This window comes from Centroberyx gerrardi, chromosome 7 (assembly GCF_048128805.1).
Source record: "Centroberyx gerrardi isolate f3 chromosome 7, fCenGer3.hap1.cur.20231027, whole genome shotgun sequence".
Classification (NCBI taxonomy): domain Eukaryota; kingdom Metazoa; phylum Chordata; class Actinopteri; order Beryciformes; family Berycidae; genus Centroberyx; species Centroberyx gerrardi.
In genome coordinates, this window is record NC_136003.1 from 23,103,417 (window position 1) to 23,175,505 (window position 72,089).

General features: G+C 39.8%; 3 protein-coding genes across 5 annotated transcripts; 1 reads left to right on the forward strand and 2 right to left on the reverse strand.

Annotated features, from left to right (window-relative positions):
• Positions 1-4,131: 4,131 nt before the first annotated feature.
• On the forward strand, positions 4,132-16,612 carry mafk (v-maf avian musculoaponeurotic fibrosarcoma oncogene homolog K). Its single transcript, XM_071925751.2, has 3 exons — positions 4,132-4,261; positions 11,839-11,917; positions 12,435-16,612. The coding sequence occupies exons 2-3, from the start codon at positions 11,873-11,875 to the stop codon at positions 12,867-12,869; spliced, it is 480 nt and encodes a 159-aa protein (XP_071781852.1). The 5' UTR covers positions 4,132-4,261; positions 11,839-11,872; the 3' UTR covers positions 12,870-16,612.
• Positions 16,613-17,622: 1,010 nt separating this feature from the next.
• tmem184a (transmembrane protein 184a) lies at positions 17,623-40,901 on the reverse strand. 3 transcript variants are annotated; one of them, XM_078284469.1, is made up of 9 exons: positions 40,611-40,901; positions 39,964-40,192; positions 33,859-34,024; positions 32,758-32,848; positions 30,107-30,182; positions 24,287-24,378; positions 22,536-22,705; positions 21,759-21,956; positions 17,623-19,417 (listed from the first exon to the last, which is right to left on the reverse strand). In XM_078284469.1, the coding sequence occupies exons 2-9, from the start codon at positions 40,183-40,185 to the stop codon at positions 19,182-19,184; spliced, it is 1,251 nt and encodes a 416-aa protein (XP_078140595.1). In that variant the 5' UTR covers positions 40,186-40,192; positions 40,611-40,901; the 3' UTR covers positions 17,623-19,181. The 3 variants fall into 3 exon arrangements, with proteins under 3 accessions (XP_078140595.1, XP_071781849.1, XP_078140594.1); XM_071925748.2 differs by having other exon boundaries at positions 40,477-40,901; XM_078284468.1 differs by having other exon boundaries at positions 40,459-40,901.
• A 1,293-nt stretch (positions 40,902-42,194) lies between these two features.
• Positions 42,195-45,552, reverse strand: psmg3 (proteasome (prosome, macropain) assembly chaperone 3). Its single transcript, XM_071925776.2, has 3 exons — positions 45,413-45,552; positions 44,429-44,659; positions 42,195-42,643 (listed from the first exon to the last, which is right to left on the reverse strand). Exons 2-3 carry the CDS (start codon positions 44,645-44,647, stop codon positions 42,491-42,493), a joined length of 372 nt encoding a protein of 123 aa, XP_071781877.1. The 5' UTR covers positions 44,648-44,659; positions 45,413-45,552; the 3' UTR covers positions 42,195-42,490.
• Positions 45,553-72,089: the final 26,537 nt, after the last annotated feature.

The window sequence follows — 72,089 nt, forward strand, 5'->3', positions numbered from 1 at the left end:
ATCATGGTGATTAAAAATTTTTTACACACTTAAGAAATGCAGAAGTGCAAGTTTTGACACTGTCATCATGCTTCAAAAAATTCCATGTGTTGAGGAGAACAAAGTGGGGCCTTAAAACCTTTGCCATCTTTAATGATGTCCACATTTAGTCCAGTTCATGGAGTATGGCAGTGTATCTTAAGCCATCATGGGACTTGTTATCTGGTAGAGAAATGGGATATTCTTTACTATTAGGTTTAAATGAAATGTCCCATCAGGGTAGCAGTATTATTGCTTGCTAGTGTCCAACAGCAAAAAAAAAAAAAAGACTATGGTAAAGAATCTTACAGAGCGCTGGTGAATATCAGCCTTTAAAAACTCCCACTACTACTACTACTACTACAGTAACCTCACTATGTATGTTTCCATGCAACGTTAACCTGCCAACTTGTTACGTAAAGTGTTTTCATATGAAACACATTTTGGTGAAGTCAGTGGAATGTTCAGTCAGTCCTCCAAATTAAATCCTGTGTCATATGGGAAGTCCGCAAATCTGCAAAAACAATTGTGTTTCTTTTGAAATGACGTGCGGCCAACGCTACGCCAGAAGGAACTGTCTAGTGTGTTCAGGCATTTTCAGTTAGCTCTCCCTAAATATCGTAACAGCATTTGGAAAGAAATTGTGATTCATGATTTATATAAATGTTTATGAATGTTTATCTATATACTTGGCTCATTCGTGGGCCTATTATTTCAGTAAAACCAAAAAAAAAAAGTAAAAGAAAAGAATTAAGTCTGTGTTGTCAATATCAACCTTTTACTCACTAATATTTTTGAGTCTTTGGAGGGAAAAAAAGATCCTTTACAACAGGGGGCCTCTTTGTACCAGATCACATTTCTGGGTTCAACAGTCTGAGTCAGAAAGGAGTAAGATTAGTGACTCAATTTTACTTCCTGTAACCCAAAACTGGCTGTAAGAACCCAGACCCCACAACTAGTTGATTTAATGAAAACCCTGACAAGTCTGCAGCACATGGTGTCTGTTTTTGTTTTGTTGGACACAAAGGGTTTATTTCAGGTCACCTACACAGCAGCCAGATGGACAATGGTGTGTGGTATGCCATTGACTGAGCAACTGGAGATCTGACTGATCGAAAACATCATCGGTAGACCTGAAGAAACTTTGTCTCTCCTATTCTGCCTTTCTTGTTTACTGTGACCGACGGCTGATATTGTGTCCCGAGAGACTCTGCAGGACTCTGACAACATGATTGGCTTCAGTGTCACATGCTTATCCAGTCACTGTGAGATCTGGAAGATGATGTGCTAATGAACATTTATCATTTTTATTGTGCATTGCTAATGTTCTATTTTTCTGTTTATATTATTTTTTTTCTGTGCTGTGTCCTGTTACTATCTCATCTCATCTCATTTCATCTCATCTCATCTCAAAATTCTGACTTAGTTCACTACCTAAAGTTGCAAGGCTTACAATAGCATGTCCTTCCCTGCAAAGTCCCGGTGTTTTTGTTAAAATATATAGTAGCAAATTGATTCACAAACACAAATACTCATAGCATTTAATAACGGATTCTATAACAGATTAGGGTATAGAAATAGGCATTATTACACAAATATTTAAAATAAACAAATGACCTTACAGTGAGTAAAGAGACAGGTAGTGAAAAGCAGTGGAAGCAGAACACATGACCAAAATGCCCGTCTGCCAGACAGCTGTCGGCCAACGAGCCCTGTCGGCCAGTTGGAACAATTCAGCAAGTTGCCTTGGCGACCAACTGGGGGGTGAGAATCAGATACTATGAAAACATCAAGTAAAGCAACTTGTAAAGGTGCAGAGTTGAAGATAACTCAGTTGAAGACAAGCCGAGTATAATCCAGTAGGCCTACCTTACATCACAGCACATCAATTATGCGTGCGTTAGAGCGTGCAACTCATTAGAGGAAGGCTACACAGAGGAAATGATATGCTGCTGCTTGTGGTCAAGACAAAGGTGGAACAAGCAAACCAGAACACAAAGTTAAATGATTACTCATCTGATGAAGTTTATTTGCTTTGAACTCCAAACATACTCCAGTGCAGATGAAAGAATCTAGCACATCACCAGCATTCAATTGATTCCACATGTGGTTCAAAGGAAGAAGTTCATCTGTTGAGTCACTCACTGGCGGTAATGCATGACCATTGTAACCAAAACTCCCAGGTAAATCACAGGAATTCCTATGAATTTGTCCGTTTAGCTGGAAGTAAAACTTTGTCCATTGTGTGAGGGTGTGTTTCTGTAATTGAATTAAAAGAATATCCATCGTTCATGTTTTTTGTCTGACATCTATTGATCTATTAAACTGGAAATGTGTATGAAGGTAGAAACTTCAAATAAAAGAGAAATCTGTAAGTAAGTATTCACCACTTTGTTTCTTTTAGGCTAAATTGTCACACTAGCAATCTTACTAAGACTTTATACTATGGTTGTCATTAAATCTTGCGTCTGAGGTGATGTGCATGCCTGTATTTGTGTGCCTGTGTTTTCTCTGTTGTCCATCAATCGACTTTTCTTTACAACCGTTCAACACGGAGCTATGAAACAAAAACCAGAATCGTCTGTGGAACAAAAATGATTCTATTAAGTTGCTTCTTTTGGCCTGAAGGGATAAATAAACATGGCATTACTGGACTGATGTCCATGAATGATCTATAGACTGACCTAACTGTACTCATCAAGAAACTTGGTACCTAAATATCAAAATGTATACCCTCCATCTGGCCAATCTGATTTAATCAGTTTGGTACACAGGCTCCAGGGTCAACTAGGTTATTAATCAATATATAAAGTTTGGCTTTACTTGGTGCATGCTGACATGGTCTATCACTTAATGGTGTATACAACTTGGTATACCACAACCTCTTATAAACATGCTTACCAACTCCATGCATGAGTTATAAAGGCTTTGATGTTTGTGAGTATCTTGTTACAGTCCTCCGATTGTTTGATGTTTTGAACAAACTTTTTTTTTAACTTGCAATTCTGCCTTTCTCCAAATCTGACCTCAGGTCCCCTCAGCACATCTCAAAGCCTGCTTCAGCATAGCTGAGCACAAGTGTGGACTAGTTGATTCACTTATTACTTATTATCCATACTTTATCCATTATCCATACTTTTTTGAGCTGCTAAATAGATTGATGTGGGCCTAGCTTAGACAACATATTCAACAAGAAACGTATGGTTTGTTTCATTGCTTATTTTCAGTTTTTATAAATCTGCTCTTTAATCCACTGCTTGTTCAGTCAGAAGAAAAAATGGAAACAAGTAAGCATGTTTTCTCTTCTTTTTCTACCTTGTCTGTGTGAGCTGTGTAGGCTGCAGTGTTGTAGTGTAAATATGCTGCATCAGCCTTTAAAACGCACTATAAGCTACAAACACATGTGAGGTAACCTCACAGCTACAGCCTTTTGACATCTGATCAGTTTACAGGGAAAACCATATTGAGGGTGGTTATCCTTACAGGCTCCTGACTTAATACATTTTCTTTCAGTAGTTAATTACCCAGAATAGCCTGTGACGTGCACTCTAAAATAAGAGAAATCCTGTGACTGCTGGGCTACTATGCCACATACTTTCCTCTGCAGTGGAATGCTGCTGCTGCTCGGCTCCCAAGTCAGATGGAGGGAGGAGGTCGCTGCTCTCTCTGAGTTAATGCACATTTTTGAATTCCTTGTAGTGTAGACCCGACCATAAAACGAGACTACTTATGGAGGAGGGGGGTTGTGAACAGTTGTGGTAGTTTCAGTAGGTTTCAGTGTGTCCACCACAGCTGCCCAACAGAGAGCTAGCTAAGCTGATTTTGACACTTGACTCTCTTTATCTTGAGAGTATCTTGGGCAATGCTGCCTACGGTTGGTAACATCAACTGAGTTTGTCTTAGACATTAGTTTTGTAAAGTAAGCAAAAGCATTCGCCAGCTGTAACTATCTTCTATTTCTGGCCTCCCCCGGCCCCCCTCCCCAGACTGACGTCAGCACAAAGTTATTTTCATGAATGGAGGGGGCGGTCACGAGGAATCGGTGACGTGAGTGCTTGCGGAAGCAGAGCGTGGAATGTTGGTACATTGTTGTTGTTTTGTAGTTAATTTAGTACGGGGATACACTGCTGTTCGTGCGCCGGACACTTTTTACCAATTGTGTCAAGTTACTTCAAGCCCCTCTGTCGGAAATCTACTCCGCAAGATTTTACGCATTCCCGCCACAGATATCCGCGTTCAAGAGGTGAGGTTGTTTTTTTGGGAATAATGTTTTGACATTCCTTTCTAGATTGCTCAAGTTCTCACGGTGACATATTCACGCATGCAGACGGGCTTATGTACACACGCCCTACATGTAGGATAAGTTTTGATCCTGGTTATCTAAACATATGCTTGTGTTGACTTATTAGATTGTTTTAGTTGTGTGGACACGTGTTGGATGTGTTGGAGTAACCTAACATAATGCCAGAAATAAGTGGCTTAGCGCTCCGCTAGTCGCCAGAGGACGTGAAAATTAGAAAAAAAGTAGAAACTTAGAAAAACATTTAGACTAACTATTTTCTAACTAATTTATCTGCTAAAACCCAGTCATTGAAATCGTCATCGCTCCTGATAATTTCGCACATTAATCTATGTGGGTGAACTGGGACAGCGAATCAATATTCCCAGGTATCCCTTTACGAATAACAGTAATCAATTATATAGCCTATATATATTTAGAAAGTCACTATATAAAAAGCGCTGGAAAAGTTAAAATATCATCCAGCATCTCTAGGTAAAAAATAAAGAAATTATACAGAGAATGTCCCATAGTAATAATAGGGGGGGAAAATACCACAATGTACGATATAGTCACTATAAACTCATTATTGAGCAACACATAAACATTATAAGTCATAATAGGAATATTATAGTTATGTTTCGTCGGGATTTCAACACTGGAACTCAACTCAAAATTGGGAGTGAAATATATTGATTGGCATATTGATACAAATTCCGATAAAAGTGTTTTCCAATCAACTTTAATTACTTAGAAGCCTATTTGAAAGCGCACGTTTAATGTAGGCTGCTGTAACGCAAACTATCGGTCTACTTTTGACATTGGAAACAACACGTGGTCTGCATTTTAGACTTGTGGGACAAAGGGCACGGTGTGAAGTCAGACCACCAGGAGGACACAGGGCAGGACCCGCACACAAGAAACAAGCCGTAACCAAACAACACGTTTCCACAATAACATTAGCTACATGTCTAGGATAACAAAACGCTTTCTAGGCTGTGTTTCATTAGACAACAAAAGGCCTGTATGCTTTCAAAGTATCCAAAAGTAACCCCAATATCAAGCTAGAACAATAAGAAATTGTTTTGTTTTTTTCAACAAATAATAAAACAAAGTATGCCATTGCAAGTGCCAATGTTGCTACTCAGCAAAGTGGCTGGACTGAGAGACAAATTTGGGCTATGCAATGCTGTAGCCAAGTTCTTGTGTTGCTGTTTTTGTGCTGATTTGACAATAAAAGCAGTTAAAACTTTGAAGTTTTTTAAAACTTTGAAGTTTTAACTGCTGAAGTTTGGAAATTGAATGTAAAAAAAAGCTGCTATGTGGCTCAAAATATCTCTCTGCCCTGGTAGATTTGGGACTTCATTATATTTGTATTATTTTGATGCTTGACATGACATGGTAGTGGAGGGTAAACCCATTTGAACTTGGTTTACCTGTTGTGGAGTTAACTCACCTTTTTAAGTGAACATAACTCTTTATAATGTAAATTCACACATCATAGTGAGAACCAAACTTTGGTGATGATAGGGAAACAGCTGAAATTAATGTTTTAATCAAAATGTGATTGACTTTTGTTTTGTTTTTGTTTGATTATCACTGATTGGAGGTCATTGTTTGCCCTTTTTGTTTACCACATCACTGGATGAGCTATGTCTTTTTTTTGTTTTAATGACTTGGACTCATGACCTTTTATGGTCATTGTGATTTATATATGGAAAATATTTGTCTTTCAGTAACCTTTTCCACTTAGATGACCACGGAGTTTTGTCTGAGGAGTTTGTTTGAATCACCATTGTTTCTACAGTGAAGTGCTTTAGTGTCTGCTGCTTTTAGAGAGGCGGTGGGAGCGTGTGCACCGCTCTGTCATGAGGCGAACATGTGGTTCAATCGCCAGTGTGATGATGATGATGTCTTCTTGGGACGCGGGAGTAACACAGGCTGACTCATTTCAGTTAACTCAGTAGTGTGACGATGACGAGGCATATAGGGGAGATCTGCCCCTGGACACGCATCGTATAGTTTTCACTCGTCAGATAGTGTTTCTCATTTTGCCGGTCAGTGGTGAAAGATGAAGAAACCTGTACTTAAGTGATGTAGGATTTCAAATGTTTTTGTGGGGGAGTATTGTGAAAGTGAAATAGCTGTGGTTAGTGATGCTATGACTCACAGGGAACACGTTCCCTATGATGTGCTTTGCCCTTCTTAGTGGAAAAAGATGTTGAGAATTGATTGACTTTGAAAGGTGACGATTTTATACGCAGATGAACATGGGGAACAGACTTTATACAGGCTATAAGGAATAGCTGTGTGTTCAGGACTGCTGTACATCCATCCCAAGTGTCCCACTGACATCTATGTGCTGTCTGGGGCATGAGAGAGAAACACACACTGTCATCACCGCAAATAGCTTAGTATACTGCTCAGTCTGCCACCCACAGTGATTTGCATCCTGCCTTTTCCTGCTTTTCTGTCAGAATTCCTGGATCTCAAACCAGAGCTTTCACCGCATTCTGGTCAGGGCTATGAGAAGACTGTCTCAAAGGAAAGTGACTAGGTTTTTTTTCTTCAGTTTTTGGTTTGTTTCTTTTCTGTGGGATCGTGTTATTAAGATGTATAATATACTTGTAATAGGGAACAGTGTTGCTCAGAGGCTAATGGAGAATATTATAGTCTCAAAGCCAGAATTTTGGATTTTTGAGTATTTCAATTATTGGGAATTCCTCATTGATTCTTCATGGGCGGGACTTGCCGATGTGAAGATCATTTTCTTGGCAACTTTCAGATTCCACTGCAGCTATTCAGCTTTAGTGTTTGCAGCAGTATAAACAAACAATTTATGCTCTCTAACCACGTTCGAAATTTGTGCTTTGCTGTCACATCCTGTCTGTCCTTGTGCCAATGCCTCAGCCAGTCAATTTGAAAGAGAAACTTGTCTTCATTTCAAGGAACTAAACATAAACAAAGCCAATAGTAGGGCCACGATGATGTCACAGGTAGTGCCATAGACTAACCCTGGATCCAGCCTTTAATGCTTGGATGGCAGGACTGGATTAATAATTGAATTTTCCACTGGAGCCGTGCATAAACAAGCCTTTCTCTCCATTGGTATTTCTTATTGGAAAATGTGAGAGGTGATGTAATGTGTAATATAAGAACTGTCATTTTTTTGGTGTTTTTTTTGGCACCGTATTCATATTTCCCCCTTTTCTTCACACATGAATGGCACCCAGGTAGTAAAAATGGGACAGGTATGTCCTTGTTTTTTGCATACTTGACATTCCTTTGAATCCCTGTGTCCCCGGTTGGGAGAATAGCTTTGCTCAGACGCTAAGCGAGCTCCTCTCCTCCCTTTCCGCACAAAAGTTCCGGTGGTCATGCCAACCATTTCCAAGGTTCTCTGTACTTTTCCTTCCTCCCTGCGAAACAACGGGATTTTCCAGGAAACGTCAGATCGGGAGGGTGTGATTCCCTGCCGCTGGTCGTCGTTTTTACCAGTAAACAGCATGACTCACCGCTCAGCTATGCTCTCCATTTCCTTCACATAATATCCCACCAAATGTGCTGCGCTGGAGAAAGAGCGGAGTGCAGCGCGCCCCCAGTCTGTAGCAAAGTCTCTCCACCTCCCTGAGAAACACACAAGAGCAGCAGAAGGGAGTGTGAGCTTTCTCAGAGGAACCTAGCGGCTGGCTGCGAAGGGCAGCGACAAGTCTGCTCCCTGCACAGGCTGCTCCCAAATCGAAACAAAAAGAGAAGAAAAACAAATAGCCCAGACAAGCCGACACTGCATTTATCACTGGAGCATGAGTACCTGAGTCTTTGATATGCTGTTTATTTTAGGAGAAGGCTGGGCCCCAAAGTGTTACCTGCCATAACTGAAGTATAGCCTTGAACTTGAGCAGATGCCCGACTTACAAAAACAGGCTGGAATCCCACTTTTTGTGTTAGTGGACAAACACCACATACGTTTATTGAATTGATTTTGTCTCACTTCATGAGCTCAAATGTGGAGTTTGTCAATATGTTTCATAAATTTGTTTTTACAGAGCAGTTACACAGTTTGAACACAGAGTTCTGTCTTTGCTTGGTTCTGCCCTTCTTAAAAATAGTCTTGAAAGGGACAATTTCTCTTCAAAGCAGTGTGCACATCCAAAGCCCAAGGAGCAGGTTTACCAGAAAAAATGCTGCTTCCCACATCAAATGGAACACTGGCTTGACAAACATCCATTGCCATGTAATGTTGTGTGCATGGTGCTTGTAATAGAGATCGGTCAGTTAGTCTCATTTGATCGCTTGTCAGTTATCTGAACTGTTGTGATAATGTTACAGTTGAGTTATAAATTAGTGATTACAGTGTGGTGAGAAACAGTTTAGTTTTGATCATGGCTCATCGTTCACAAGAGCAACTCGAGGTGTGAAACGTTGCTAATGTTTACCAAAAAACAAAGTGAAAGATAGACAGTTTTCCTTTTAAATATCACCCACCAAGCAAGGTTGTGGTCCCTGACTTTACACGCACACGTGCATACACACTACTTTTGATTTGTTTGGGCAAGTGAAAGATGTGAGACACTTCTGAATTCCAGACATGTTAAGAATTTCACAGCAGTGGTTTTACAAGTGGGATTGTCTGAACTCCACCCCCAGAGCCGGGTGCATAGCAGGACATATTCTGACTGCATGTACCCTCTCAAATGAAGACCTGCCTGTGTGTGTGTGTGTGTGTGTGTGTGTGTGTGTTTGTGTTAGGGTTTGCACATGTGTGTTCACTCAGGAATGCGGTTCTGTTAACCATTCTTTATCCACCATCTGTGGCTTTTCTTTGAGGTATTTTCCCAGACTTCTTTTCTTACCGTTGCGAAAAGCTGAATAGGAGAAACTGTTTTCTTGAGTAGAGTCAAAAGCAAAGATTATTTGTGAAACATGCCCGTCACTTTTGTGTGACAAAATGATAAAAGAACGGATTTGGCTGTGTAATGTAATTGCGATCCTTCTTTGAAGAAACTTTGGCATCCTGATCAGGAAACCTCATCCCTCGGCCAGTTGCAAAAACATAAGCACATGCTTAAAGAATTTCATGGAAACGACATGGCCTCTTGGTTTAAGTTGGAGGCCTCTTGTATTGAGAGAGGGAGGCCCCACACCACTTTTCCATAATCTTTGCAACAAGGAATATACCCAGGGACCCCCTCTGACGCAACACCGCTTAAATTAGGCTGTTTGGGCCAACTTGCTGTCGAGGAATCTTGTATTTTGGTTCGTGTTTGATGCCTCCACCATCTCAATTATGCAGCTCTTTGTTGTACATTTTGCAAAATGAATGAAGAACCATCAAAGAGAGCACCAGATGTTCTGAATTTCCAAGCAGGAATTGATGTGGTTCTAGATTTAACAGTTTAGTCGGTACATCTATTTTTCATCTGTTTCTTCATCTGTTTATTTTCCAAGTGAGTATTGTCTGAGGTTCCCTTCTCCCTCCCTTATCTGCCTGTGACAAAAACACCATAAATACATAAACAGCGACTGCACTATCAGTGTTGTTACAGATTGAGTTTACACCATTGTCACAATGATGATTTCATGTTTTAGGTCTGACAAATTTATAGTTTTTCATGTTTATTGCACTATTGCTTTCATTCAGCGACTGCACATCACCAACAATTGCAAAGCCCTGTAATATGTGGATATATTTACAGGCACATCTACGATTAACATCCCCAAAAGAATAACCACACCCAGAGCGGTTCCTTCCAAGAAAGCTGCAGCTAACCGGACTGCAGAAAATATTTGCCCACCTAGTGAGGTATCACTTATCGCATGCTCACTTAAATTGTTTAGCTGGCAGAAATTTGTGTCAGCACAGTGGGCTAAATATAACCACTAGAGTTAAATAAGGGCATGGAGCGGCTCAGGAAAGCCCGGTGTAAGAGGATCCAACCAACGAGACACAGCCCCGAATCGATAGAGTACATTGTCTCAAAGCAAAAATACATCAGTGACTATAAAGGAAACTATTTCTCTGTGACACTCTATCTTCAGGAATTTTCCACATGCGTATCTGCTGCCCTGTAAAGTTCAGCATAACTTTAAATGTTATGCTGATGTGATGGCCTGTTTTACCACTGCTGATAAATGTCTGTGATGAGGAGACGGACAGCGGTGTGCGTTGGCTCTGTCTCTGTACAGTCATCAGACCAGAGGAACAAACTACGTGAGAAATTGGGTTTTAGGGAAGTAAAAGGGGAGGAAAAAAGTAAAAGGTCATAGCTAAGTGGAGACTCTGCTTTTGTATACAGGATGCCTTTAGGTTATCAACACAAGTTATCTCTGCTGTGTATAGGTTATGTTGGGGTTATGTTGGGGTTATGAATGAGACTTGTTTACCCTTTTGGTGACCATGTGACTCACACTCCCACGCCCATTTGCAGGGCGTTGCCATGGCAGCAGTCTAGCACGGAACAGTGCGCTCGCAGACAGTCGGCCTGGTGTGCAGGTCCTGAAATGGAGCCTTTGGGGGGCGGGGGGGGGGGGGGGGGGGGATGTGCGCCTCTCACAGGATCACAGCACAGGGATCTCTCTTTTTTTGGCCATGGCAGCAGTCTGCGAAGCATGTGTGTGTCACTGTACCGAGCAGAGAGAGGCTTTTCTAAAAACTGCCTTGGCAAAATCACTTGGGCAGAGAGCTTAGCACAAAGTTGTATGGGGAGAGAGAGGCGGCCTGTTTCTAATCTTGCTTGGTCTAGTGAACTACATTGTCAAAGTCCTCCTCCACCAAGTAAATACGGACACTCAACAGTACAAGCATCTAATGGTGTTGTGCTGCCCTCTGCTGGCAGCTCAGGCACTAACACACACACCCAAATATTGACACATGACGTAACCCTGGAATGTTGTTGTGGTATCTTCCGAGCAAAGGTGGAAGTAACTTATTACCTTTACTCCCGTTACTGTGATGGAGTAGCTCCATCTTTTGAGTATTTAAGTCAATAATTATTTTTTTTTAAGTACATTTTTGCTGAAGTATTGTATTTGGCTACATTTTAAATCACATGCATTACAGAGTACACATTTTGAAGGCTCTCATCATAGCATCATAAATTGGCCAATTGTGGAGCCATTTGCAGTACTTTGTGAACTTTATTTTGTAATTTATATTTTTTCCAATTAAAAGAATCTAAAATCTCCTCTTATCCTTTTAGAATTGCATGGAAAAGATCACATGTGACAATGTTCTTTTCTAAAAAGTAACTCAGTAAAAGTTACACTGTGTACATTTTAAATTAGCTATTTTTGCTTTTACTTAAATAGATTTTTACACCGGTTACAGTAGCCTACTTCTACTTGAGTAGGATATTTTAGTACTCCTTTAACCCCTGTGTTTGAGAGAATTTATTCATAATTGGGTGAAAAGCAGTGTATTCAATGTCTTTTCTAGGCTTAATCTTGGGGTTATGGGGATGCAGCAAATAGTCAGTGACACATGTTTACATGTTAACACTGAACACAGTTCAGTAATTACATTTTTTCTTTTCACTTCTCAGTGTATCTTCTGTGAGATTCAGGCCAGTGGTTTGCATGCAGGGAATGACGACTCATTTCAAAACAAGCAAAGCTTTAAAGGTAAGTTTGAAGAGCATTTTGCTTTAATTTGACTTCATTACCGCTCAGAGGCGGAGCTGCTCTGCTATGGAGCCGATACAGTGACTTTATTACCATCGAAGTTGCCATCGTATTTGGAATTGAAAAAAATGGCATTGAAAACAAAAATTTAACTGAAAAAAAAACATCAACATTGAAAAACTTTTATTGAAAATAGTATTTATTGGAACTGAAAAATATTTTTTTGGCATTGAAAAAAAATGTATTGAAAAATTTAACATTGGCCGGCATTCTTCTTCTTGTCAGTTTTTCAATGCCAAGATTTTCTTTCTTCAATTCCAATAAATATTATTTTCAATGAAAGTTTTCCATTGCCAATGTTTTTTAGTTTTTTTTTCAGTAAAATTTTTGTTTTCAATACCAATGTCCTATTTTTCAATGTCAATTTTTTTCCCATTCCAAATACAACGTTTCAATGCCAAATCCTAAAGTCGCTGTATCGGCTCCACACTCTTCCCTCCCTGCCACTCCCCTGCAGGTCAAGAAGGAGGCGGGTGAGAATGCCCCGGCGCTCAGCGACGACGAGCTGGTGGCCATGTCGGTGCGGGAGCTCAACCAGCACCTGCGCGGCCTGACCAAGGAGGACGTGGTGCGGCTGAAGCAGCGCCGGCGCACCCTGAAGAACCGGGGCTACGCCGCCAGCTGCCGCATCAAGCGCGTCACCCAGAAGGAGGAGCTGGAGCGGCAGAAGACGGAGCTGCAGCACGAGGTGGACAAGCTCGCCCGCGAGAACGCCAGCATGCGGCTGGAGCTGGACGCCCTGCGCGCCAAGTACGAGGCCCTGCAGTGCTTCGCCCGGACTGTGACCCGCGGGCCCCTCTCCCCGGGCAAGGTGGCCACCACCAGCGTCATCACCATCGTCAAGTCCTCCAACCACAACTCCAGCCCGAGCCCCTTCTCCGCCCCCTCCTAGTGCCGACAGGACTGGGCTCTCCGTATCCCGCCTGGTCCTTACCGGTTCCTTCCGACCCAGCCTTGAAAAACCCGCTCGTCCCGTACTGAGAGGAAGCTCAGTAATTAGACTGAGGGACGGAGCCGGGTGGCGAGCTCTATGTGATATTATGCTGCATTCACTACTCTCTCTCTCTCTCTCTCTCTCTCTCTCCTTTCTTTACACAATCTACATTGTCTGTGCACTGTGCAACCCCTCCCTCACCCCCCACTCCACCCAAACCCCACCCAGCACCGGCAGGGCATTGGGCCTCTCTGACCCTACCTCCATGACTGATAGCAGAGATTTGCTTTTACTCCAGTGTGAAAGAGTATTTGACATGCCCTGCTATGGCAGCACTGGCCTAAGATGGCTCTGATGCTTTATGCTATTTTGCATATACAGAACATCAGAGATTTAAGTAGTACGCATGTGACAGTAAAGCTATTTGTAAAGCCTAAGCCAAATCTTTTTTATTTTCTGTCTGTAAAAGCACATATTTACCAGTGTCTCAGTGTAAATTGAGCCATTGAAGCTGTTGCCTTAAAAGGATCTGAGTGATCTTTGTAAAATATATATTATCTAAATACTCACATGCAGTTTTTTCAAAACATTAAGATATTATTTTTCCAGTTTTGAGGCTGGTTGGAAATCTCTTCAGAGCCACTATGCAGTTGATAACTGACCCACGTTTAGCTGAAGGGCTCCACTGGCGATACTCTACTGCTAAAATCTCTTTCCTGGTTGTTGAAAGATTTAGAATAGACTATCAGCAGTCAATCATACCAGATAGTTTGTTTAGCAATCACAAAGTAATGCGACAGAAATGGGAAGTCAATATACACCAACAAAGGCTTGCATACATCAGCTGATTCTGGCCTAATTGTGGAGTTTTGCTGTTATATCGAAAATTTGTGTGTGAGAAGTTCAGCAAAGCTCCACAATCAGGCTGATGTGTGCAAGCCTTACTGGAGTATATTGACTCCCATTTATGTAGATTATTAGAGGCCTATCTGATGCATCATATACTTGCTGTCCTTGCAGTTCACCCATGAAGCACTTGTGCCACTATTTTATAAGCTGGTTAAACACACAGGAAGCTGTTTGGAAGGTGCGGCATGTGATTTTTCACTGGTGTCTTTCTAGCCCTTTTGACAAATGCTAACAATTTCTGCTTCCAGTTTCTAAAAAAACCCCAAAATGATGACTGAGAGGACACCATGATTAATCAGATAGACTCATTAAAAACAGAACAATCCTGTTCATTTCCACAGGCCATCAGGAGCTTGTTGGATATTTGCTTGGCTTTGGGAAGATTTAACATTTCCCAATGTCCATCATTAATTAGCACTTACTATGAAACTGTAAAGACAGTATAAAAGAAGAGTTACTGAAATAAACATAGATTCACAGGGGAATATCACAGATAGAGGCTATTCTTGCATTTCTGAAGTTATTCAGTTCTGACTGTTGTGTGGTCTGACCACTTACTGCAGAAGGTCAAGCCAAATTATAACTAAAGATGATATATTTTATGATATTCTACAGAGCAGCACTTACTTGGTGATCTTTTGCCTCTTTCCTTTTATATACAATGCCATTTTATGGTAGGTAATCCATATTGGATATAGCGATAATGAGAGCGGTCCTCACTAATGAAATGCAATTCAACTTACTTCCTGTATATTACAGACTTGGACCTGAGGCTCTGTTTTCAGTTTTAACGCGAGAGAAGAAAAGATAAAGCTCTCCACTGCCTCCCTCGTCACTTTACATTGAGAAACTCCGTCCAAATAGAAATCATTCCTACTGCTGGGTCACGAGAAAGTGCTGCTGCCGGTGTTGGTCACTCTGAAACAGTAGCTATATACCTTTGCTTTTGACACACTCTTCTGCAAGAGAACTCCTGACGCCCATCTCTAGAAACAGTGGTGTCACGACGACCGAATGCAGTAAACGTCTGGCAATTGTCCATTTTTTAAGATATTTAAATTGAAATATGAAATTCACTTGAAATCAAGTCGTTGTTACCTAGGATCCATTCCTAATTTGGAGTGAAGTCGATAGAGATTGCTCATGTCAGGATCTTCTCTTGGCGAAGAGGACATGACTGTTCCTCCCCTGTTCCATAGCTGCAAAGAACACTATGGGGGACTTTGCTGCTGTATGACCTGCTGTGATTTTTAAGCAGGGGCATTGCTGTGCTCTTATTCTCATTTTGTATTTTCACTTGGTTTATATGTTGATACATCCCATGTTTTTCCTCCTGATATTTAGTTTTATATATATATATAAATATATAAATATATAACATATTTTTCTATATTTATGTCTTTTACTATCCCGGGAGTGGTGTGATCATGTAATCATTCTTTGAAGTCTAATTATTTTGATGCTGACCTTTCTCAGCAAGATAGTTTATCCACATTTACCATGAGAAAACCATTCTCATAACTTTTTATTTTTTTTATTTTTTATTTTTTTTATTTATATCCCACGAATAGTTCTTCCCAGCACATAACATTTGTCTAATCCACACATTGGACTGTCAGTGTCTAGGTATATACAGTATACAGGCTGCAACTGGATTATCTCTGCCTTACCCCAAATAGTCAGCAAATGGCATTAGATTAACTGTTTATATGCCGGAAATGACATTCTGTCTGCCAGTACACACTGTCGGCACAGAGCACATGTGCCGACAGTGTGTGTCGTATGTCTTTTACCTTTTACAACTCGTAGTTCCATTGGAAAAAAGACAATACCAATAAAATGTTCCAGGTCAAATATCTATGCAAAGAAATTCAAAGTGACAATTTACCTTGATCACACATTTCAAGGGTATTTCGCTGAAATATATGCCAAATATTTCTTTATATCATGGAATTCTACGCACTTGTATAAATATTGAAAACAATTTCCATACAAGAGCACATTGGACTGATGTGATCAGGTTTAAAAATGGCAGTTATTAGCCTAATGTTGTGCTAGGAGATCATTCAGGGGAAAAGTCCGGTTTCAATACCAGTCGGGCTGCAGCCTTTTGGGTTACTCTAGTGGAAGTGTTCATGGGAACATTTCACTTAGAATTAGAGTAACATAGCTCTTATAATGGAGCACTAACCTGCATGTAAAGTCAGTTATTATAGTAATACAGATTAAGTGTTGTGGATTAAAATATAGACAGACTTGATGTTTTTTTCTAAAGATGCCAATTTCACCATGATGGAAAGGCTTGATTTAGTAGACAGTTTGAAATGATGATGATGATGGTAACGCTTTTGTAACAGCTAAGAAACCTTACCTGAAAAAACTTCCAAAGCTGCTAAAAGACTGTCCACCCAGACCTTTTTATCTATTATGTTTAAGGACTGTACTAAGCCTGAGTGTAGATTGAGGCAGAGGAATATACAAATCTATTTTACACGTAGTTTACATGATAATCCATTTCTCAGCACATTAAGTTATACAACGTTCATTCTTCTGACAAACTTTCCAAAGCATTACAGTGACCTCTTGTGGTAAAGTTTCACAACAAAATGCTGTAAAATGAGGCATCTTCGTCTTTTAGCACTTATTACTGTAAGGCATTTGGATCTGAGGAGAGCGCTTTTTAGCAGCTCACCTTTAAAAGAAAATAATGTAATACTCAAATCATACACAAATGTAAGAATACATATTTCTGTACCATGCCATAATAAAAGACAAACCTCACTCCAGGTGAATTAAGTACTCTGTTGTTTATCCTCCGTCCGGTGGTATAACCCGACCTGGTAAAGGTCCGTTCATGGTATCAAACATTAGTTCAGTCCATCTTAAGAATGATCTGCAAAAGATTTTTCCGTGCCAGATGTAATAGACGGTTTCTCCAGGCCTTTTTTTGGTAAAATAAACTTAAGCAGAACTAAGTTTATCAAATAGTTTTTAAGGGAGCATCATATAGAGGTGAAGATTGTCTCTGGTGTTGGTGTTAGATGATGAAAAGTGTTGTTAGTAAATCAGGCCTGAATAACTGTGTTCCCACATAATGATTGATGTTTGTCTATACATAGGACGCTGTAGTGAAAATGTTTAAGATACCATTGGCTATTTTATATTTTCTTATGAACAATAACAATGCAAGTGTATAGAAATTGGGTTGCTAGTATATATTGAGTGGGTATTCATTCATTGTTTTATTGTATGTATCCTATATTAGGCCTTAAAGGTTAAGCGATCTCTTCCTGAAAACATGTATTTGTGTAAGTAAGCTTTCAGAAACAAGCTTTGCCAGTCCTAAAAGCTATTTACCATTAGCCATATGCAGAAAGTCAGTCGTAGTATTGTAGATGGAACAGATTTGCCAATAAATTCAGTAAAAGTATACAGACCACAGTTATGACTCTGGGTGTCAACTTTCAAGAACGGACTCTATGGTTGTGGATGAAAGAATAAAGGGTCAAATATACTGAATGTTAGTTCCATAGCAGCAGTTTGTATCTGTTAAGTTATATGATGGACTTTAAAGAGAAATGTTTTAGTCTCATGGCAACATATTGAGGCATAATGAATAGCTTACAGCTGATGGTGACTGTTAGTGAGGACAGTAATAAGGCAGCATAAACTGAATATGTACCCTTCACAACTTGTCATTACTCTGCTCGTATATATTTTATATTTATTTCATTGATTTTTGTGTAATTTTATTTTCAACATCTAAATTATTTTATTTACATTCATTTATTTACATGTTTTCTCAATGAACTACCCTCATGTACAAATAAAATCTGTATTTGTTTCTGTACTGATTGAAAAAAAGGTAAATTATTCCTATAAATAGGTCTGCTGTGTCTGTTTTTGTACTTTCAAATAAAGCTTTTTTCTCATTAAAAAGTTGTTTATTAAACTCAGTTCAAAATACACACGCTACACAAGCAACAAATATCCAGTTTTAATTTACATGAGTGCAAAACAGGACTACTAAGACACACATGCAATGTTGTAATATATTTTGAATGATCACTTTGTACCCGACTAAGGATTTCTCTGCTTTCCCAGAAAGACAGCTATCATTGGCACAAGAGGGTATCAAAACTATGTCACATATAAACACAGACTGCTATAATAATCATCTAGCTCAGTAGCTGCATGTCTCCCATGTGACAAACAGAAGAAACTATCCAAAGTCTCCTACTCTTGGTATTTTTTCCTCTTCCCACACATATTTATAAGCTAGCAGACATTAGCTTGGTTGGACTAAACCAAACAGATTATATACATTTACATTTTCCAACTCATAAACTGAACATGTGCAATAAGATTAGAGATGTTTTACAATAAAATAATAGAACATATTTGACACCGCAATTTAGAATTAAACTAGTCAAACAAATTCTGCGCATATTTAATAATCAGTGGAAGGAGTTGCAACATCTAATAATAATGTGAACATCTCAAACAAAAAAAAGGCTCTGCCAAAAGTATTTACAATAGTGCAGAAGCTGCAAAAGAACTTATTTTGTTAATGTTTGTTGCTGCTGTCTAGTTGCACTGAATTACACTCGTGTGCATGCTGAGAGAATTAATGAGAATACTACAACTCTCCATTTGGTAGGAGACAGGTTTATCCAATTTGTCCATGCTATGTGAGACACCAAGGATTTCAAAGCGCTACAGTCTGCAGTTTGAAGTGCCTGCTCCAAAACCAGTGTGTCTTGAAAGAATCCTTCCATTTCGTCAGGAAACCACGCAGAGGAATGCTCAGCAAATACTTCAAACAAGCAGATGCAAGAGACGGTCCATGAAGTGTCATTCCCAGCCATCGCCCGCTTCCCTCCCGGAGTCACATATTAATCACCTCCTCTTTGAAACTGACATGAATCAGAGAGAGCACACTTCAGATGGCCAGAGAGAGCACTGACATGACAGAACTGAAACAGAATCGGGATCAGGGGCATCAGACCTTGATTTTAAAAAAAAGAAAGAAAAATTGCATAGCTCCGGACTTCTCTGATACAGTTAAAGTGACATGCCATTTTCCTGTGATTACTACTGGAGAGGTGGAGACAGATCAGCTCATCGCACACTGAGTGAATAAATGTTAAAATAATAATAATTAATTCCATCCACCTCTTTGGCGCTTGAATTATTCATTTAAACAAGAGGGAAGGACGCAGTTCATCTGAAATACTGAGATAATGAAAATTAAGCACTTGGACTGAATCCAGCTTTGTGGGATCTGCAGATACAGCTGTTTCCCTAGGGGTGGTGGGGTTGGATTGGGGGGGGGGGGGGGGGGGGGCTGAGGGGGTTGGCCTAGAACTCATCATCAGAGGTGATCAGCATGATTTTGTCGGACTTCCGGGAGCCCTTGTTGCTGCCGCCCGGGCCGGCTTTCCCGTTCTGGCTGGGCTGGACCACCTCCTGCGTGGACTGCTGGGTATACTGCTGGTAGGCCGGGGAGAAGTTGTGGATGGCATCCTGAACCATGTCTCCCGGGTTTATGGTCTCCTTCAGGCCGCTGGAGATGCTCTGCATGGGGGCGACGTTGTCTGCAGGAACAACAGGGACAGGGCCATTTGATCAGGTCATATGCTTCATTTTAATTCTACTTGTTTTATACTGTTGTATCCATGCGTATGTATTTCATTCACACTTTTGTTTGTTTGAGTTTGTCTTTAGTCTTTTGATATGTAAGAGTCATTGTTTACTGTACAAATGTGACTTATCATTCATATTTCTGCTTGTCTTTCATGCTGTGGCCCATGACAAAGTGGTCCTAATTTTTGATTTTATTGTATCCTGGTTTTAAACTTTGTGCATATGTTTTGGATGTATAATGTGTTTTAGTGGGACCCCAGGAAGAATAGCTGACACCTTTGTGCACAGCTAATGGGGATCCTTATCAATAAACAAATAAACAGGGACAGCGGCAGCCTAATGGTTAGACAATCGAATGGCTGCGAAAGTTGCCAGATCCAAATCCCCGAACCGGTAGGGATAATCTGACCGGCTGAACTGGACATGCATATGGGGAAGCGAATGACGAGGGAATGAAAAGTGCAAACTGTGTGTAGAATACAGTATTTTCTGAAGGAATGGGCTGTTTCAGGGAGTTAGCATTAGTTAGAGTATGCTGAATTTAAAATGAATGATTTAGTATAGGCAAATGTTTCTCAAACATGAGTATAAGGAAAATACCAGTACATGCTGCATATTGTTTTCAGGATTTGAGTTTACAGTAGCAGATTAAGAGAGTATCCGCTGTGACACATTATAATAGCAATATTAACCAATAACTGGAAGTTAAAAACCCAATGGATCAAAGTTTTGGGCTTCATTATGATTTGAATGTAGTATATGGAAATTGTCATGTTAATGTGCTGATATTTTTCACATGCTGCAGGCTGCAGTGTATATTCGGTTAATAAACCGTTAGGATTGCATGTACTGAACAGAATTCAGTCACAGCAACCGTCTTCTCTGTTGGTCCCTCGGCGCCCAGCTGCGAGCCGGGGTGCATTTGCTCCAATACTAAAAGGGTGTTCAACACAAAAAAAAAAAAAAAAAACAGAGAGCCGGCAGACATCCGCAGCCTGTGTTTCAGGGTCAGTGGCAGTGCTGTCTGGGTCGGCTTATGGAGGTGGCAGAGCGGGGGTGGGGAGGCGGTACAGGCAGTTAAGCATGGTCCCCTGAGCTTCTCCCTGCAGCTCACCCGCTCCACAGGGCCTGGGCTGAGGAATGGAAACCCGGAGGTGTGGCAACCTCTGCAGTCGCCACAGGCACACATTAACACCTGAGGGTGGGGGTGCAATCCAACCACTGTTCTAATCTTGGTGCCAGGAAGCACAGTGTTAGGTAATAGGGAGGACAGACCTTAGTGAGAATCACTCAGGTTCAGGAGGACTAAGGGCATGAAACAAATCACTGCTGAACAGCTTCTTTACAATCAAGAGAAAAACCTACCAGAGACCAATAATTTCTTGAAAAATAATATTTTCCCCAAGAAAAGATTAAAAATGAAATTTGCTGTCAAATTAAATTACATTATTATTACACTTTAGCTGGATAGCAAATATATCCAGATGAATAATGCATTATTTTTCCTTATGGGCATGAAGAATGGGTAAAATGGAAAATCAGTGATGTTTTGTCATTACCTTCGATCTGGATTAAAAGAATGTCATATCGAGTTGATATGGAAATATTTCACCCTTTATCAGCACTTGGTGGTTTCTAGTCTTTCTGCATGTTATGCAGCTCAAGGCTACAGTGGGATTCCTATAGCAGGGAAAAATGGCGACATGATTGATGTCACTGCAGAAGGCTTTTCCCTTGGTTTCCATTTGTCTTCGACTTGCCAAGAGCATTGACGTCAAAGGGGTACCTCTTGCTCCCCGCTAGTTGCTATACTGAGGCTGTGAATTCCTCTTCATCCCCCTCCACTTTGCTGCGCTAGCAAGTGTCCTGTGAAACATGAGTAACGATGTACAGTATACCCTCAGGCCGATGGCAACCTCTGCTGACCGCAAGACTGACACACCGTCTGACTCACTGTTCACCACAGCTCTACATTTGAAAGAGCGCACTGGTGAAAACGCACATTCCAAGTTGCATTTCATGGCTGAAATAGGGGAATACAATTAAAAACGCAAAATATAACTTTAAAGTCAGCTTGACTGTTTGTTAAATTGTTTGAAAAGGCCTAGAGCAGTGCAATTATTGGTACTGCTAACACTTTCAAGGTTTTGTCAGCCTTTATTCTGTGGAGGAGAAGGGCAATTAGCCTTGGAACATGTCAACATATTTTCAAGGCAGGGGATGAGGGAGGGAAAGTGGTAATGATCCTGTCAACAGCGTGTGCTTCCTCTCTCCGCAGGCTACAGTGCTTACCTGGAATTTCATTTTTTTTCTCCTGATAGACGGTGCAGGTGAAGGCATATCGGAGGGCGATGGCAGCAAAGAACATCTCGATGCAGATGATGAAGTTCTGCCAGCCTGCTGCCACCGTGCCGGCGCCAACCTCCTGGCCGTCGATGAACAGCGCGTTAGGAATGACCCCGCAGCGCTCCAGGATGGCCAGCACCATTCCTAACAAGGACACACACAGGCATAGATGTGAAGCAGCCTGCACAGTTCAGAAATAGAGCAGAGAGGAGGCGAGTGAGTGATCCTGGTTCAGTGTGTTGTCTGTAGACGGTGCCATGCCTCCTAGGCTAACTGTGAGGATGTGAGTGAGTGAGTGAGTGAGTGAGTGAGTGAGTTTAAAGGTCCATGAGTTGCTTCAAGGGACGTGAGATATGTTTATCTCACGATGCGATACGATATGGGGTTCACAATACGAAAGTTTAGTGACAACAAAGTCTGACCGGGCAGATTTATGTTTATTTCTGAGACACAAGTCTTTCTAGCGATGGCATTGGCTTGCTAGAATGTAAACAACAATCTAAAAATGTCATTACAAAGTGTTGTCATTTTTGTATTGTGATATATTGAATTTCGATATATCGTCCCATCGCTAGTTGCTTCACATCTAAAAAGCAGCAATATTTCACTAAAAAGAAACCAACAAGAAACATCAACTGCCTTGCTAAAAACTACTTTGAAATTGTGATTCCATCATCAGAGATAATGTGTACTGGTACAAAGTAGGTAAAGGGGCAGACTTGCCTTGCCAGAAGGATAAGAAGATGACAGACTTGATGGTGAGGAATTTGAGCACCGGTTCATACGGCCTCAGCAGGTCACTTGTTGCAAAGAAGAAGAGGAAGAGGGCGTAGAGGGCCAGGCTGACTGAGAAGTTGTAGATGATGGTGATGTAGAGGTATCCTCCATTCACACTGCACAAGACAACAGGGACAGTGCGAGTAAGGACAGCCACATTGGTACATATTTGGTAAATTTACAACCATAACATTTTATCATGACTCTCTCTCTGAGCTTTATTCTTATTAGTGTGAAAAGCCTGAATGCAGTTTTTGCACAGCGACAAATTATTGATGTTTTGGCTCCATTTCACTTATTACTTAAAATGACACAATGGCATGAGATTGAAAAGCAGACTGTCAGCTTAAATTAAATTTGATGGTATTTTCAGCCATATCACATAAGCAGTTTAAGAATAACAGTGTTTTTTTTTGCAGACGGTCCCCTTATTTCAGAATGCAGCCCATGAACATCGGCAGATTCTTCTATATTTCATTGTCAGACTCCCTTTCCTTCCCTCTTTGCATTCAAGAGCGTCTCTCTGAGGACTCAGCTGTGACTACACTAATTACTCCCATGCAGTATGGGGAACATGGTTGGCTAAATGAGTATAAGTAAACAATCTGCGAATCATCATGCTCCTGCTACAGAGCTTAAAGATAGACACGAAAAACATCTAATGGTTATTTCTTCCCTACCAATTTTCCTGTTGAACTCTATGGCGAAAATAAGCAGGGAGAAGCAACAATTAAAGTTATTCATGTCTATCTTTAAGCTCTGCAGTAAGAGGGTGATGATTTGAAGCTGATTGGAAACTTCAGTCTCAGGCCCTCGTTGAACTCTGTACTTCTTCTGAGTAGTTTAGAAACAAGTATAGTCACAGCTGAGTCCTCAGAGAGGCGCGCTGAAGTGAGAGGCAGAAAAGAGCACCTGAAAATAAGTCAGAAAGAGTTTATGAGTTGCACACTTCAGAGCTTTTGAGAACACACTAAAAGGCAACTTTATTGAATGTACTACCCTCTCGACTCCACATACTGTTGACACCCTGAAATGGAGGAAGGATGAACAAAAAAGGGCTGTACTTCTTTAATGGCTCGTCTGATATGGCTGAAAACATCCTAAAATTAAATCTGAAAGTCTGCAATTTAACCTCATAGTCTTTGTGTCACTTCACATCCAAAGTAATAACAGTATGAAACCAAAATAATGTGTCACCCCCCCCTGATACTACTGTGCGTCACTCAAAGTAACACACAGTAAGAATTAAAAGGGCTTCATTCCAAAACACCACATACATTTGGGGAAAAATTGCAACCTTGAGTTCCTTAGTTAATATTTCAAGAACACAGATTTTTCTATATTATAGCAATAATACCCAGGAGGGTGTTCTTCACTGTGAGATGCAGTAGAGTACCTGTATATACTCACACACACACACACACACACACACACACACACACACACACACACACACACACACACACACACACACAAAGGGTAGTTTCAGCCCATCAGTGTCATTTTGGAATGAAACTCTTTAATTTTTAACATTTTCACTGTGCCTGCTGTAAAACTGTGATACGACTGTCCCCATTTGTAAATTGATTCCATGTGTTCCATGTGCACAGAAACTGCAAACAAGCCTCCCGGCAATGAGATGCAACGCAGATGATGCATGAAGAATGAAATGAAATGGAAAGAGAGGTGCTGCTCACTTAAAATCTCCATCATGATATTTGCCAAAGGCCTGCAGGATGATGGTGATGACTGCCATGATGGGTTTGACAACACAGAACTGAAGAGTCGCCTGGAGAACACATTGCAATTCAGAGTGAGACACCCAATCAGCACGGACAGTGTGTCATGAAGAAGGACTTTGGCATCTGCTTTATACATCTAATCAGATGCAAAAGACCCGTTTCATCTGTCTGACTGACATCACAAGTATTCAGGTTTGTACTGTTTGTTGATATAACCTTACCCCCTCCACACCCCCTCAGCCTAACCAGTGGTTAAATCTCACCCCCACCCTTATGGCCATGTTTTGTTTTTGCGGCTGTCTTCTTCATTTCTTGTGTAGCCTTGACTCTGTTTTTGTCTTGGCTGTGAAGCACTTTGTAAACTTAAAAGTGCCAAACAAGTAAAGCCATTATTATTCAGCGCTTCACATAATTCTGAGACCAAATGGAATGTTTTGACATCCGTGTCTTGTCTTGACAGCTTTGAGGCCTTAATTAAAAGAATTGGGTCTCAAGGTAAACGGGACGTATCTTTTCTTAAAAGTTGTCTTTACTTCACGCCCGGAATGCAAATCATTTGATCCTGATGTCTTAACGCCGACATGGATGGGGACTGGCTTGGGTGAAACAGGCGAAGTAGGGGGCATAGACCTGCATGCAGTATCGGAGCGGAGCAGACAGGTGTCCTCTGTGTTATGCATTGAAGCCTGAACCAACCAATTTGACAGAGGCTGCTCTAAACTCCCATCACTGTGGCGGCACTTGAAAGCAATAGACCAGGGATGCTCGACTCGATTAGCCTGAGGGCCACTGGCAGGGGTCTGTGGTGTGGCTGACAAAATGACATCAATAATGTTGATAAAAGGAAAATGATTTACATTACTGATAGACGGTTTTCTTTTGCTTTGGAGCTTTTATTGCTGTCAGTCTTTGCCCTATGCCTGTTCTGGTGCCACGTTGTTTCTATTAATTTGGATGCAAGACTATTCTCTAAGCAAATTGAAGGAAACTATCAGTAGCAACTATCACTCCTCATTCTACTGTCTTACATGCTTGGTATTCAAAAGACAATTTGCATTCATATTGCCAGTGGATTAATATTCCACCTCTGCTTGGTAGCTGCCTCACACCAATTTACACTCAGTAACTACTTTGTGTAGCAACTGAACCTGTTAATAACCTGGGCCTGTTATTTTTTTATTTTTAATACCAAGCTACATGTTAAGTGAATCTCCGTCAGCATACATTAAACTATGTAAAATCATAACAGCAGTATCATAATGCAGTAAATGTGCAGAAATTCTATGTTCATAATTCATAACACACTTCTGAAACAATATTAGGCCACCTTGACATGACTGACAGCTCCACTCCATTGCAAACTTGAACAACAAAGGATTTTGAGAAATCAAAGCAATGTGCATATTAATTACATTTGTCACATCTTTTTTTTGCTGACAACCTTTGAACATTTGCAGTCAGTTACAGTACAGAACAGTTAGGACTCATGTTTGATAACAAAGCAATAAAAGAGGTTAGGGAAGTAGACAGAGGTAGAAGCCAGTAGTCATAAAGCAAGCGCTCTACAAGTAATGGCTGATCAAGTTATTTGTATACCATTATTCTATATAATCATAAACTACACAAATTAAAAATATGTTGTATTGATTGCATATAATAATTAAAATAAGGCAACTTTTACCTTGAAAGTATTATTTTTTTCCCCAAACCAAATAGAAATGTGGCTGAAATAACTGAACACCTATTTATATTATACAAGTTTAAGAGTTGAGATCTTCAAGAACTTGCTCTGGGTAAGCTAGCTGACCGTTGGCAACTTAACTGTCAGGCCAGGTGTCAGAAATCACTCTGAAGGACTGCTATTTGGTATAAGCTTAGAAAATTTCAGCACTGAACTCTGACTGCCATAAACCTTTATCTACCAACTGCAGGAAAGCCGTGCTTTTTCAGTGACTTCCCAGTTTTCTTCATGACTAAATAAGGCAATTATAGATAAAATAATTATATTATGGCAGTTGGCAATAACAATAATATCTACGACTGCAAAATATATTGTACCTTTCCACTTGACACACCACAATATTCTTTCAGCGATGATTGCCAGGGTCACGAAGACAAGCTGCTATCTATTGAAGAGGAAGCTCTTTCAGTGTGTGGCAACGGCCATCGATTACAAATGTTTCAGCCAATACCTCAACACAAAGGAAGCATTTGTAACCGATGGCCAGATTGTGTTGTTGTAGTTGATGTTTTCTGTGTTCTTTTTGTTGCCCATGAACCTCGCTAACCAATCACAGAACATGAAGAGAAAGGATGTCGCCGCATGCAGAGAGACTATCTATTCCTTTGATAACTTCTCCTCTTTTGAGTCAATGAGCTTCCTAATTTATGGTAAGACGTCTCTACTGTGTGTGTCCTGCCATACAGACCCCCCCCCCCACCACCACCACCACCACCACTAACTCTACTTCTGCTCAAATTCTCAGAGGCCTTTTTGACAATGCCTCTGCTCAACATCAAGAAGCTTGTTGATCATTTTAATGTCACCTCCTTGTGCATCCTTGCCACTGTTGCTTCCTTTAAGGAAAAAAAAAAAATAGGAAAAATACCCCTGCCATGGCTAACTGATAACACTCGGGCAGTGAAGAGAGAATGCAGAAAAGCCAAACATAAGTGAAGGCTGATACACTGCAAATGTCCTACAATATTATGAAGGACTTAAAATGCTGAAATATCAGAAAGTGGTTAAGGATGCAAGAGCGGCTTATTTCTCTAACCTTATCTCCAAGAACCACCGGAACTCCAAGGTGCTTTTCAATATCATTGATTCAGCTGTTAACCTCTCTTCTAATCACTGCACTGAAGCCTCCCCAGAAAAGTGTGAAGAATTTTAAATGTTCACTACCAAAAAACTAGAACATATTAGACTCCACATCTTACCCTCCTATCTGATACCATTAGTAATTTGGCTGCGATGAGCTGTTTTGATGCCATTTCTCCTCTGGTCCTGGAGGAGCCAGTGTGCCACATGAGGTCATCTACCTGCCCCTTTGATGTTGTATCATATTTATTATCCATTACTCCATCTATTATCATTCGTTCTCTGGCCACTGGGGTTTTTCTTTCTAGTTTAAACATGCAGTGATTCAACCTCTTCTCAAGAAATCCCGTCTTGACCACTTGTCTCCTGCAAACTAAACGCCCATCTCCAAACCAACCCGACCTCTCAACCTAATTAATATCTTTTACGAGTAAAAACAAGATCTTTGAGAAAATCTAATTTGGTTTTTGAATACCTCAAAGCACAGACACTGCTCTCCTCAACTCCTCCACTAATAATATTTTAGCAGCAGATGCCAGGGAATGTTCCATTTTCATTCTTTTAGATCTCAGTACATCCTTAGATGCAGCAGACCATACCATTTTATTAGATTGCTTGAGAAACTGGGTTGGTCAAAACTCTTCAATGGTTCAACTCCTACCTTTTCTGTCACATTACACAACACATCCTCGTCCTCAGAAGATTATATGTGGGGTCCCACAAGGTTCAATTCTGGGCCCCATCTTATTCGCCATCTACATGCTTCCATTTGGACGTATCATCCACAAAGTTTTCACTGTAATTCTGACGACACAGTTTTATCTGCCTGTAAAACCTATTGACTCTAACAGTCTAGCCACTCTCAAAAACTGCCAACGTAGAACTCTCTTAATAAACTTGCAATTAACTGAAACCTTGCTATTGCTCTCATTAGCCTATAGTACTCCAATATGGTTTCTGAACAGACCCCAACAAGAGAGCAGTCGATTGTCCTTGACTCTATTTCATGGCACACTTAACAGTTGCTGCAATGTTCTTTTGTTTTGTGTAGATTTCATATTGTATATTAGTATTATCTTTATGATAATACTAGTGTTACATGTGTCAGGAGGCATTTCTGTTCTGCTGAGCGGGCCTTAACTGAGCCAGGAGCCTGAGTCTCCCTGTCATTATAGCTGACAATTCATTAATATAACTGTTTTGTTCCTTTTATCTTAAATCACATGGTTTTGACATTTTGACAAAGACTTTCAAAACCAAGACTGGGCTTGTCCGAGTGAAACAAACACAATGCATTTCTCAGTTAAGCTTAATTTTCTCTCAAAGTAATACCTTAAGATTGGATGTGTCAGGTACTCCAATGCAAGTTAAATGATTATTTAGCTGCTTCTCACTGATAAATTGTACCTCTACTGTTCACATTTTTGCTCTGGTACTTTTTTTATTTTTATTTTGGTAACACTCCTTGAGTAAAAAACATTTTTCCATTACACTTTCTGGAGGCTTGAAAAAACCTCCCCTGTAACAAAAAGTCAAAATAATTTGATTAGGATCAAAGAAACTGAATGGTGAATTTGTCAATGTGACTGGCAGGATTCAGCATTTACAGCCAGGTTGGAAAGGTATGCTCAGGATTTGAGTTTATTTTGTTAAAAACAGTACAATGGCCAGTGTAATGTTTTTGCCAGCTGCTGTACGTGACAGTTTTTCCAATCAAAGTGATTCCTGTCTATATTTAAGTTTTTTGATTACTTGCTGTCTGATCTTGTCAATAGCCAATACTATTATTAAGTATGTGACAGTTTGCTTTGTTTGTGAGAGCGAGTTTTTGAGACCATGCAGCACATCTAGACGTCTGTCATGACAGAAATTCAAATTTCACACATGCCCCAATTCAACAGAATTACCAATCCCATTGTTGAATAGTTTGCCATTTCTGCCTTTCAGTGCAATTCCAGACAAAATCACTGATTTTCTGTAGAATACTGATGACATATTGAAAAAATAACTCACTACTTTATGTAGTGATCAATGTAATGGTGTGCTTCAGCAATCCATTTAGGATAAATTAACCTGTATGACAGCAATCAGTGCTCATTTTGGATCCCATTTATATCAGTCAGATAGCTGTCTCCAAACAGCATTTTAGTGAACCAAACAGCATAAGAGTTGACCAGTGAAACTATTATAATAACTTTTGAAGTGGTGGATTTATTGATGTTTGAAATTTGCTTTTTTCAATGAATGACAATGAGGATGACAAAAAGACAGTCTAACTCACAATGTTGCAAGTACATGCTATACACTTCAGCAGCACAGACCGCACCCCCCTGTGGGTGTCTGTACCCCACTATGGAAATGCCACGCTCTTTTGGAAATCTTATGTATTGATATCTTCAGCCCTCTCACATGTAGAGAAACATCTTCTACGATCGTTTTCAAAAACGCCACCAGAAAGAATAGCAAGGTTTTGCTTTGAAAACACTTCACGTAGGAGTCCTGTCAAAGCATGCCGAGTGTTTATCACTTGCCGTTTAAAAAAAAATAATTTTCATTTCACCCTCTATTCTGTTTTGAAGACATACCCCTCAATTCCAATTTCCATCATTGTTAGACTGGGAGCTTGTGCAGCATCCCAAGATACTGGGAGGAGAGCTCTGAACTGACAGCTCATATCATCTCTGTGTTTATTACCAAGCTGGATTCACCTGGCCTAAATTGCTTTTGTTTTCCTTTGTTAACCAGTGGACGTTATCCTCTCAAAAGTAGACAGACAATTATAACTACTGTCATTTGTAAACAGCCTGGTAATCTGTACGAAAAGGGTAACTTATACACAATGTAGTATTTTCTTTTCAAAATCTCAGTTTGGTGTATCCATATCTTCAATGTGTGTAAATGTATTGCAGTGGTCAAAGGGAGTGAGTTGAGATAAGGGGATGACTGAAGCTCACCTGTTTACAGAATCTTAAAAAGCCAATGGAGTAACTCATTCCAACCAGGCAGCAGGTACCATACAGGCAACTTGACCTGTGAAGAAAACAGAATATCAAGTGCTGGAGAACAAATGTCTCGGCTGTGTTAGATATTGACAATTACCATGCAGAATTTGAGAAACAGAACAAAGAAACACTATATTTCTAGTATCAGACAGTTGAAGCGGGCTTAAAGCATGCAAAGCATATTGTTCATGCAAAGCCTCCTACATGACAATATCCCAAAAGGGACTTCTGTAGTGCTATACATCAGCTGACGGTGTAAACTGAAAGACCAGCTGCTTGGAGACTGCACGCTCTACACAGTTATTAAAATTCCTGATGCATATACAATGAATTGTCTTCTGATACTTTTGCCTTGGGGAATCTGCAGTATTAAAGGGATATAAAGGGAAATGAGCATCCTCCTGTCTTTTAATGAGGTCTATAGAAAAGCACTTATGTAACGTGTAGTATGTCTAAGCGTCATATGAGACAGTATTAGGGGAGATTATCTGAACGGTTTTGGGCTAAAACAATAACAGCATCAACAACAAATTGGACTGACAACACAGAGGCTCTGTACAAGAGAGGGCAGAGTAGACGTTCAGGTATTCAATGTACATAACAGACTACTAAACAGTCAGTGGCGGTCAGTGCACTGTTTTTTTGCGGTGGTGTGCTGCGGAGGCGGGGGAGGCAGGCAGGATAAACAAACTGGTGAGAAAGACTGTCTGTGTTGTAGGGCCGAGCCTGGACAGCCTGAGGCAGCGGCAGAGGGGGGTATGAGGACTAAACTGAACTCCATCCTAGATAACACCTCCTAACCCTCTCAGTGGTGAGCTGATGCAGCTACAGAGCACCTCCAGCCTCCGGCTCAGCACCCCAAGGTGCTGCACAGACCACTTTAGGTGTTCTTTCATGCCGCCAGCCATCAGACTGCCTCACCAGCCCCAAGCTCATCAACGATCCTGAGCCGCTTCTTTTCCATTCCTTTGCTGTGGACTAATCTATACATCGGCTTGCACAGTTTCTGATCAGCACATATTTCTGTATATTCCTGCACACCCTATGTATGAGTCAGCACGGCACCAGAGTGCATTATCAGTTTTGTGTACATACGGTGCCTCCATATGAACCACTAGTATGCACCTATCTAAATCTGGAGATATTGTACATGTTATCTACATCTGTAAATATGTATGATTAGGTAAATAGTTTTTTACAATGCTTGTCTGCATTTTCACCCTCCTGTATACATGCTGTAAATTCACCTACTGCATTATTATGATTTTAAATGTATTATTCATTATTTTTTTCACTTATCTCACATTGCCTATGTTTCACATCTCTGGTGTATAAACATTCTAGTGTCTAAACTGTCCACTGAGATGCGTTTCAATGTCATTTCCTATATTCTTATTTATATTCTTTTTCTTGTGCTGTATCCCGTTGTTGCTGACAAAGTCCTAATTTCACGATGGGGATCATTAAAGTTCCATCTTATCTTAAAATTACAATTGTTTTCTTGGTCACATTCTCTTTGTAAGGGAAATTAAGCACATTCAAAACAGATTGACGCTACATGTCACATCTTAACACTGAAGGTAACCTACAGTGTTTGTACTGGCTAGGTAAAGTTTGAATAATTCAAATGACTCAAGGTTGTCCAATGCAAAAAGTGGTTGTTTAGGGCAGTGAACACTGAAACGTGTCACCAACAGAACTGCTCCCATTCATCGCCCATGTTTTCATCCAAATTTTTTAAGATCTATACTTTGATTGGCAGACCTATGTATATCCAAGTTAATTCAGTTTAATAAAAAACAATGCCTTGGGTGCAATTTTTACTAGAGACTATGGCTGTCAAGACCTATTTATTGGACATTTGGAGTTTTTTTAACCAGTATAAGGAAAAAAACACAATCTTTATGGAAGTTTTGGTGTAGTGAGGATACAACAGCAAAGCAGAGCAGTGGACTATCCTATTAGACTAAAGTCTATTGCCTTCTCTGTCCTCTGGCCAGTGTTGAGCAGTGCCACAGCCTGTCTGGCTCAAAGTCAGTGTTTCCACCGTCTTAAGAACCTGGCAAAAAGCTGACTGGCCTGCGGCTGAGTCAGCCTCGACTCTCAACCTGGACAGACCGGGCCAAGGCCGGTCACCAGCTCCCTGTTAAAGGATTAACTGTCACTGATTCTACATGGAACCTGTCCTTTATACTGTGGAAAACATGCATTCAGTTTTGACAGAATAAGCAATTGGGAGAAGAATAACAATGCAAGTATCATTTATCTCCCATCAGTTTCACTGTTCTCTCACTCTGGTGCTGAAACTAAATGATAATTCAGAGCTCGTTATTGTCTTTGCTCATTATTGTAAAATCCTGCTGTTCTTTGACTAGCTAGAAAAACAATGAAGACGCAACCTAAGCCATACCATGACTGCCCCAGCCGGGCTATACAGAAGCTAATGGAGACGAGGCATGTGTGATATACTGAAATCAACTCATTTGATATTTACATTATGTGAAAAACAGCAGGAGGCTTCTCTGAAACCGCCGCATTATGGCGACCCTTCAAGGCTACTTATAGGCCTGAGCTGCATGGAGGATTGGAATGACAGCACTCACTGTATGGGCTTCCCTCGGATCTCCGACATGATTGCGCTCTCTCCTCCGAGATACTCAAAGGACAGGCTCAGGAAATTGTAAATGACAAATGCTGCAACGTAAAGACAAGAGTTACTCCTTTCCATCATATACCATGTATAGGATGGGCATGATTTAAACCGTAAAATAATTTCACATTTCCGTCAAATATAATTTCATTAACAAGTCACATCATTTTGGAGGGAAAAAAGTTCCATTATTGATAGAAAATAATTAGTCCTACATTTTTGAACAATAAATGTTTCAGTCCTTACATTAAGAAGCTTCCAATGGTTCTGTGTCATGGAAATCCCTTCCTAATCCTTTGTTGCTATTTAAGGAGGGATTAAATAAAGCTAATACAGATGGTGTCCACTCAAGAGAAGGTTCATTATGCCTTAGCTGTGGCCACTGGTGGTTTTCCACAGTCTCCCTGCTTTCTGATGCACTGCACTATCAATCAGCCACAAAATTGGCCTGCAAACTGGAAACTAATCTACTGAATAATGTATTTTCTACTTTTTTCTTCCTCCAATTACATGTAATCCATTTTGCATATGATTCACCTCTGCCATTGGTGAAGTTCTTTGGTCTTATAGTTATACTTCAGCACATAAATAGAGTTATACAAAGGCAATTTCAACAAAAAAAATCTACAGAAAATGAATAAATTCAAGGGAAGAATGGCTGCCAGAAAATGTCCATTACATGTGAATGAAAAGTACACCTCAATTAAATAGAAAAAAAAAAAGTTTTGAAATAAATGTCCTCAAATACATACTGCAGTTTCCTTTCATCTGCAAAGGCACCTAGAAACCACTAAGCGAAAAAATGGAAGCTACTAAAGTTGCACCTCCTGGAAATAAGACACCTCAAACAATAACGTCGCCCCACATGGGAACAATGGCAGGTGAGAAAAACTTGTTTGGTCAGTTCCTTTTAGCTTCCATCCTGGCAACCATCAGACACTCGGGGGCAGGGGGTTTCACTTGTCTCATAACCTAGATACACCTCTAAAGCCACGGCTGCCCACAAAGGGAGCATCAGGGAGAGACTGCAGAAGGGCGGGGTCATGATACTGACCTTCATAGCAGTCTCGGACGGAGTCAAAGTACACATAGTACTGATCGTTGCTGATGAAGAGCAGGCTGAGCCAAGAGTCAAAGGCATAAACCGGCACGATGAAAAGGATGCGGATGATGTAGCGCTGCTCATTGGGGACAGTGTAGGATCGAAGGTGCGTGAAGATCTGCAATGAAAGCACAAACAAAGCATATGAAAAAACGCCAAAAACCCGGCAGTGAGCAGAGAAATGCAAATGCCAATTTCAGCCCCAAGATCAACTTTAATAAGTTTTCCCTGATCCTGGTGAGCAGTGATACAGATCACAGCTTCAAATAAAAGGGTTATGAATTAGAATAACTCTTTTGGAAACTTCTTCACCCTTTAACCTGCACACAATTTGTATGGTAATCCCACAGAAAAAACAAAATTATACATTGTTATGGCAAATCTGCCCTGCTTTATAATGACAAAAAAACATGACAGAATCTAGAGGTTTTGCACAGGTAAACGTCAATTTTCAAAAACACGTAACACAATGCAACATGCTTGTAATACTAGTGAAGGGAGGTGGGCAAAACACATGTCTGTAAAATATCCAACGATAATAACAAGACTATCATTTCATAAACGGTTTTGTTATTTGTAGGGCTAGGTTTGGGTTGGCTCCACTTCCTGGCTTTTGGCCCGTCTTTGGGTATGTGTCTCTCAACAAAAACAATAACCCAGTTTATCAAACAACCTTGGTAAAAGAAAAGAAAACAGTAACACACATAAATCAGTCGTTTCCCATAGCAATGAGGCCGAAGTGACATCAACCGCACAGGTGAGCTGAAATATGTAATCAAAATGCCATGGGAATAATACACCATTCAAACTACCGACAGGCTGATAGCAGACAAACATTTTCTGACCTGGATATTTTTTTATGCCTCCATTTCATCTTGCATCGACTGCTGTAACGGTACAAATGCATTCTCGCATCAACCATAAAGATCTGAAACAAGTTCAGGATAGAGCGACGGGGCTTGACTAGAATAAAGAAGAGACATCATGCAACTCCCATTTTAACTACCTTACATTAGTTTCCAGTCGGGAGCATTTAGAGCATATTGTAAGACATTACTGACTCTATTATGGAGCGTTTAACTTCCTACGTACAGAAGAGGAGACTCTAAGATCTGCAGATAAAGCTTTTTTTTTTGACTCTACTGATAAAGCTCTCGAATGACGTTTAGCTTTCAGACAAGGCTTTGGAATGGCCAAGAAAAAACAAAAGAAGGCTCTTGCTGATTTGACAGTCAAAAGTCTTCATACCCAGGAGCCACACCCAGACGAACCTTACAAATGATCAATAACATTTTTAAATCAGTCCTAAAATGCACAATGCAGCGAGACGGAGGTAGGGGGTCGGCAAGCGAATACGGCAGGGAATGATCAGTATGACAGTGGAGCGAGATATGTTTCCAATTGATGTGGCACTGTGGGAGTATGTGTAGTAATGTATTGTTCCTTGGAGACACCCCAGATAATGCTGGTAGACATGATCACAGTTTGCCTAATGTAACAGAGAAGGGTAAGAAATGAACCGATATAAGTTGTTGGTATCTGCATATATTAAGGGTTGAAAGCGGTCAAATTGCAGTCTGCCTCAATGATACAGCATCTGTATGTGAAGAGCAACTGTAAAGATGCAATCAAGTGCTGCTCACACCTCTTTGTTTTGACACTCGCTGTTCCACCCAGGCTGAAAGAACAAAGTGATCAACACGATCAGGAATCCTGGGAGAGAAAAGGGAAAACTAGCTTTGTGCTAGTTACATGCTTGTCAGCTGCGAGTTTCCTGGCAAGTAATTAAATATTTAAGTGTTATCTGCGACAGACATGGATACAGACAACATCTCTAATCTTTCAGCAACATTTTTCATTGAGACGACAAAGGGTTTGGAGTAGAAATATGTTGCATGTCGTTAGATTGCATTCTTCCAAATCTAACCAGACACAGCCTTTTTTGACCAGTAACTATCTGTTCAAGAAACAGAAATCAAAAACATCACTTCCATATTCAAGTGCTTAGCTCATCAGATAGTCAACTCTCTCTATGCAACGCTACCCATGATTCCTTGCAAACAAGTACATGGAATAAAGATGACGTCTCTTCATTTTTTTATCATGAAATAAAACAAATAAAATCAAACAGCAAACTTATTATCAAAAGACATTGTACATTGTCATAGTTGTACATTACCATCTTAATACACCATGGAAGCGATTCCTCTACAGAAAGAGACGAATATAAATCTTGATCATCCTTCACTGTACAGCACTATGGGATGCCACTTCACTGATACTGTTCCAGTAGTCAATCTACACCATTTGCCGGCCAGTAAGAGTTACTATAGGTTCAGGCACAAGCGTTAAAATTATCAACAGTGCCATCAGCTAGGCCCTGAAGCTTGCTATCACGATCAGTTCCCAAATGTGCAGTCTACATTTGCTTATTCAAAATCCTACATTCACGTATTACAGTTATCACAAACATATTTTTCCTGAGACGGGTATGAATTCAGACTTGAAACCATGCATTTTGTAGTAGGTCAGTTTAAGAGCTTTTCACTGTGCTAAGGGGAGAAATAGGATGTGAGAATATTTTGAAGCTCCCCGTCTTTAAAAGTATTCCTGGGCTTAGACAAATTCTATAGTTGTTATGGTTTGACTGATTTCTGCGCTTATTTGCCTAATAATAAAAGACGTTCATCAAAAGAAGTGAACAAGGTGGGATATTTTGACAGTAGCTGCAGAAAGATGGTTTGGTGTTGTGCATAGGCTGTCCTGAGGAAATACTGCATATGAATGAACAAAATGCCAATTTATCCTTATACGCTGTAATTCAGGAATAGCTTTGAATTATTTGAGGGGATGTGGATTTGTGTATTTAACTGAGATTTCAACCTGGTACTGTAGAGCTGGAGAAATCCAATCCACATCAAAAAGGAAAAGCAGACTTCAAAGAAGAAGAATTGCAAGTTATAGTGAATGTCGGATCTCAACTGCAATGTGTCAAAATAATCGATAATACAACGTCCAACAGCAGCATAAGCTGACCAAATCAACATTGTGAGCGATAAGGAGCTCATTGTGGGAGCATCACATTGTGTGAGTAAAGCAACATTGTTATTGTTCTTGTTTAGCCAACGTTAACGCTATAATATCAGAAAACCCTGTCATTGGAAATTAGCTACGTTGGCAACTAAGATAAACTCACTGGATAAATTCACTGGTATCCTTTGTTAGTCTACAAGTAGCTGATTCAAGTTTGAGTTGTCAAATACAACACTAACTAATTGAATGTAGTTTATTTGTCTTGCATATTGAAATGGGGTCAAAAACAAAGTTGTATAGATTATTTATTTAGATAAGTGTATTCCTAACACATACACACACACACACACACACCCCTCATCCATCCTATCACTAGGTACAGCAATCTCTTGTATAATCTATGACTGTCTGTAAAACCATGGAGGCTGTCAAGCCATGTGGGAAACAAATGTGTATTCTTGTCCCTCTCTTGTGCATCCATTTTGAATTCAGGCTGTAACACCAAAAAGTGTGGAAAAAAGTCAAGGGGATTCAATACTTCCTACAGAAACTGCAGGTAGGCTGTCAGCGGTGTAGCATTTCCTTTATGTAAGCCAGTGCAAGGGCATGAAGTGATTTGTATGTAATGGGAGATACTTAAGTCAGTACAGTACGTTCAAAGGAGCCAATATAAGGCTGAAAGAACCGGAGTGATCTAATTGGAATCGTCTAATTGTAAAGTGATGAAGCCAAACAGCAGCTTCTTAGCATCATTAAATGAGGCAAAGTTCCTCACTTCAGCAACTTTCAGAGGAATGGAAAAGTGCTGTCTGAGTCATATTTTTCATACAGATATTAATTGGTAGGTCTGGGTCCAAGATAGCTTGGTGATGCTTAACAAACTGTGACTAGAGCGCAATCTCTCTAGAGTGGTGATGCCTATAGCGTGCATGTGTAGAGCGCATGGATTTGTAGGGTTGAGGCTGTTTGAAAATAGAAAAAGCAGTTCAGAATATACTGTGAATGAATAGAACTTGAAGTACACTCCTTCATAGAAACTACAAGTTCATAATCTAGTAATATACCTTTCCCCTGCAGTAACCATTGGGTATGAAAGTCTTTAAGACCATATGTTGGTATTGCTCAACTTCAGGTCCACTCTACTGGACACATGCAGATTGATTAAATGCCCATTAGAGGCTGCACATTAAGCCTGACCACTGTGAGGGTGGGGGTGTGATGTATTTGGCCATCTTGAGTTGTGAACTGAAGCAGACTGCAGACTGATGTCCTCCATTTTGCTTTTGCTTTGAAAGGCTAGAAAAAAACCTATGGCCTCCCTGACTCCATGATGCTGACCTGACAGTAATACAGAATTGCATCCCTGGATAATGGCTTCAAGCCCAAGTCCAGCCCAGACCAATTTCAGCATGTGTATAATACCAGCCAATCATTTTGCCTTGAACAGTGCAGTGAGAGGCAAAAACATGAGAGGGCCATGTGCAAAACATGACACCGCCATACAAAAATAAGGATGGGCTGCTGCTCTTAATCCCAATTGCTCTTAAATTGCACAGGGACCCATAAGCCCACCAAGAAAAGCGAGCCACACTCCACCGATTACCAGTCAGACAAGTATTGGCTACTTACAGCAAAGAGGATATAAGGTCATTGTCTATCTGTGTTTAGTATTCAGAAAGTGCGTATAAGAGTCTATAGCCAATCTTCTGGAGCAAAGTCAGATGAAACACCAGCAGCATTCCAAAACCGCTCCTGCAGACCATTTTATTCTCCCTCTGCACTACGTGGGCTCGCCTGGTGCAGACCTGCTTCGTGCGACTTCCCCCCGTGGCTACACTTGTTATTTATCTGTTCAATTAAAATTCTTAATGACAAGCGTTTGAGCAATGACTCTGTGCCGTATTAGAAAGTCAGAAACCAATCCCTGCAGGCTGTCAAATCACAAACGCCTAAACAAAGAGAGTTGTAAATTTGGCCCACAGCGCACGACGTGTTGATGTAACATGATGATGATGTAACCGAGTTTGTATGCAGGTATCCAATTAATAACAATTGTTTAATTAAGCTGTGCAGAGAATGCACAAACACATTACAAAGAGACAGACAGCTCTGACCATGTACAAGTAACTTATACCACACAAAAGGATTCCTTATGACCGTCCTGCCAATCCAGCCACAGAATATTAGATAGAAGCATATTCAGCACAACGGCTTATCGATTCATCAGCTAAATATGAGAATCACTCCCACTGCTGAGCAACATTAAACGCATAGCAAACCGCCTCCCTTTGAAAACAGGTTCCTAATCCTTTATAACGCCGTAAAAGTGATCTCAATATCAATTGATTTCCCCGCTGATAGCATACTGCGCCCTACTGCATTCTCTGCAATTGATAAAACCATAATGATAAGCTATCATCCGCACACAGTGGGCAGCACACCCACACAACAGGAAACACTCATTTATGGCTGCACTGGCAGAGGCGGGCCTGTACTACCTGGGTAAAGGTGGCTTCTGCGGAGCCATTATGTTCTGACCATCCCGTTTCACACAGAGAGACTGCTCGCTGTGTTGTTTGCCTCCTACTTTAATCAGCTAAAGCACTTGTGCCATTTTAATCTGATTGTCACCGTCAGGGAAAAAAAGCAAACAAGACACTCTCACAGTGCCATGGGATAATGTCATCCTAAGGAAGAAACAACGATACCTGGTAACAAACAAACAAAAATATCTGGTTTATAATTGTGTCACCTATTGAATTCACTGCATTGTTGTTAGTGAAAGGCATTATTGATATGAGGAATAGTTTCTGTCCTCTGGTGAGGGTGGAGCGACTATCCCTTATCTCTAACTATCTCTTATTACACATTTGCATTTGATTATACTGACTGAGTAAAGCTCGAGGCTGCCTGTCTTACTGACAAGCGCTATTTGATGCAGTGATTGCTTTCTTAGGCACATGGGCATTAAAAAAAAAAAAAGAGAGAGGCTAGGTTAGATTTTTGTAAAATGACACAACTCACCTGATGGCAAGTTATAAGCAAGGCGGACCAGACAAATATCCCCGAGAGGGCCTGAGCAGCCAGCGTGTTTAAAAACATCTGGTCCTCTATGATTGACCCGTTCCTTGTTCGAATAATGGTCATATTGGAGATGTCTGACTTGTCTGGGAGAATTGGTGCAGCCAGGTGAACAATAGAATCATTCTGGGCTGTTGAGTCCATGTCCTCCAAAGAAATGTTCATCTGAAACCTTTAGAAAACACAAAAAAAGTAAATGTAGGGCCCACAGCTATGTAAAAAGAGAGAACATTTCCCCTGTAATGTAACTGAATGATAGATTCAGCACAATCACTTCACCCACTGTGATTTCATATCAGCAATAGAAATCGAGTTTTTATTATAGCTGTTTCATTATTAGAAAAAAAGGTAATAATAATTAAGTGCATGGACATATAGTCGGTTAGGTACTATCCTAAAATCGTTCGTCACAAGTTCACGTCACGAGTCCTTTTTTACCTTTAAGACAAAGCTCACCTTGTCCCTGTGAAGACGCGACCAGCTTTATCCCAACAGATTTATAGCAGCGATCAGGTGAAAGAAAAGGCCCACAAACCAGCCCCGGCTTGACCAGAAACGGGCTAGAGGCTTAATATCAAAAATAAACTCGCCTTTTAAAATAGCCTATCGTCGGTTTTTGCGGCCATTACAAATGGCCTGTCAAGTGCATCAACGGCGAGTTCAATAGCCTGGAGTACTTCCTTGTCCGAGACAGGTAATTTATAGAGGTCGAAGTCCACGGTCCACGCAGTCGGCCGGTGAGCAGGTTCAAAGCAGAACTATATCCCAAACATTTAAAATATTATGGTAAGGTATAAACTATACTTGATTCTGCGAAACCACCGACAGGACAGACTTTCGCTATAAACGACGGGAGCTTGAATTTATCCTTGAGCGGCAAGTTGTTGTATGGGCAGCAGATAAACAGGTTGGGCACAGGTGAATGCGTCATGTGACCACAACTAGGCGTCAGTCGTCATCACGTCGCCCATAAACTGCCATGACAGACGCATCTCAAGCAAATCTATTCATGCTTGGGCAACCTCCTTGGGGCTATCATGATTGCAGCTTAACTAGTTATGAAGCCGCTGTCAGGAAAGTTTTGGCCCTTGTGACTAATTTACATACATCTTAAAATGCATTAATGCATGTGATCCATTAATTTACTCTTATTGCTAAATCTCTCACATATTATATTTTATTTGCACAGAAGAAACCTTCCACAAAACTCACAAAAGTTTAAGATCATTATAAAGTAATATACTAAATCTAAAATAAAAAAAACCCAAGAACAAAATGTTATAGGCCTACTAATATACAATATAATTATACTATATACATATACTATATACTTATATTAATAACTATCAAATGCAACTTTATGAAAAATGTGTTTCCAAAAGGGACTTAAATGAGTAGACGACTGCCAGTCTCATGTCTTCATGCAGTCCAGACTTGAGAATGTTCAGAGATTTATCTGTAGACCTGCTGTAAAGCTGTGCTGCTTCTCATGGGGTGATAAAAAATGTGCAGTATAATTGCAACCAAACCTTTGCTGTGAAGGTGATGAATAAGACTTTAAATCAATGCTGAACTGCACTGGAAGCTAGTGTAATGAGACTATAATTGATAAATAAAACATAAAGACCTCAGCCGGATTAGAAAATGCCTTGCCAAATTTTACAGTTTTTTTTGTAACTCATTTTTTTTTTATTTTCATATTCGAGTTCACACAATCCAGTATACATTGTCATGTCATGGAACAATTTTACAGTTTGATAGGAATTAGGATACTAAATGACTGTGATTTTGTCATGCTTACAAAGTTAAGCCAGTGGTAACTCCAAACTATTTTTCAGTGAGGCTGGGTAGAGCTGCAGTTTTTAGAGATGGGCAAAAATACATCAAAACATTTCAGAAGTGGCCGTGTGCCTGATATTACACAGGTGCTCTAGAAGGGATATTACTCTAAATTCTTTTGTATGTATTTGTAGTTTAAAATACAACAATGCTATGCTCAGAGGTTGTTACAAATAATATAGTAATACTATAATAATATATAATAACAAAAAAGTATTTGAAATCTGTAAAATGCAAATTACAAAATACATAAAAGAAGTTAAATAAGTATTTCAAGTATCTATTGGAAATACTGTCCATCTGTAACTAAACCATCAGTGATTCCACAATTCTTGTTTTTTAAGACCCCAGTGGCTTGCAGAAAACCTTTACAACCAGGTAGAGCATAAACACTAAACTTTGTTTTTAAGAATAAGCATTCCTTTAATGTCACAAGAATTTGAAATTGTCCTCAGGGCTTCTTTATTACAGATTTACTACAATGGCATTTAGAAAAGAGTAAAATGTTCTAAATTACAGTTCAAAAAGGTGAAATGATTACAGGAAAAAAAAAACGGTGGGCTGCATTTCTCCAAGCGTTCAGGCTTCAGGCCCGCTGTTGAGTAATCTTGTTGCTCCCTCTCCTGATCCGCTACCAGACTTGACAACTTCTGATGATGTCTTTCATGTGCTTTATTGCTTCTACGGAGGAGTCCTTGAGCGACAGACCCAGCAACACGGGCCTGTTGCCAGCCTCTTGTGAGACAAAGGTTGCCAGGTTTTTGGCACAGACATGTGTCAGAGGCTGAAAATAGAAACATGTGTGAGACATTAGATTATTGCATAAAACTGCCACATACTGCACCGTAACACTTTCATATCGGCAGAAAAATAATGTAAAATACATTAGAGGTCTGCATTGGCCAGATTTCTCCACCAAGCCCCTTCTCTCCTAATCCTTATAGTCCAACAAGGGTAAAATGGTTGACAGATTTACTCAAAATAATAATATCTGACCTAAATGTTTTTTTTTATTGTTTTGCAATAATAAAAAGAAGATTATGGGAAAAATGATATAACTAAAAAATCCCTGTCTTGCTGACTGCATGTTGCCATCACCTCAAATGTTTCCCCCTCTTCTGACTTAAAACACTTGCTCCTCCCTCTATGCTCGCCACCGTGTTGCTGAAAACCCAGCAGTGTTACCAGAGAGACCTGCGACCCTCCAAAAGGGCGTACATCTCCAGTTCTACCATAGTTCTGTCCTCTCGAGCCCACAAACGTCCCTGGAAGCACCTCAGGCCAGGGTCACCACGTCTCACACCTTGCCATGGAGTGTGAGGTCCCTGATCCTCGATGCACTGTGAGGCTCTGCCCTGTGACGGAGGTGCGACGGGACGCTCCCACAGTGCATACTGGAAGCAGCATAGTGCTCCTTTACATTGACATGTTGATATAAACCTGGCCTGTCTAATCTAACTGGTATAAAATGATGAAATTATGTCTGCAGCACTTTTCACACAACACACACACTCCTGCCCTGCTACTCCCTTTGTCTGATATTATCAACAGCCATGACGTTTTTTGTAGTTCACACACTATCAGAAAACAAAAGGTACAGAGTTGTACCTTTTGTCACTAAGGCTGTTCTGTACAACTTTTTTTTTTCATACAATTTGAGTTTTTACAGGTATCAATTCACTTTACACAACATTTCACAATGTGAAGAGGCTGACAGAAAAATTACTCTCCAATCATTATTTTCTGTAAACCCAGCCAGACATATTTGGTAAATATACAGTTTATAACTGGCATATATTGCCATGCAGCATTGTCAATTAGGCTGCATTTCACACGTCAATTGAGAAATATAATTCATTTTTGTGAAGGTCTCCCAGAGTATGTACCCATTGCATATCTGATAAGTCACATTATCAGATATGCAAAGGGTACATATGAATTTCATGCTATTCATGAAAACAGACTCAAGTTGATTCTGTTTTCATGCATACATGATTATCTGGTTACTATGCAATCTGGTCTAAAATGTGTAGCCAATGACAGACAGGTAGACTGGGCTATTGGCATAATGCCTAATAACATTATTGACAATATTCAATCATGGTTTCAATCTGTGAGGGTGCCTCAACACTGCATCTCACCGTCGCTCTACAACAACCACACGCCTGTAAAGATAGTGCAAGTATTGCTAGAGTGTGAAACAAAAGATAAAAATGCTTGACCACAGTGGCACATCTATACGACTTGTCAAATGAACAAGCAACAGACCATGATTATTATGCATTTCTCTACTGATGATCCATATTTACACTGTGTGCCAATTAGAAAATGAAATGGAGGGGAGAAATAGGTTTCCTGTGTGTTAATTATGGCACAGACCACTGAACTCCACTGCCTGTGAACATTTAATTTGTCTCTGTCTAGCAGAGCCGTCCTGGAGCAATCTTATTTGCCCATTCACAGCATGAAATGAGATACCCTCTGCTGCAAAAACTCTGTCGGGCATCCTATGAGCAAGTCTATATCACACTGATACAATATTTATCTGAACAATTTCATTCAGCATTACCTCGTCTTTTCCCAGCAGTACTTTGGTGGAGAACATTGGGGTGCTGATATCGTTAGATCTGGAGTCAGGTGTGACGGATATCAACGTCCCGATCTTGCCGTACTGTGTGAGGACTACAAATATGTAATTGCTGAATTCTGTACAGACGACCTGTGTTGAAATTCCATTGACTTCCTTCTCAGTCTGTTTCGATCTGATGAGCGGCTCGGTAGCAGACATTCTAGGTTAATCCTGTGGGGAAAAAATCAAACAGGAAAAAGCACATGAAGATTACTTGACAAGATAATTAACAGCAGGGACGTATCTCTTGTCGTGGGCCTGTGGTATTGATGACACCACACATTATGTTTGCTATTTAATTAGGCTGTGCTTTCCATCATCATGGCCTACATTTAGTGCCTGATATTACATAGGTGCAAATGTCAAGCCTTTCCAAACAGTAGGGGATCTAATGCTCAATGTTTCAGCGGTTGCACCTCTGCAACTTTCACGTGTTACTCTTCCTGTAATAATGCAATAATTATGCATGCTCAGATTACTCACTGCCTAACACTGTTTACAGATACAAATAGCCCAGATACTCATGGTATAGGTCTTCAAAGATTAATAATTCATGCTGAAATGTACTCACTTTAGGACAATATTAATGTGATCTTAACATTTTCAGACCTTTTACAAGTGAATGTTACTACAGCAAAACTATGAGCGGCTACATCAAGATGACTATCTCTATAAATAGTTGAGAATCAGGTCTGACAAAAACCTCCATCCCTCCCCCTGTACACGGCTCCCAGGACCGGTATTTCTGTTACAAAACAACGGGGGAGCAAGAGAGAAACTCCCCAGAACTGGTGCAAGTGTGCCCGGCTACAGGAAGTAGGATATGCCGAGGCTAACGGCTAACGTTAGCTCCTACTGTAAACACGACAGACGAAACTACAAGAAACGCAGCTTTTTCAACGACTATGGAGAAAAAATCCTCACCCTGTGTCTTCGTCCGTATGCACTAAAAATCTGGCTCTACTACGAGACCCGCTTCACTTTCAACAACTTTACTTTCGCTCTGTCATTCTCTCTCCAGTGTGAAAATGAAACCAGCAAGGCTGTTCAACCAAACGTCCCTCGCTCATTTGAACATGCGCAGAGCGTCCTGTCTGCGTGATGACGCATGGCCCGGACGGGTTTGCATTTGATCTGCTTTATAGGCTTTGCCAAAAGATTAAAATAATTTATAACATACAGTCGGGCTTATGAAAGGAAGGCATATATTTCAAACAAAATTCGACTAGTCTTGGATGTGATTGATTTTCCAGATTTGATCCATGATCATGCAATTAGTTTATTTCTGGATTTCTACAAAACCTTTGATACTGTTCTGATCCATTTATATTTGAAGGTTTTATTTTAATGTTCATAGCGGAGTCGGGGCAAGGGATCGGATAGGGTTGTCCAGTATCCCTTTTTTAAAGTTTCTGATAGCTGCAGAACTTCTTAATTTATTTTTTCTTCACTGTGTGAATGTAGGGTGTAAGGATCACAGACAAGTGCTTAATGATTAGCCAGCTGGCAGATGATACCGGTTTTTTGTTTTGTTCTCTCTTGTTTTGTTTTTTTTACTCAGGGATGAGAATAAGGCTTTAAAGTGTTTCTCAGCTGCTTCTGGTCTCATTGTAAATCAGAACATGGGTGAACGTAAGTGTATGATTCTGACAAAACACCTCTATGTGGGATGCAAGTACAACGAAACATCCTCAAAGTTTAACTGAACTTGTTAAGCTGCAAAAAGCAAAACTTCAATTCATGGTTAAAGCGAGATCTTACAATTCAAGGTTGTGTCTTGACTCTTGCTGTTAAAGGTTGAGGTTATTCTGGGGCTTGTGTACCCGACGCCGTCTCACTATGTTGACAGCAAGACTTGTGTAGCCATTGACTCTCTTGTTCAGATAAATTTATCTGGAAAAATAAAAAGTAAAAAGGAAGACAATCAAGATATTTAGTGTGTTTTTAATGCTTTGGATTCCAACAGAATCAATCACATTTTTAAACTCTACTGTATCAGAAGGTGCCTCTCAGGTGCAGACGATCGATACTTCTATTAATCCCAGATTGATTTTTGAAGTCAAGTTTATTTATATAGCTCTTAATTACTGAAAACATGGTGCTCTGAAATGTTGGCTTTCTAATATTTAATAAAAAAAAATAATAATCAAAAAAGAAATAAATTCAGCTTGCAGCAAATGTTTACATCCAAACTATGCAAATAAACCTCTGGTGAAGTTTCTGTTATTGCCAGAAGTTTGCTGTAGATTTAAAGATGGATAAATGTAGGCTATCTTACATTGTTTTTTCTCTTTGGTAGGCTATATTTTTTTTATTTTAAGTATTATGAGAGCTCCCAGCCGTGTTCAGGATGCATGATCATCAAACCAAATCCACGAGCTGACCGCACAGTTATCTTTAGTTTTAGTTAGTTCGTTTTTATGGTGATGAGGTCAGGTTGATTTGGTTTCTATGTGGTCATACTGGAGTCTACACCTGGCTTTAAATGTACTCTAAAGTCCCTACGTGTAGAATAGTTACCCCAATATATTATTCTCAAATTCATTTTGATAGCATAGTGGCTGTAGAAAAATGAGACCATCATGGTGAAAATTGGTTTATTCTGTGTGTTGCTCTCTGTGTATTTGCTCGGTGTCCCCGGATACGATTTTCTGTGAATTATGCAGGACTGACCTAAGGCATAAAGGAAGGGCCTCAACCAAAACATGAACAGGACTGCCTCACTCTTTTTCGTAGGCGAACAAATAGAACATGTCCAGATGCTGTTCAGTCCCACGGCGCCTAGCTAGGTGTGCAGCATCAACTGTTGCTGTTGTTGAAGTTGCTACAGTCCTGAAATAATCAGGATAACCACATCATTCACTCAATGTATTGTCAAAAAGAATAGATTCACTCTACTGTACTGTATTGCTACACTCCAGTAGGTTAGCTGTCTTTTAGCATCAGAAAATAGTTCGCCAAAATGTTTTGTTAGCATTGCTCAACCTTAATACCTTCCACAACTGTTACACACAACTGCTTCTAGCTCAATGTAGTTGTAGGTAACATATTTGCTGACAAAAATATTTTTTTGTCATGCATAGCCATTGCAGTTAAACAGGGGTGGGTAGTAACGCATTACAAGTAACGCACATGAGTAAAAAAGTATGTTTTTTTTAAGGAACGAGTACTTTTAGTTCCTTTTTTTAAACTGTACTTCTACTCTTTACTCGAGTATATTTTTGAGCCAGTAATCTACTTTTTACTTCACTACATTTGCCATTTATACCTTTGTTACAACTAGTCTGCTCTAAATGCGGGGATTGAGTGTAGGGGGGGAGAGCGCGCGAGGAGCACCTCTACTGCAGATGCCAAGTTGCCAGCTGCCTGGAAGAAAAATAAGCACCACCTGTCCTTTGACCACGATGCGATGATGATGGAGCAAAACCCAGAACAAGAGGCAGCTTCCAACAAATGGGTATCCCCAAATGAAAAATGTGAATGGAAAGAAGATTTCATTCTCTAGTTGATTGACTGAGGTCTTGGTAGAGGGAGTAATACTACAGAACAGAAAATCTGAGTTTTAATTACATGTATTGTATTCGGTATCTACTGCATTTTGGGGCTGTAATAGGTTTGGTTGCTTTGATAATGTCTGTAAATACTAGAGTTAAACAGACTTAAGGGCTAAGAAAGTTTCATCAACAAGTGCTGTTTTTTCATTATTTTGCACTGGCCTGCACACCCTAAAAAATATTAAAATGGAAAGTAACTTGTACTTTGAGTAATTTATTAACCAGGTACTTTTTTACTTTTACTTGAGTAGGTTTCTCAAATGGTAATTTTCACTTTTACTTGAGTCATTTTTTATGGGAGTAATTATACTTTTACTTGAGTATAGATTTTCAGTACTCTACCCACCATTGCAGTTAAACATACGCATTGTGAAACTAACAGATGACTGAGCATCACTCAATAGGAGGTGAGAAAGCACCGTTTCATTAGCATTGGGCTAACTGAATGTGGCTCCTGATGAACACATCTTGTGCCATGGAAAAAACTACTCCCAACCTTACACAAGTTTATCCCAGTTCCATTATTCAATTTGCATTATGACTGTTTGTCTTCTCTCTTCCATTCAATTTAACAATTATGCGTATGCTATTGCTCTGGCTTAGTACACTTCAATCAATATTAGTGAACACAAACAACTCTCTTCCAAAGCAAGAAACCACAGAAGCAGGATCACTGCAAATTAATTCTCAATGGAGCTTTACACTGGTGTTAAATTTGGGGGCAAATAAACTCTTCTCTTTCATTTTTAGCCATGGGTTTCATTTCATTTCATGGGTAGCATTTTACATCCCCAACTGAGTAAACCCTTTGCTTATGAGGAGAGATGCAAAATGGCCGTGGCACCATGACATGAAGTGAAAACAAACGATCAAGGACAGTAGTAATTATCAGCTGCTTGACTTCTTCTATCTTCTAGCCTTACATTTCTACTGTATACAAATAGGCTACACTATATGTAGAATATGCAAGAGCAATAAGCTGTTATTGGCCTACTACAGTTGTCACATCTGCTCTCACAGCCAAGGAGACATGGGCAATTGAGGAATTTGCACTGTTACCAAAAATGCTTGCATGACGTTTTTTTTTTTTTTTTTTCTCAGGTGGATGTGAGGCTCCACTGAAGTCTGCAAGTGCTGCATCAGGCTGATCCGTAAGAAGCCATCCCTGTGAACATGACACACACACAATGTCAAATAGAACGGGCTCAGCGGAAACGCTACACACTCTGAGTAGACAGCAGCAGGTATGAAATTGGTTGGACACTCCGTTGTACTTAATCAATCACTGGCTGACCCTCTGCGTCCTTGACTGATCATTTTGATTAAAAAGAAAATATATATTTTGGACGAATAAGACATTTTGAGAACATGTGAATACAGCTTAGTATTCATATGATAATTGTTATGTAAATATCGATATACACATACAGTATTTCAGTTTTGAAATGTTTGTTTTGTTTGTATGAATGAGAAACCTGTCACCTGTCTCCAGATTAGAGCGATCAGTTTGTCCTAAATCTGTGATGTTACAACAATGCAGATATAGTGAGGGTCAATTAGAAAAGATGGAGAAAGAGTGCAACATTATGGGAGGATATGGGTACATTTTCTTGTTTAGAACTGACAGTGCTACTGCAATATCAAAACTAGGATGTAACACTTGGATGTAAAAGTTCAGACGTCAGTGAAGATCCAGAAAGATAGCTTCCTATTCATTGTTAACAAAGCAGCTTCAGACTGTACATCTTGTTGACATCCTAGAGTCCGTGCTATCACTGAGTCTTTTCCCTCCGGTGTCTAGCTTTGGAAGAAATTTATTCATGTTCAGTAATATTGATTGGACTATTCCAAACCACCAGGAATGGCATTTTCTTGTTCACAAATATAGTGCTGTTGCATCTGTGGAAGGAATATCAGAAATCCCATTGTATTCTTCTCTAATTATTATATTTTTGAGTTTCGAGGGTGAAATCTTATAATAATATGTATGTATGTATGTACTGTATGTATCTTATATATGTTTCTGAAATGAAGGCAGAGAATTGCAGTGTATTGAAAATAGGCCACATTCAAGTAAGAATTTTCTTTTTTTATATTTTCTTATATATATTATATATATTATATATATGTTGATTTGTTTACAATATACTCTGTCTTACAGCAAATATGAATTACTATTGTGTGAGACATATTTGTTCAGATTAATGGCAAATTTCTGGGTCACTTACTATTTAGATTAGTGATTATTAGAGGTATAAATTCACGCTTCCACATTGTCGAAAAACAATGCGTCTCCCTCGGCACTTCATATGCACTCTAGTTTAGAGCAACATAATGCCTGAACAACAGCTTCATAATAGCTACACGGCACACTCATGAATAATGATTCATGCCTTATGCCAGTTTTCAAAATAAAAGTCCTCCTGGCAATTGCCATTTTTAATTAAACAGGTATCATTAGTGAGCCATGAAACTGTGTGTTGTGAAGCTGTTTGTAAGATATGCTGTTTGATGTTTATGCCATATGATGTATGATATATGCACTTTTCCCCAATTTTCCATATTGTTGCTGTCAGATGAAAACCTTGCAGCTCTCAAATGTCAACTTTTCATGAAAAACAGCCTTATTTTCAGATTGACCACCATGCATTTCAGATTCAGATACAGATTCAGATTTATTATCACAAAGTACATATATACTTTTTGAGTTTATCCAGTGGGGTTTTGAAAGTGTTTCATCAGCCCAAGGGGTTGTAGAGTTTTCTCAACCCACAGAAGACCATGTAATCCTTCAAAAAGTTCAAACATTAAAATCACCAAAATTAGTTGAGTTAGTTGAGTTATTTCACACACCAACAGCGATATGCTTCTCATCTTCTTGTCTGGATGTGTGCTTCTCATTCAAGGTCAGCTGATTGGCTACTGGCTGCGTCTGTGTCATCACCAATGTGTAGTGAGTGAGTGATGATTTCTGATTGTTGGTTGCTCTTCCAAGTGAACAAGTCCAATCATCAGTCAGCTGTTTTGAGTGGGGACATTGTGGAGGGCAGCAAGTCATGTTCACCAGTCTCACCACTGTACGCACCTCCCTGCTCCTCTCCATAGACAATGAATGGAATCGAGTCACTTTGCCACTGGTGGGCATTATTCATAGAAAATAGGTGCAAGTTCCCACAGGAGCATTAAATCAAGGGATGGACAGAGGTTGAACAGGTGAAAAACACAAAAGTGACACAGACCCAGACTTACTTATAATAGCCAAGTAAGATCACAGAGCATTGCAGAATTGGCCTATCTGCACAAACACATGATAGCAATGTTGTTACCAATGACATTAAGATTGAGCTTTGGGATCTAAATGGCCTTTCTTCAATGTTGTGCAGGTGCAATGTAAGTAATGATGACTTGAGGTGATGGGCAGTTGTTGCTGGTTACAGTGATGATACACATAATAGCAGTGTTTCAAAAAATATTACAACTGGAACCACACAATAATCATGAACTGTCACATGCACAGTTGCAAAAACATTGTAAGGGAGAGGTAAAACAGCTAGAACATCTGAAATTTCTCAAGAAACGTTATCCACATGAGCTACAGATCATTTAATTTCACCTTGGCTTGCAGCTATTTTATGGGTTCAGGTTTTACTTAATTGTTAATAATGACTTAATTAGCCAGATAGCTAACTTCATCTAGCTCAATAATTGAATATTCAATGTGATATTTCATTGTGAATTACCAAGGCATTACTTTGCATTAAAGATTTAGACTCAGGCTAATGCTTAGAGTGGTTGTTCCAGGGACTCCCAGGGGTGCTTGAGGGGTTTCCAGGAGGGTTACGGCAAAATGGGCAAGAGTTTAATTTCACTGTTATTTGATTACTTTGAAGATAGGACAGTGTGAGAGTGACATTCATAGTATTCTGTTACATCATCACACAGCCATCTTGGTAGGAAAATAACAGGTGATTGTAATAAATTAACAGGTGATTATAATCAAATGACAGCCACAGCCAATGAACTGTCTATATTGTAAGGCACCATATTGGTAGGAAATGCATGTGACATCATGGGAATACTATGAATAGGAATGACTGTTCTGATCAGAGGTTTCAGAGTCTCACCAAATGGAGGTCTGTGGCCCAAATACGTATTTATTTGGGGAGCTTTGACATGAAAACTTTAGAGAACCTTTTGGTTACATGGCTAAATTTAAGGATGACAGGCATTTATTTTGGTTGTTAATTAAGTGTAACTAGATTTCTGCTCTGATCAACATGTACTTCTGATATAATGACATGTTCGAGCAAAAAAATTCAGAGCCAGATGCACTTTTAAATTGCCTTGGAAGACATCAAGAGGTGTTGTTTCAGGATCTCACTTTGGGCACTAAAAATGCGAGAAACACCAGCTCTATGCCAAAACTTGAGCGTTGGCGGTATGAAGAGAAAAAAAAAAGTTTGATTGCTACACAAAACACTTGATGGTGCTGTAGTGATCTCGGTTTTACAAACACATCCCATCTTGCCGTGTAAGAACACCTTTTTAAGTGTCGCCCAGTGGTTTTAATGTACTAGTTACCTTCTTGTCAAGTCGACTAGTCTACACACACACACACACACACACACACACAGAGGGTTCTCTGTGCCAAAATGTAATCTCAGATGTGAACATCTTAATTGGACGAGACACTTCCTGCCCATCACCACCCTGCGTTACACCTTCACATTCAAATTTGTTGCATGTGTACGCCTCATCAGGTCTCTTCGATACCGCTTGAATAAATACTACACAGACTCATTCTTTTCCTCTCCTCCTCCCATTTGAACAACTGCCTCAAGACTATGTAATTAGGTATCATCGATAAAACTGTGTGAAAACACAAATATAAATGCACCCAGTTATGATCAATATGTATATAAATGAAGCTGAAACTGAAACATTTTCCTCACATCTGCATGGTAACGTCACACAAGTTAATCATATGGATGCTGGCAAAAAGGGACAACTTCATGTCACTGTATTGCAGAGTCATAAATTCTCTCTCTCTCTCTCTCTCTCTCTCTCTCTCACTCTCTCTCTCTCACACACACACACACACACACACACACACACACATACACAATCATTACCCTTGTGGCCACTAGAGTGCTGTGCTGTATTACAGATAGAGCTCAGAAGCTACTTTACAATGACATTTGAAAGTTGTCCTCTTCTCTTGCCACGTGGGATTAGCCACTGGGATTAGTTTCCATTAAATGTTTAAAATATAGGCAAAGGCAAACCAAAGGGAAAAAAAAAACATGTTAAGGTCATTTGTTGGAATGCTTCAACGAATGGAGATGGGTTTACCATTTCTGCCTTCATACCAACCAATTACTATGCTTCATATAAGCAACAATACCAAAAAAGCAGCAATACTTTTCATTTTACTCCTCAGGATGAATATCTGTATTTTTTTTTGTAAAGACCATATTTTTGTTTCTTTAACTAGCCGGACAATGGAAAAGTTTCCCTCAATCTGTGTTTACAATGTGTTTTGAATTGCATTGGCAATTCTTTGTTCGAGATGAAAATTAGTTCTGATTTTTACTTCCCCATAAGACAAATGACCATAATTTATGGGGTGTGAATAGGGTTGTTGATCAATACCACTGATTCCATGATTACTTCACCAAGTGCTGAGATTTCTGGCTTTCAAAACTCACTTTCCAGCTCATATTGTCTGTTTTGGAACAAAAACTCCCCATCCATTGAAATTCTAAGACATCCCTATCTGTTCTACCACCGCTCCCCAAGTGTTTTCAACTGCTCAGCGATGGAGGACACTGCTATGAGCAAGTGACCGGCATCGCAAGGAATTTGGTTCTCAAATAAAAAAGGCAAATGACTAAGCAGTATTATTATTACAGTATTCTGCATGGTGATATGTTACCTCTTCACTTGTTTCTCCTGGATCTCTGCTCTGATTAGCTAGCTTACTCGTCTCTGTTGTGAAAATGTGACTTTATTGTTTGTGTTACAGTAAATACCTCTACAGAGTGCAGGAGGGGTCGGAGTTGGGGCTGTTCCTGAGACCTGTGCATGTTGTTGCGATTACTGGCTGCTGATAGAAGTCAATAGATGGTTTGATTCTGTGATATCTTATGGAAAATTAAACAGTGAGTGGTGACGTGAAATGGTTCATTTGACTCGAAAAAGAACAACTGCATAACACCATTTATGATGGCTGAAAAACATAGTATTTGCATCAAATTTGATGCAATAATTAATTTGATGTCCATGTCTTCATTTCCATGTATTTGTTTAGAGGGAGATCCTCTGCTCTAGTTTGTCTGTGAATGGCAGTGGGCATTGGCCTTGCACTCATAAATATGCAAAACCAATAGCCAGCTGACAAGAACTTCCCCAAAGCTGGTGCAAAGTCAGAATTAAGAATTCAAGATGTGATAATAAAGCTAATAGTTTTTAAGACAACAAATGTACCATGCCAAGGTAATCTCATAAACCAACTATGATCCGATTATGCTATCTGTCAAATAGCATTCAAGTAGGGGGGAGCGGGTTAGGAAACAAAGCAAGCTTATCTCTGACAATGTATTTATGTCTCCAAAGATAACAAGAGAACACAATAATGAAGAAATCACTTTCCAAAGGCATCTAGCAATGAGTTTAGCAAACATTATTGTTTTGTCCATGAGCTAGCAACGTAGCTTAGTGAAAAGCCTTTGCAGCGACTGTAAGATATGTAGCTAGCAAGTGAGCTGACTGCTACTAGGATTTACCATGTTGTAAATCAGTAGAGCTCATAAGAGCTTCTTCACAGGTAAATACCAGATTCACAGTAACTCAATCCTCATTCATTTGGTGCTCTTGGAATAGTTAAGTCACAGGATGGATAAAGTCATAAAGGATAAAGGATTAAGTCAGGATGGGATAAATGCGGAGGACATATTTCACGGCTCCATTGGGAAGAAGCATGTGTGTGTGTGTGTGCAAGCCGTCGTGCACGTGTGTGTGCATGCATTGTGGAAAATGGTTGCTTGTGACAGTAATAAAGATTTGTCCGTCCTGTTTCCTGTTTAAGTCATTTATGACATGAAGCAGTGGAAGTGTCAATTAATTGAAAAAAAAAAAGTGATATTATTGTATTATTGTAGTATTATCGAAAAAAACGATTAGGCCCCTAAAATGTGTATACTGATGTCATACAGTTTCTAGTGGTTTAAAAATATGATTTCTACAATACAAACATTATTAATTTACTGTAGTGAACATACTGTGTGTGTATTAGTGTAGATGTTTTTTTTTGTTATGTTTTTAAACAACTAATGTGTGGATCTCTTGGAATAAACCTTTTTGAAATCTCCATAATGAAAAGAATGGTAAAATATTTCCTACAACCACAGTGGGGGGCAACTCTGTGCACTATTACCATTACCATATCGTGTCGAGTGTGAAACCTCTTCCTCGTTGTTGCAGGTTGCAAGGTGTTATACAGTATAATTGGTAACCCTGCAGCACCTATGTTCCTTATTTGTTGTTATGTTGGAGTGAGATTCCTCAGTATTCTGATGCACCGAACACAGACCAGCAACGGATGTTTGTTTGTCCTTATTTGTAAAAGAGATATACTTGTTAGTCTCCTCTGCACATTGTGTGCTTAAAATTTCCTTTAATATCTAGGTGTGGTAAACCTTTATTTACTTTACCCTCAACACAGGATCATCTTCATTAGCAGCAATGATCACAGCTAGCCCCAAAATTAAAATAAATTGCCCTTATTTGAGAAGCAAATAAGATATTAATTGCTTTGCATCTTCATTGTCCCCATACATTAAGCAGTAGTATTTGGTCCTCAACTCTGTATTTACAAATTAATCTTCGCCAGTGACCTTCATTACTTCTTAACTTCATTTATCTTTGCCCACCTCTATTTGCTTTGCAGGGTGAGAGCTATGGCCTTGGTCAATTATGAAAATATGGTTACTACAGGATGGCATTAATTTCATCTGAGTTAGGAGATATTAATGAGTTTCATTGACACCATCTAAATAGTTGAGCAAATTTGGTTGATGAGTTCATTAACTGTAATCAGTTTCAACTGCCTCTTGACACGTGCATGTAAATGAAACATAAGTAGTGTGCCCTTTAGTTCTGTTTAAATTTTCACATAAATGTACCACCTGATTAATTCAAATAACTTTGTTAATTTGTGCCACTGATCATCTGCCTGGTCTGTGATGCAGCACCTCATTAGATCAGGATTGCTGGAAGGCATTTTTAATGTTCTAGCTGAGAAATTAAAAATTCCAATCAATTAATACTGATATTCAGTGCAGCAATATAATTCCTAATTGAATTATTAAAGGTATACTGAAACAGATTTTAAACTTCATCTGAGTCCTTGCATATAAAAATGGTGGAGTTGAGAAGAAAAGTTCAAATTATAATTTCACACCATCACAGCACTCCAATTATCACCCTGTTACTGTCTGAAAATAAATTAGGTGCACTTGCAGTGCGTTTACTTTTATTATGGAGGACAACAGGAAAATTATAGAAGAGAAAGACACTTTAAAACTACACCCCATGTATTTTCACAGATGAGGAGTTCCTCACAGGTGAGGAGTCATTTTTTACTTGACACCTCAGGAACTAGACTCAAATGACATCCGTTAATGAACCATATGTTCTACACTGTTGATGAGTATTTCCATTCACCCTAAATCTTAAAATCCCATTGATATCAAAGACACCTAAGGCCTCGTGTATAAACAGTATGTATGCACACAAAGGATGTATTCACACTTTTCCACACCAAGTTTGGGAACACCAACTCCATGTGAGAATGTGTCTGCTGCACATTCTCTGCTCCATGCATAGGTAGGGCAGAGTAAGAGTCCCCATCAAGGACAGAAATACCCCTTATGATTTTGTTGTGAGGATATGATAATATTTGATTTTGAAATGTTTGAGAGGGAATCCATTCCTTTACAAACATAAATTTGTGTTGAAATTGCTGATACTTTGGCACAACTAATGTGACCCTAAGCAATAACTGCTTTTAAATCAGCCAAACAACTCAAACAACCCAAACAACTCAAAATTCCATGTATACTTTCTCTAATGTGCTTACTCATGTATTGGGTAAGCTGAGCATGTTAAAGGAAAACTCCACCCTTGGCTACTCTAAAACTGTTAAGATATCAATTTGTGATATTCAATGTTCAGTGCATTCCAGGAGTTTTATTTAGTTTACTTTTATGCCGCGGTGGCAGCGCCCTTCCAGAACTATGTTGGGGGGAAATGTTGTGGAACTAGCATGCATACCTGAGAATGGCCTTGACCTGTACGGATGGTAGTTTGCAGGCAAGTCAGCAATGGAGAAATCTCCACAAAAAACTCCCTTCTAAGAAAGGAGAAGAAACAATCTGAATCGATTCCTCAAACTTGCTAGTGTTCTGGTAGCTGGACGGCTAGCTTCGTTGTTGTTGCGTGCGTAGGGGGATTTTGAAAGAGGAGAAACAGTGCAGAGTGGAAAGGGAGGGAGAATAGAGTGTATATCTAACAAAAAATCCCAAATAAATCCAATTTTGAAATATTTTCAGCCAAAATTTGCTAAAACAATCATGGGGGGTGAATACTTGTCTAAGCAACTGCACATACATGTACAGTTTTGTCAGATGCAAGTTCATAATAAATGTGTTGAGTAAATCACTGTTATTCACTTTTAGTTCACTTTTCATCAATCACTGCCTTGTATAGTATTTTCTTACGTTCATGTTGCCCCCATCATCCTTTCAGCTGTTGTTAAATTTTGTTTTTATTGTGATTTGGTTGTGTGACCTTTTGGAGTTATAATATCATAATATTTAGCCTGCTTTTCCTATACCCAAATCAAATATCCACAGGCTTATTAGCTTTAATTGTGGCTCTAAATGTTAATTTAAATTCTAGACAATTAAAGCACTATGTGCTTCCCTTTGTATACACTGAAACACCAGGCGAATCCAAAGCAGCTCACTACAGAGCAGTCTCAAGGTGGCTACATATTTAATGACTTGGTCTTTAATTGAACATGCTGAGACATCGTCAAATCCCTAAAGAGGTAGGAGATGGGGAGCTTCAAAATGTGGAGCGGTGCATACTCTATTTACTCTATACTCTCACACTAGGAGAAGATTCCTTAATTCACTGTGATTGATTCACTTAACATGCCGCAAACAGAAAATGCAGAACGACGCAGGTAAATGAAGTACGGGATACAATATTGCTTGTAGCATCTCGCACACCCAGATGGGGGAAAGGGTTGACTTGTATTTCATGTTAGATCAAAACATACATGACATTCATATTTTAGTGAGCTCAGAGTTCAGCTCTCAGCTTTGCATTAGTCTGAAGAGGCGATACACATCTGAATACTCCATGTGATGAAGCGATGCCATTCGTGAATCCGCCGTACGTTTGGCCCGACGCCGCTGGACCGTTCAGCCAGCATGAGTTGAGCCCCCGAAACAATCAATGAATAAAACAACACTGGTGGCTTCTGTGAGGATGGGTGCTTTTAATTTTCTGCCCAGATCAGCCTCTGCACGGCACTCAATTTTTCAGTAGTCTCTCAGTGTTGCTGCTTAGGAGGGGCGTCTCATGGGGCGCTCTGTTGTCTGTCTCGCCTGTCCTTGTGCATGGTGGGAGAACAACTGAGGGAGGTTTTGTTCTTGCAGAAGAGAAACCTTTTAATTACGGATGCGGTCTCAAAAGAGCAGCAGTGCCAGATACATGAGGCTCAGGTTGGAACAGCCGCAGGTCCTCGTCTCATATTCCTAAAGCCGGAAAGCAGGGTGTGGATTTTGAGCTGAGCCGGAGAAATTAAGTCTGGAATCCGCAACCAATCTCGACAAGCATTCTTTGTTTCTAGTCCATGGATCTTCTTGTGAGAGTTTGTTTCCATTTTGTAGTTGTGCTGTGTGGCACAGTGCTGGTGGTGTGTGTCTTTTTGGACTATTAATCACCAGTGTGATGATTGTTTACTTTACTTCGTTTGTTTGTATGTATTAAGAAAGAAGTCAGGACTTGACTGACAAATTGCAAAGGAAATATGATAGAAAATTGGCTTACTTAGGATGACATCCACTCTAATTTGAAATAAAGATCCTCATTTGGAAATACAATCCATTATTAAGCCTTTGTGTTTTCCCCTCCATCATTGATTCCTGTAGCAACAGTAATCTCACATTTGGACGGTACTCAATTCAGTGTTTGATGAATACTTTGAGGCCATTTGGGTATTGTTTTTCAGGGGAAATAATGGGCACAATATTTTATAGTGACATGGCAATGTCTTTGTAGGCGGACCACCTTAAATTCATTCATCAATCTGGGCCCCTCTGTTTGATGACTGGGTGGCATTTTGTGAAGAGAAGACTGAGTGCAGGTATGGTGGCAGGTCTGTGATTCTGCTTTGGCATTATTTAGAGCAGCAGGAGGCACACAGATGCATTACACACACCTGAGGAAAGGTCACCGAGAAAAATGGGGAACAGCAGCAAATTGCCTCTCCATCCCATTACTGGTCTTTGTTACCATAATATGTTACCCAGTCTGCCATACTGTATATTGTATAGGGCCTTTGTGAGGTATGGGCTCTGACTGAGTACAAACACTTTGACTGGTTTGCATTAATCTGGTCTGGCTGTTTTCTACTTGTCAATGAAACCATTTTTTTGTTTAGCTCCTTTAGTGGAATCAGAAATATCTTTACACAGGAGGATTATGAAGTTCACTTTCACTGAACATGCATGCAGTGTGAGTACAAGTAAAAAGTATTTTTTAAAATATTAGTTTAATATTCGAGTCTAATTATCTAGGTCTGACAGAAATCTTATTAATGATCTTTGGTTTATCAATATAAATGTTTGAAGTGATATTTATGAAAATGAGTGAAGTTCAGTATGGGTTTATCATGAGTTACTGTAAGCAAGACTGAAGCTGTTTCTTCTTAGCCTCCTGCTTAGTAATTATCTGTAGCTTTCATGGTTTGTGCTTTGCAATGCTTAAATCCTTGGTGAAATAAAGTGTTATGTATGATTCACCAGGCTATGCAATCCAAAAGATGAATAGCTCTTTCTCATTCATTCCTAAGGTTTGTGACTCATTGTCATAGCTGGAGTGTGGATCTGAATGGGGATTGCATCACTTCACCAAGACACACTGGCAATCCCAAACACATTGAGTTCATCAAAGGTTACAGTGTGGAACAATGGAGCATCTACTTATTGATATAAATTGAGGTGCTCAAGCCTTTGTGTGCGCTCTAATGTTACCACTTATGCCAGTTTCATTTCAAATAAGAACAATATCGTACAGGTGGGGGGGCATTGATAGGATTATTGATCAATACCACTGACTCAATGATTACTTCAACAGGTGCTGAGATTTCTGGCTTTCAAAACTCACTTTTCAGCCTGTATTGTCTATTTTGGAACAAAACTCCCGGCCCGTTGGAATTTCAATATGCTCCAAATTCCCCGCTGCTAGGAGTGAGCGGCCAAGACATTTGGCTCTCAAGCCAAAAAGGCAAATGACAAAGCAGTATTATTACTACAATATTTTGCATCATTTAGTATTACCTCTTCACTAGACGTTTCTGTTGAATCTCTGATATACTCTATTCATCTCTGCTGTGAAAATGTGACTATCATTTGTGTCAGTTACAGGTCACCGTAGGCTGTGCCAGAAAATTGTTGCAACTCCCTGGTCGCTGATAGAAGTTGACAGAAGTCAAAGATTACTTAATGTCCCTTTAACCTTACACCTAAAATATCATTTTTTTGTGTAACAGTGAATGAAATACAGTTACTGTAGATTGACTGAAATGCCACACTCCAGATTTTCATGGCGCAAGCTACTTCAAAAAGCACCGACTTACATTCACACTCTCCTTTAGGAGAGTGTGAATTTGTGTTACTCAGCAAATAAAGCTTCCCGCTAGCCCGATTTTTAATTCTCCTGTAGCGCTCCACTAAATTAACAACATGGCAGCAGCAATTCGGAGTGGGAGTGCATTGGCTGTCATCATTCACAAAGGCATCAGGGCATCAATGGAACACTGTGTGTGTGTGTGTGTGTGCGTGTGTGGGCGTGTGTGTGTGGGCGCGTGTGTGTGTGTGTGTGTGTGTGCGTGCATGGTTGGAGGTGGAAAGTGTGCGAGGTAGTGGTTGATGAGGTTAGGGAGGTGTGTACCTCTGCGGGTCTCTGTGGTGTTTGCTTTGGTTTAGAGTCTGTTTTGAAAAGACTCCCAGCTAAGCTTCAAATGTTCAAGTCTGTGTTTCCTCAAGTGTACTCAGTGTCCAGGGCTTGTCAGCCACAGAGAGCAAAAATCTGCCAGTTTAATGTGCTCACTGAACAGGAACATTACGTTTGACTTCGGCTGTTCTTATCTGCCCCTTGGTAGTATCCTTCTTGCCTTCTAATTTACTTTCCTCTGAAAGGCATTTTTGTTGTTAAATTATTCAAATGAAGACTGCCACAGTATATGAAATAAACTTAAAGAAAATGGGTTAAGATTGCCACTTTAGGGCCCTAATGATTGCTCACTATTAAAGGGTTAGGATTTTTTTTTTTTTTTTTTTACCAATAACCCTCAAACCAGAAAATGTTTCCCACCTGAAAATGAGAAAGAAAAGAAGATACTGTGTCTCTGCCTTGGAACAAGTGGTGGGTGGCTGGTGTGTTAGTCCATCAAACAATCCAATATCCGAAAGCATTCACACTCAAATAATGAAAAGGTAACAGGATACAGTGCCAAAAAAAGAGAAAAGAGAAAAGATGTTCAGTTTTCTTGAATTTTAAGTTTCACCGGGTGATATTTTTATGTAAAAAGACACATCTGCAATAGAGAAGAGCGTCCCGTCTTCCATTAGGGAAGATGGGACGCTCTTATTGACCAAATTAAATTCTGGTATGGACACTGGAAGCAATGAAATTAAACTTAAAAGCAAAATACAAACTACATACTGTACTGAACATAAAAAAATGACAACAACATAAAACATCAAAAGCAGACATTTGGACCGGTTATTGCAACATCAGTGATAACCACATAGCAAAAGTATCACATTTCAACACCAGGGACAATGATTCAACCAACAGTACACTGATACGATCCGCTACGCTTTTTCACTGGACATGAAGAAAATCTAATCCCACAAGTCCCACTATACCCACTATACCCAGTGTCCAGCATTAGCTGCTGCCCCTCTATGGGCTGACCATCTTGAGTGTTTCATTTCAACAGTCGTCCCTCAGGGTGAACTTCACAGTGGACATAAAGGAAATCCCATCCCATCATACTCAGTATCCACTGGTTGGGATTTGGACAAGTGTGAAAAAGCGAGTTTTTGGTTTTGTTTTGTTTTGCTTTGTTTTATTTTGCTTTTCTTGCAACGTTTTTCTTTCATTTATTGGTGCAGAACCCATTATGTTTGAACCCATACATTGGCAATGTTACCTATTTCAGAAAGTCTCCATTGAATTCCACGAACACAATAGTCAGTGAAGGCAAATGCCAACAATTTATTTAACTTATGCTTTTCACATCTCACAAACCAGCAAGCTATAGAAAAAAATATAACTTTGCTCCAGTTTAAAGTAAGATCAGGCCCTGGAGCTGTTAACAATAATTAATTAGAGATTTCTAGTGATGGAACCACAGTTATGAATAATCCATGTCTCAAACCACAGAAGGAGTTAGCGTAACTATCATGAGGATCAACAGGCATGTTTATTATAATTATTATAATTGTTATTTCATTAATTTATTTTGCAGGCAATGCATAGTAATATTAACCTTTGCTATCCCTCCAATAAAATCTGTCTGTTTGTAATGAGTTGCTTTCCCTACTGAAGTCCTGCATAAGTAAACACTTTAGCAAACTGTTTCTTGTCATTAGCAATCAGTGAGGCATGTTGAAACTCAAGCACTCAAGTGATCCATTTGCTTTTTTTGGGGTTTTTTTTTAAAACAACTTTCAGCTCTGGTTTCCTGATATGTCCACAATTGTTAAAACAGCCAGCTGTGTTTACACCAAGATCGAGAAATATTTCACTTCCAAGTCATCCCAAATCATCCAATGGATTAAACCAAATCCACTTTAAATACTGAAGTAATGATTATTACGTCTATTTTCAGATCCTTCAAAATTGTAGTGTGATTTTCATAGAGATGACATTATTGCTGATTTCATTCAACATTGCTGGAGGCAGGGAAGTGAATAGTTCATAGCATGTCATATTGATCCTGGAGTGTCAGTTAAAACTTGGTAAAACATACAAAATCAATACATTTAAAAAAAAAAAAAAAATTAGGAACTGCACCTTCCTTGATTCACAATCTCTCTTTCTCATAATGAGTTCTTGGACAAAGACATTTTTACAGCATTATGTATTTGTTTAAGATAAAATCATAGGGAGGATTACTGTTGTGGATTAGAGGTACTGAGTCATGCGTGGGTAGGACAGGTAAGTTGCTATGGTGTTGGACTTGAAAGAACTCTTTATGTTTCAAGATATGAGCTAGACTTGTGTGGGCAAAGCTTGTGCAGGTGTCATCCTCCCCTCGAAACCAAGTCACATTTCTGTATGCAGTATTTGATCTCAGATATAATGCCTCAACTGAAGTCAGAAAACTCTCCACATTGTTAAATATGGGAAATGAGTCTAAATCAGCCTTTTTACACAAACCAAAATACAGCGCCATAAAGGTAATTATCTCAAAAGTGTCTTGATTTGATACAATTACCTTGATGTTCAGCTTCCTATAGTAGAGATCTGTCAAAAATGGTATGATAAATGATAATGGACCATTATCATTTATCATCAAATGTTATTATTATTAATGGTATGATATTATTATTATTATTATTATTATTATTATTATTATTAATGGTAACACTTTACATGACCTTCCTCACTTTACAAGAGCTTCATGAAACAACCAATCACAACTGGAAACTGATCCGGCCTTAGCATAGAGTTTTCATTAAGTGTTCATGTAATAATTATGTCATGAGGCATAGTGCATCTGTTCAGTCATGCTTAAATATACTGTATGTATGCACCTTTTGTGAGGTCTTGCATGACCTGACCTATTGTTTGTCAGTCAGCACTGTAGCTTACTGGCAAATCCCTTGTGCCCTTATTGTAGACTATTTAGCTTAGACCTACAAAATCTTTATGATTCTGAGAAGAAAAAAAAAAGGCAAACCATGAATGAGTTTTTGCAATATTAATGAAAATGTAGCCATATTTATTAGGTAGAGGAGTGTGTTCGTTGGGTCGTTGGTTCATTTTTCTTAGTTCGAGCCCAGGGGCGTTGTTAGGATTTCAGAACATCCGGGGCTCAGCCCAGAGGAAGTCACAGAACCATAGTAGGGGGGTCTGGGGGCATGATTTTTGCTGTCTTTCCAGATATGGATAATCAATCACTTGATTAAACTAACCTATAACATATCTTACCTTTCTTCCTTTTTTGAAAACGTGAAGAAGATAACCTGTCTTGTCTTTTCCTGACATTATGTTTCCTGGCTGTTATGGCTGGCTGTATGTAGCCTACCTTGCCTTCTCTGACCTAGACTAGGACCGACCGATTAAAATCATCCATAACGTAGCCTATTCCTTTAGTTTGACTCAAACTACACGATGACAGATTGGCAGAGCCCGCTACCAAACAGACACACGTAGCAAGCAGCGACAGGTGAGTTCGATTTGTGTCCCGGCATGTACCTCGATGCACCCAAAGCCGGGCTTCAAAGCTGGCTCACGTAAAATAACCGGCCCGCTCTGACTACTAACTCGAATTTTTTTATTGTTTTTTTTTTAGATCCGGGACTATTCATAAAACATTCGGGGCTGTAGCCTCGGACGCCCAGGCCTAACGACGCCGCTGTTCGAGTCTAATGGTTTTTGCAATTCGTAATGTTCAGGGGAATTATTGTATGCGCTTTTTAGGCATCGCAGAGCTCTGCATAAGGGAAATACAGAGTGCGCTCGTACACCAGGCAGTACGGTAGAAGTCACACAAGTATTCGCATGAATTAATAAATATTTTGTTCAGCGATTCTCTTAGTTACAACTTTGCTACCACAGCACTTTGGTGTTAACAAATGGAGTTTTTAAAGACTACGTAGTTTCACTCACTCCAATCATGAATACCCCCCTCCCCCACCAAGACCTAGAAAGTACTAGAGGGATGATACATCTTGATACTGATTGGCCCAAGGGGTGCCCGCATCATTCGTAGGGGACAACATGTTTACTTCTTTTTGGTGCAATGCCTGAATTAAACAGAACGTGCCAAACTGAGAAACAAACCTGCAGGAAATGTAGGCTACATGCATAATAATTTAGCATACTGCTGAACAGCTAAGCTTAATTGACTAACATTGTTGCCAACCAACTAAATGCAAGAATACAAAAATCAGAAACTGTAACAAATGGACACATGCAAAATTTGTTAGTTCATAAATAAATGAAAGTTGGCCTGTTCTTCTCCTTGTGTATAGAATAAAAATATTCCCATTTCAAGTCAGCAGACATGCCAAACATTAACTGGTGTGCAGTCGAGAGACCACAGTTGGGACATGATTCATTGTTGCGAATTAGAGTAGAGTGTTTAAACCACACTCAAAAAGAAAACACAAAACATAGATTATGCTAATTTGCAAATGACAAATTAGGCTATGGCTATGGCATGAGTATTAAAATTGAGAAGATCCAAGCCAAGTCAAAAAACTTTAGGCTAAAACTTATGTAGGATTCAAGTTTCAAGATGCAAGATTCAACACTTTATTGCCACACCAAGTCAGTTGTTAGGAATTTGCCTCAGTGTGCTCATGACAAACAATAAGACTTAATAAGAAGGAATATCAAGCACTTCCCATAAAAAGAATCCATGAGAAAAGCATCAAACATACAAAAGCATAAAACATATCCCCCACTCTCCCCATACAATATAACAGTGAATACATCCATGATGTAAGACTCGGGAAAGTCACTCTAAGAAAGGACTTCTTAGAGTGACTTTCCCAGACAGTGGTTTGGTAGCGGAGCAATGATTGCATAAAGTGGCTAGTGCATTGAGGAAAAAGAACCGCACAATATTCTCATTCAAGTTAATCCAATCCTGGGAACATGAACACTTCTTTCTCCCCCTCATCTCTCTGCATTTCTGTCTGCCTGTGCTAAATATTAAATAAAATAAAAAATATATACAGTACTGTGCAAAAGTCTTAGGCACCCAAGAGTTTTTATATAAATTGTGTCTTAGATGGTTATTCATTTTTTTCTGCATTAGTGTGTCAGTAGACTGGTCTTTACACACATGTGAGAAGGACAGAGAAAGGGGCAATGCACTGTTGTGCAAACAATTCATTTGTGTTTTGCAGTTGCTCAAATACTTTCGCTCGTATCACTACAATTTATTAACTATTCGGAAAATGCCTAAAATAAAATTATAAATTTAGATCAGAAGGGGCATTTTGTTCAATTAAGGGAAAAGGGACAGGTGCCCTAGCACCCATAGCCCCCCCCCCTCTGCACGTGCCTGAGAGGGAGTAAGTTTATGTTGTGCTGAATATCATGGGTGTGATTCCCCCCTTCTGTCAGCACGGCCGAATCACTGCCCATCTTTCGGTGGAGACTAAAGACACATCTCTTCAGGTTACACCTGGACCCTTCTTGAACTAACCGATCTTCTTACCCTTCTTAGACTTTAAAAAAAAAAAAAAAAATTCAACGAATGCTACTTATTCCTATTAAAAGTCTTAGCTGATGAAGACTGTGATGCACAGTTGGTTTCACTACTGTTGACAAAATGTACTATTGTAAGTCGCTTTGGACAAAAGCGTCTGCTAAATGACGTAATGTAATGTAATATAATGTAATGTGTGATTTGGCTCTCAACACCCTGTAAAGGCCTGAGAAGGGTGCTATGCTGGGAAAATAAAAATGTTTCATCAAGCTACATAACTTCTCAATTGCAGAAAAGAGTGCTATCCAAAGCGCTATCTGATTAAAAACTGACATTTGAATTCAAAGCTCTTTTCAAAAGCTGCACAGTGGGAAGGTTTTCCACTAAAATATACCCATGCGATTTTCAAAACTAATGGCTGTCAAATCAGAGTACAGGGAAATAAGAACGAATAAGAGACATGATCTTCCAAAACTACAAATAAGCGTGTTGTGTGTGTTGAGTGAGCATGTACTCAGAAAGCTTATTATTGCTATGGTAGGTAACTATTCAATCGTATTACCTGCTGGCTCCTGCAGATACTTAAAAAGCGAGCAGTACAGCCCCATATCACTTGTTAAACTCTGGCAGCAATAGCAAGAGCTGAAAGACACACAGAGTAAGGACAGGTCACACAAGCAATTCAACTTCCCTTTTTTCCCCCCAGGGAGTTGAACATACCGGCTGGTATATGTCCACAAAAAGAATCCCATCAAAACTAACTTGTTCCACAACAAAATGCAATCCAACTCATCTCAAAAAGCGATTGCCCCTCTGCTTCAAAACAGCGTGCTTGTAAGCAATATTTATGATCAAGAGCCAGTACCTGCCCACATGATCAGAGCTTGGTGGAGGGAAAGCCTGCTCCACTTAGCCTATTAGATGCTCCTGGTTTGTTGTGTGAGAACAGCTACATACCCACCACATACTAAGAGTAACTAAGCAGTAACATTGCTTGACATTGCATCATTCCTTTAGATTCAAAATAGTAAATGAAGTGGACAGACAGTAACATTAAGACAGAAATCTAGCGAGAGCAACTTCACACCAGCTATTTGCATCATGTCAACTTGTCCGACCAGACCTGGACAAAGCATCTGAGAAAACATTGTATCTCCAAAATCTCAACTTTTCAGGAGCCAAGTTGTTTTTAGTTTGATCACAATGCATTTTTGAGTTTATCCAGTAGAGTTTGAAAGCGCTTCAGAAGCCCAAGGATGGTAGGAATTTCTCAACTCATAGCAGAGCATGTAAACCTTCAACTCAAGTGAAAATATGAAACTCAACAAAACAGGAGGCACGAGGTTTTCACATGACAACAGCGTAATGCAAGCTTGCTAGCTCATGCAAAAAGCTTAAGCTCTTAATGTGGCTGTGTTCACACTGTTCTGCTTTATTTTGTAGAAAAACTGCTGCCTCAACTGCATTTTTATGACTTCACTGCTACTAAACTTGTACATGTAGGCTACGTCTTAGATTTATGTATATGTGTATATTGCAATCCATCCAAACTACTCAATGAAAAACCCAGAAGTTCTCACGTCGGGTTCATGGGGGTTGTGTGAAAAAACACAGCTATGGTGTGAAGATTCATTTTCACAATAACATCACTTTTACTTCATTTACATACTGGCAAATCAAGAATGAATTGTAGAAAATGGTTTTCTATACAACGTGGTGAAGTTTGATAGCGCCCAGGTGAGGAGTGAAGTGTCTCACATCTGACTGACTGACTTGAATTTACCTCTTGACCACCATGGTGCCATAACACTGGTAGAAAGGTAGTGGAGCACATAAAAACATTGCATACAAATAGGCAGCATGCAAATTCTGAAAAAAAAAACCCACCTTCATAACACACATTTTTATTGCTAAGTGCAGCTCACCATGTTTAGTTTAAAATGGCAATTGGCAAGAGTGCTGTCACTTCGTCAAAATCTCTCAAAAAACTGTCACATTGTTCAATGAAGAAACACCTTATGAAAGCTGAGGAAGTAATCAGTATTCATAAATGTACCATGTAGATATGAAGCTGTTATTCTGGCATTATGAGTGTTTTTTTAACCAGACTTCATGGTAAGTGTTATTGGTAACCCTTCATTTTACAGGTCCCTAATAACGTATTAACTATTTCTAAGTAGACGTTAACAAAAAAAACTATTACACAGTAACATGGCTAATAATTATACAACATATTTGCGTTCATATAATTAGTACCGGACCTGTAAAGTGAAGCGTGTCTATTTTCTATAATTCAATTGTAATTCCTATGTATTTACATGTTACCGGACCAGTAAAGTGAAGCGGGTGTAATTGGACAATAAATCATACAATGTGACCATGTTTATTTTCTTTATTGCCATATAAATGGTACATTTAAACAGGACAGCAGCTTACATTCCACACAGACCAGACCGTAAAGTGTCGGGGGGTCAATTTTACAGACTAGCACAAAGCGCCCTTTGGGCGCTTCTAACTTTTCACCCTAATTCACTCCTGACCTCTTCCCCCTGATCCTTACGGCCTAGCGCCGGTGTTCGGGCAGAAGGGAAGAGGCTACCTGGTTGATCCTGCCAGTAGCATATGCTTGTGTCAAAGATTAAGCCATGCAAGTCTAAGTACACATGGCCGGTCCAGTGAAACTGCGAATGGCTCATTAAATCAGTTATGGTTCCTTTGATCGCTCTAACATTAACGTTACTTGGAAACTGTGGCAATTCTAGAGCTCCCTCTCCCTCCCTCCATCCAGTCACACACAGCGTTGCTAGCTAACTTGTGTGTAAATGTTAGGCTACGTTAGCAAGGTGAAAACATTATGTTCTTACATTTAAATTTTGTCCCGGTTGGGGTTCAGAATTCTTACCTGACTCGTCTGGAGTTTTGCTAGCTCAAGCCAATTTCTTGGTCTCGCGATCCGAGAGTGATGGTCGCTTCTTTTTGGTCATTTTAGGACTTTGTTGTTCGTCCTGGCTCGCGCTGACATTCATACATTTGATCTTCAGTCATGTAAACCAATAGGAGCAGAGCTCTCCTGTGGGGCGGACCGTCATTGGTGCTGCTTCGGCAGCGGGGTAAACCAGTAGGAGCAGAGCTCCCCTATGGGGGGGGGGGGGGGGGGGGGGGGGGGGGGGGGCGGTGGACCTCCACGAAATAGAACTACGGGTTTTTTGGTGCGACCAAACTTATGCCAGACCCCTGAACAGTGTTTTGGCGGCAATCGGAGCAATGGTGTGCCTTGCAACTCCGGACAGACGGACAAACGCGCCGCCAATTATAGTAGTAGGATAGGATATTGAGCCGTTCTCTAGCTTTAGCCTATCCCGGGGTGAGTGAAAGATTATGCGTGCTACGAACTTTAGCACCCGTCTGGGAGCTAACATGACTAACTGTTCTAGAGTGCTGTCTGTGTTAGTTAGCTAACGCTTGGCCATATTAGCTTCCAGTCGTGTGCCTGCATTCGTTGTGCGTAAATTAATCTTCCATGCCCAGGGGTCCATGCCTAGGTTAATACATCCATGGTCCATGCATGTCTCTAGCTAACGTTAGCCATGCCCATGTTAGCTTCGGGTGCTTGCGCCGGGGATATCTCTGTATGCATGCAAAAAGGCGACTAGATAGATGCCGGACTGCAATTTTTGGATATAGGCAGTCCAACGAGCACTTAAAACATTGTCTGTATAATTTTTGTGGGGGCTTCTATTAAGGGGTTCAATGTCTGAATTTTAAGTGCTCGTTGGACTGCCTATATCCAATAATTGCACTCTGGCATCTATGTAGTCGCCTTTTTGGCTGGGATTCTGCTAGGACCTATTTTTCATTAGCTCCAAGCTGGCTCCAAGTGGCTACGGCTAGGACTAACACAAGCCAGGAAGACATAGTTGTGGGAATCAAATGGATGTTTTATTTATTTCAAATGGTCTCTGTTTGGTGAGGGGGTCGATGATGATGAGCGCACAGTGCAAAAGTTTTTTGAATGGGGACAGATGTGTTTCTTTTTACAGCGACATGCATGCGGAGATAACCCTGGCGCAGGCAACCGAAGCTAACATGGGCATGGCTAATGTTAGCTAACTAACAGATGTGTTTTAACGGAGAGGTGGACCCGTGTGGAGGATTAATTTACGCACAACGAACGCAGGCACACGGCTGGAAGCTACTATGGCCAAGCGTTAGCTAACTAACACAGCCAGCACTCTAGAAAAGTTAGCCATGTTAGCTCCCAGGCGGGTGCTAAAGTTCATAGCATGCATAATCTTTCACTCACCGGGATAGGCTAAAGCTAGAGAACGGCTCAAATTGATCCCCAGGTCTGGTTTGTGTGAAATGTAAGCTGATGTCCCGTTTAAATGTACCATTTAAATGCCAATAAAGAAAATAAACATGATCACATTGTATGATTCATTGTCCAATTACACCCGCTTCACTTTACAGGTCAGGTACCATGTAAATACATAGGAATTACTATTGAATTGTAGAAAATAGGCCCGCTTCACTTTACAGGTCCGGTACTATGTAAATATGAAAGCAAATATGTTGTTGTATAATTATTAGCCACATTACTGTGTAATAGTTTTTTTTGTTAACGTCTAATTAGAAATAGTTCATACGTTGTCAGGGACCTGTAAAATGAAGGGTTACCGTGTTATTTAAAATGTGTACAGTTTATTTAAGTTATAAAACAAACAGCAAACATCAGTTATGGCATCATTTCAAATGCTGATACCAGTTGTTCACATACACAAAGGCACCAAGGAGTAACATTCTCATGAAAGGCAGAATATCTTTAGATACTGGCCCTGCTCATGAAAATTGGCCCTCATGTTATTCCAAGTATAGAAACATCCTAATAAACTCTTAAGCACTCAGAATGATTAGCTATTGCATAACCTGAAGCCGTGCCAAAGGGTTAAAGCCCACTTTTAATGTAGTTCAGACATTACTGGGTTTCAGTCTTGGGCCGTAATCCAAAAGAACAATTTAAGAGAGTTATTGGAGACACATCAAGTTGTCAAGATACCCATTCGTTCAGTGAAAGCCTAAAGAAGCATTGTATTATTAACGAGGGATGCATCCTTCACATGTAGCCTTCGTTAGCTCTTTGATGCATATCCTGAATAAATAACCTCTCTTTTGCCAAAAAGGCCTTAAATGACTGTCACTGTGTATAAATTCATTCATAATGGACCATTGTATGTGGCTACAAAGTGCTTTTCCATGTTGCTTATGTCCAGTGTACTGTGCACAGTGTACACTAGTA

Coding starts and splice junctions, on each gene's coding strand:
- mafk (XM_071925751.2), top strand. CDS start 11,873: ATGCAGGGAATGACGACTCATTTCAAAACAAGCAAAGCTTTAAAG. Junction 11,918..12,434: donor AAACAAGCAAAGCTTTAAAG/GTAAGTTTGAAG, acceptor ACTCCCCTGCAG/GTCAAGAAGGAGGCGGGTGA.
- tmem184a (XM_078284469.1), bottom strand. CDS start 40,185: ATGAACATTTCTTTGGAGGACATGGACTCAACAGCCCAGAATGATTCT. Junction 34,025..39,963: donor TGCTTATAACTTGCCATCAG/GTGAGTTGTGTC, acceptor CTTTCATTGCAG/ATCTTCACGCACCTTCGATC. Junction 24,379..30,106: donor TTTTAAGATTCTGTAAACAG/GTGAGCTTCAGT, acceptor TGTGTTCTCCAG/GCGACTCTTCAGTTCTGTGT.
- psmg3 (XM_071925776.2), bottom strand. CDS start 44,647: ATGTCTGCTACCGAGCCGCTCATCAGATCGAAACAGACTGAGAAGGAA. Junction 42,644..44,428: donor TACTGCTGGGAAAAGACGAG/GTAATGCTGAAT, acceptor TTCTATTTTCAG/CCTCTGACACATGTCTGTGC.